This window comes from Choloepus didactylus, chromosome 3 (assembly GCF_015220235.1).
Source record: "Choloepus didactylus isolate mChoDid1 chromosome 3, mChoDid1.pri, whole genome shotgun sequence".
In the NCBI taxonomy this organism is placed as follows: Eukaryota; Metazoa; Chordata; class Mammalia; order Pilosa; family Megalonychidae; genus Choloepus; species Choloepus didactylus.
In genome coordinates, this window is record NC_051309.1 from 57,349,241 (window position 1) to 57,421,329 (window position 72,089).

Consider the following 72,089-nt stretch of genomic DNA (forward strand, 5'->3'; position numbering starts at 1 on the left):
CGAAGACCTAGCGGTTCAAACGTCCACTGAGAGAGGGAGGGGAGAACAAGGGCCCCCAGGCGCGTGGGCCCCGCAGCTCGGTTGCCAGGCAACCTAGAGCGTAGCCTAGCTGGGTAGTTGTGGGTTCTGACGCACAAAGTCCAGGGTCAATCTCTCAAGCAGTGCCTTTCCTAACTATGGTGTGGTGTTGGTGCTGGATTCCTGCCACCTTTCCCTTCGCCACCACAAAAGCAACCAGTTTTAGAGCCTCTGGTACCTTCCAACCCTGGAGACCTGTCTTCATGGAAAAATAACAAAATTCTGGGAAAGAAAAATCTTTAGAGGAAGTCTTAACCTGGAGCCCACACTGATACTTAGATGGATTTTAGGGGATACCAAATCCTCAGCCCCCGATGGTGCACATGCTTATTTTTTTTTTTTTTTCCTGGAGTTAAGGACCAGAGCTTTCATCAGATTCTCAAATGGTACCGTAGTCTCCCTACTCCCATCTTAAAGAATCCACTGCTTTAAGAGACAGTTGCTCTGGCCTTGGGTAGTAAACCTAGACAGTTGGGTTCCTGGTGTTTAAGTTAAGGAAAGGATGTTTACTAGGAGCTGCCAGGAACTTCGGGAAAATATTTGGTATTATCACCAAATAAGGTTATTTATCCACATGTTCACAGAGATATACTCACAGGATTGTTAAAGAAGAAAAACATGTTTTTAATGAGAATTTTAAACTTGGACCCAGCGTTGGACCACTCCACCTGTTGTGCCTGGTTAATGATTAATACAAATCCTATATTCCAAATAGCCCATATATCTAGCTGTTTCTGTACAAGACGTTAATTTATTCAATACAAACATTATAAAACATCACAATTTTTGTAACCATGTTTTGGTATTCTTTTTTTGAGACCCTGGGACCACTAAAAAATTTAAGTGGACTAAGTGGTTCTAGATTTCTGAGAGGTGCCGGAAACCACTGCCCAAATTAATATTCAACTCTTTTTGTTTTGACAATCCAAAATCCGAGCCACCCCTCTTTAATCAGCCAGCAACTTGCTTGGTGAAGGTGTAGGCTGAGGAGAGAGGTCAAAAGAGAAAAAAACAAGGAGAACCTGGAGTGAGATAAACTCAAAATCCATCTGAGGTTAATTCTGTGTCCACTAAATACTGACTTGATGTTAAAAAGTTCTCCAACTGTGTTCATGGTCTTCTTTTAGTATGCTTATTTTCTTCCCGGTAATGGACAAGATATATTGCCTTTTAGATGTTGCAAGGTAAAACAACTTATTTTAAGATGAACTCAATACTACTTGTTGGTAGAAAAAGCTAGCCCCTGATATATCTGTAGCAATCAGAAATCCATTTCATAGAGTATAAATCAAAACTTGCTTACTGGACTATTGGTGGGTTATGACCTAATCCCCCAAATAGTGTAGTTTTAGTTAGTATTCATATTCTAAGATTGTTAACTACTGGGCATTCTGACCATTTAATAGGGTGGGTGATTTTGTAACTGACAAAATCCAAATAGGATAAACTAAAATAAGTCATTAAAACTCAACTGTCTACTGAGTGCCTTTAATAAAAATAACAAAAACACATGTGTATCAGTATTGTCAAAAGCTGCAAGGATTTGAGGAATATCATTATTTACAGATTTATTACAAACCATTTCATTACAACACTAAGAAAAAACTATTTTAAGATGCTTTTTTATTTTCAAGAATTTAAACATTTATAATCTTAACCACCTTTTACTGAGAATGTTTACAACACAGGAATTCTCAAACATGGTAAAGTAAGCCAGGATTGTTTTTAAGAAAACAAAATGTTGGTATACTTTGTATTCCATGGCATTTCTTCTTTGAAAAATTAGTTGGCATCCTATAAAAAAAGAAAAATTGAATTAGATTCAAGTGTAAGTATGTGAATGTGTGCATGTTTGTATATAAAGATATATATGAACATTTTGTCATAGTATGATAAAATTGACTTCTGAGATATTTTCCAGCTGTTCTTCAGTCTGTATATTCCTAGCTATGTATCATTTAATCTGTCTCTGCTGGAATACTGATTCTGTTCACTTGAATTTTCCAAAATTTTATAATATTTAATTACATAAAATGGTTTCCTAAAACTCATTGATGCCAGTAAAATTTATGAATACAGTATTTCATGTGTATATGCAATTGAGTCATCCTATTTTATGTTTAATCATTTTCTAGGTAAATATAAACATTCAGGATAGAGTAATAACTTAGATAATGAGTTGAGACAAACAAAGAAAAAAACTGATTTTTGAACTGTTTATTTACTGGCAAGATAAAACGAAATCCAGAGTGAATTATTCTATGTAGAGCTTAATCTTGGAAAAAATCCAAATCAAGTTATGTTTTTCAACTTTGGAGAGAATTTTCTACTAAATTGATCAACTCATGACCAACTCATGGATTAAATTCCATTTCACATCTTGAGCACTCAATACTTAAGTTTGATGTTAGAGTCAAGGACATTTTTTTCTGTTTAGTATTAAACAATTTTTGTACATTTGCAATATTAAAAGGTATCGTTTCTTTTCTGTTAAGTCTTTGTTCTTAGTCCTTGAAAAGTGAAAAAAAAAATTATTCTAATATTCCTGATAAGAAAATAACTTACCAGGCCTTTTCTGAAACAGAGTATCAAACATAGTTTGAAAATTCAAGTTCCTAATTATGCCTAACACATTAACTCTTTTTTCCAATATTTTTATATTTTATTTCTTGTCTAATTGAATTGGCTAGTGCATTAAGAACTACATTAATGGTGACAGAACATTCTAGCCTTGTTCCTGATATCAATGGAAATGCTGTGAAATGCTTTACTATCAAGCCCACTATTTACTTTGTTTGAGACTATTGTATTAGTAATGTCAAAAAAGGATTCGTCTCTTTCTATAGGATCTCCCTTTAAAACAATAGAAATTGATGTGGAGTTTTACCAAAAGCCTCTGTTGAAATGATCATATAATTTTGCTTCTAATGGTGAGAATATTTTAATAGGTTTTCTAAGGTTGAACTATCCTTGGGTTGCTGGGACAAACCTCAGTGGGGTCATATAATTCTTTAAATATACTGCTGAATACTGTTTACTAATATTTATTTTAACTTTTTGCATTGATATTTATAAATAGGATTGACCAACAGTTTCCTTTTCTATATTTTTGTAAAGTTTTAGCATTAATAACATACTGGCTTCATAAAAAATATTTGGAGATTGGGTATAGTGCTTTTTGAGGGGATAGTTTTCTAGATAATATTTTCTATTTTTTTACATGGCCATTGATCTGTTTATATAATTTTTTCTTTCTATTGAGGTCAATTTTGGTAGCATCTACTTACTAGATAATCCTTCATTTTATCAGGTTTTTCAAATTTACATGCACATAGATTTGTCAAGTACTCTTTTATGATTTTCATTTCTTCATTATTTGTTTTTATTTCCTTCATTTGTATTTTTGTATATTTATGCCTTTTCCCATTTTTATTGAATATTTTACCCTAATTATAGACTTTTATTTTGTGGGTTTCTTTTTTCAAACAACCAGATTTTGTTTTATTTATTGATTCTACTTTATTGTTTTCTAATTTATTAATTTCTCTTAATTTTAAAATATCTTTCTTTCTGCTTTCCTGAGGTTCATTTTTTAATTCTTTTTTAACTTATTGAATTAAATCCTTGATTCAATAAGTCTTTCTTTCTTGGACATGTTTAAGGCCTGTTTTTTCCACTGAATATAGTTTTCGCAGCATCCCATAAATTTTAATATGCAGTGTTTTTATTCCCTTATTTTTAAAATATTGTGTGATTTTGGTATTGATATCTTCTGTAGTTAAAATGGTGGGTTTGGGCTTTTGTTTCTGAGAAAATATTGAATTTTAACATTCTTATGCTAAATATATTTAAGAATTGATATAAATGATAAGAATGAAATATTTGCAAAAATATGTTCACATTGAATCCAGATTAAGGATTATATAAAGTTAGTAAAACACTTTTATTTCTGTGCTTTAAATGTATTATTCTTCATTTAAGTTTAATTTCAAAATTCATATTCTAAGAAGATATTAAGATTAACATATTTATTAAACAGGTGGGGCCAGCCAACAGCTACTGTGTCTACTGTGTGCCCAGACTACGGTGGAAACCCTGAGAGAACCAACATACAAGTCATGCTCTCATGTCTTCCAACATTTTCTCAGTTCTCTAGAAACTGGCAAATCACAAACTTTTAGAGAGAATCTTTGAGTATGGGCTATTTGGAAGACAGAAATACATTCAGTCTGTAAGTTCTGTCCCATTTTGTTGGACACTGATTACCACAATCAGAACACAATCCCTGACATATATTATTTGCACAATAAATGGTAATAAGGTCAATGTCTATAAAATCAGCAATGATAACTACTACTGTGGGATAATCTGAAGAATACACAACATGGAAAAAACAAATCTGCCCCTGAAATACTGATATTTTCCATCACAGAACCCCTGACTGCCCCTAAAATTGAAGTATTTAGATTATCACCGTACACATGCCATCAAATAATAGGAATATATTCAGCATAGTCTAATTTGTGAACATTTGAAAACAACAGAAATTCTCAAATTTGATTGAAATGTAAAACACATACCATTTTAATTAAAACCTGATGACCTTCTTCCATTGCGTGGCTGGAAAATAATGAATTAGAAATAAGTCAGTATAAGTGTTAAAGCTCATTTTCATAGAAAAGCAGCAAAAAAGAAAACTAAATCAGGGTTTCTTTAATTTTAATGTGCACCAAAATCACCTACAGGAGTTTTTACAACACAGATTGCTGGACCCCACAGCCAGTTTCTCATTTAGTAAATCTGGGGTGGAACTCTGTAATTTGCATTTCTAACAGGTTCTGAGGTGATGTTGAAGCTGCTGAGAACCATGCTAAATTAAATAGTATTTGATTTTGCTTATTTCCTTGAAGGTACTAAAATTTTTAAACAAATATTCTCAATTTTAACTTTATATGAACCAAAATTAACTTATTGAAGTCACAGTTTAGAATTATTTCTCCTTGCTATTAGTCTTGCTCTTTCCTTCAGTCCACTTTCTAATTTGCTGTTAGAATTATTTTCCAAAGCGTAAATCTTACATATGGCTCCCCTTAGCCTTTACAATGACCTTGTAATTTCTTAGCAAAATATTTCATCAGCCAATTGTTGATTGTTTGGGATTCAGCTCACAAAGCCTTCTCTGTACCTCCTCCACTCCCCAGCCTGGGTTAAATCCATTTTTTTTTCCTTAAACTCACAGCCCCTGTATTAAACCCTAACTAATGCACTGGTTATGTATTAAAGATGCAAATATTTTAGAAATTATAGCTGCTTAGAAAGAAACTCACCTTTCATAGATAAGAAATGCAATTATAAAGTTTTGTCTACTTATAGTCTCTAGTGTGGTTGGGTCTTTTAATTTTAAAAACTTGTGAAAGTAGTCATAGCTCTGCCAATCAAAATTTTTTTTCTTTTTTTACTATTTCTTTTTTTTTATTGTAGAATATAACATATATACCTAGAAGTGATAATTTTCCAAGTGGAATTTAACAAGTAGAGAGCAAATTTCAAAAAATCAAAAAATTTGTTAATGATTCCTTGGAATTTAAGGAGTAAAGTAGCATTAAGACACTAATTCCCAGTACCTGAAATTTCATGAAATTAAACTGTAAAATAGATGAATGCCATTTGCTGTATTTACAAACATGAGTAGTGGGTCAGAAAAGAGATCAGAGACTCTGGTATTAAAGCAATAAAGTGACAGAAGTGAATCTCAGACTATAACACCTGATGTCAACTATGAATACATAAATTTGAAAACTTAATTGAAACTTATGAGTTAATGTAAAGAAATGCACAGTGACAGCATCTTTCAATTTTTTCATTGATCGATTTTTTTTAAAATAGAGTATATTCATACCCTGAATAAAAAGTATCCTCTACTTCGACTTACAACAGGACCTTGAAATTCTTCCTGAAATAGAAAAAATGAGGGCATTGGAAAGCATATAACCCTAAAAATAAGTGCAAATTCTTCTTGAAAGTATAGTGAAGATCAAAGCTATATTCAAGTTATTGTCATAATTAAAGAGGGAATCAAGGACTTGTATATATAATTCATATTAGTAGAGAATATCTGTACTTGGAGAATTTTCAACACTTAGCAATATCATCAGAATATTGTATTTAAAAGTAATTTCCTTATCAATATACAGATTCTATTTTCAAGAACTTTGTCAGGTATATGAGTTTTCATCAATAAGTAGAAAAACAGATGACAGGTACCTCATAAACAATTAACTATATTTAAAAAGTACCTTTCAGCATTTTTTAAGAATGAAATAATTTCTTTAAAATACATACCATATGTATTAACACATGAACAGGGAAAAATAAAACAGAATTGTATCAGAGCTAGAAAAATTACACTATACTTCTATAGGACTGTAGATTGAAATTGAGGGGCAACTTTGATAAATTTTGTTTATTCAGTGATACTTCAGAAGAGATTTTCCCAATATAATTATATTTACAGAAGGGGTAATAAAAAACACCAAGTAGGAACAAACCAATTAACCATATGAGTAATTTTGTGGTGTTTCTTAAAACATTTCTTTTCAAACCTAATGAAAAACTATTTAAATATTATAGTTTCTATAAAATTGGCTTTCGTAGCTCTCCACTTTCATTAACAACTACTTACAAAGGTATCCTCAGGATGGCAATCACCATAAAACTTATCAGTCAAGATCTTTTAAATTATTCCATACTGTATGTACAATCATATTTTTAAATTCTAAGAAATGGCTCTGTCATCTACTTAAATTCCAAAATCCTTGCTTTACAACAAATGTATCTTAAATTATCCATATTTGTATCGGATTCTTGTCTTTACTGTAACTCCCAGATTACTTAAAAGCTTGAAAAGTTAGTCTTTTAAAACATACACATAGAAGCTATATGTTTAAATGCCTATACAAGAAAAGTTATCATTATATTAAAGAGAAGAAAGAAAAAGAAGGAAAAGATAGAATAAAATGTAACTTAAAATGTACAGAAAATTGTAAACTTTAAAATGCAAATCCCAAACCTACAGGTCTTTTAGTCTTATATTGGAGATAGAGCAATATATAAAGGAAGTGGGAAAGAGGAGATATAAAAAGATGTGGGGGATGAGAGGGGAGGATGTCCCACAAGCGAATTTTTTTTCTTTTTTTTACTATTTCTTTTTTTTATTGTAGAATATAACATATATACCTAGAAGTGATAATTTCCCAAGTGCAATTTAACAAGTAGAGAGCAAATTTCAAACAATATTATGGGCTACAATTCCAGTTTCAGTTATTTCCTTATTGTGAAATATACATGCAAAAAGGTAATATCTTTGAAGTATGATTTAACAAGTAGTTATATAGGAAATTTCCAAAAACCTCATGAGTTACAGTTTAGACAGAAGCTAGTGAGGGAGAATGATAATCTAATATGTTCAGATATGTTAATGATGGTGAATTCAAAGGTATGGGAATGGATAGGGTGATGATTGTTAATAGGATCATAAGTATCAGAGTTGTATTGAAACTAGAGGAAGGGGTAGCAACAGACAAGATGGAATTTAACAAAGGATTATGAATACTGAATCTCTATATAATTTTCTTCTTAGTTGATGGGGAATTAGAATAGTTAGAAGGAAAGAAATGAAATGGTGGAACTGTAACCCATAGCATCCTTTGAAATTTGTTCTATAGCTATTTGTTAAATTGTAGTTTGAAATTTGCCACCTTTTTATATATATTTCACAGAAAAAATTTTTTTTAAGTATTTGAATGCATTATGATAGGAAAACTCATTTTCTTCAAGAACTCAGAATATTTTACTGTCAAAAATATGTTTTAAAGTTAGGTGAAAGGCTGACCCAAGCTAACACTCTCTGTCATTTTTTGTTTTTCTATTCATTTCTTGCATTTTTTTTCTTTCAGAGTTTCCTGGTAAACTTGGCTTGCTGCAATATAATTTTAGGATTGATCACTCCTCTGACAAAATATACTATTAAGTCAGAATAGACATTTTCAGCCAGTTGTCTGGAAATTGAGTGTTTAGCCTTGGTTGTAAAAATAATGCCTCTGACGTAAGGTAGTCAAAATGATAAATTAGGGGTCTCTTTTAAGAAACTGGAATTTTAAACCAAAACCTTATACCATTCAGAAGCCAAACACTTTAAAAAGCAATTCAAAAAAAACTTATATTACTTTTCATTCCAGAAATTCTAAAATTTTAAGGGATTACCATGATTGCTCCAACATTTCTCCTTAAAGTTGGCAGCATAAAATATTTTCCTTGATGGAGACTTAGTTTAAGAATGTGAAGAATTCAAGGATTAAAGAATGACCACAAAAATAAATTTTGAGGAATTTATTCTTATACTTTAAATGCCTATGCATTTTTAAAGTATTTTAAGACATTGGTAGCACCTTAAAAAGAATGACATTAATATGGTATTTGAATTTAGGAAAAGTTTGGCCTGAATTCAATTTTTAGTAATATAGCAGCATCAAAGATTGAACTACAAAGGGAATGTCACAGTGGAAAAAAAATATTTGACTAAACTAGAGGTCAGCAGACTGTTGTAATCTCTAATTTCACCTACTAGTATGATTTCGGGAATCTTTTCAACTATTCAGAGTCTTATTTTCCCTTTTGTAAACTAGGGATAGCAATACTTGTATTATCTACTTAATAGAGTTGCTGAAAGAATAAAATGAAGCAAGACCAAAAACTATAATATGGTGCAACAATATATGGCATTACCTAGAAACTTTCATCATTATGGAAGAGTCAGGTTTCTTTTTAAATGACAATAAAAACTCCATAATTCCTAGTTTAAAATGTGTTGACTTGGTTATATTCCTTTTAAACACAGATAATGGATTTGGGCCATATTTTTTGTTAATTGTGGATAAAATATCTACATTTAGTTTCTGATATATTTACTTTACAAGCTTTACTAATATTTTAATACTTCGTAGTTGCCAACCGGACACAGAGAGGCAGTAAACCTCCCTTTATTTGTTCTCTTATTCCCATCTAACGACTAGACATACTGCAGTATCCTTTCTTCAAACAAGAATAGGTTTTCTCACTGGAAGGGTCATTGTCCTTGGAAAGGAGTGTAATCCCAGCTTTCCTTTCTGCCTGCAGCTTGAGTTAGACTGGACGTGATATGATGGGGGAAACAATTTTCTTTTCCCTGAGTGTGAAAACATCTCTGCCAATAGATGCTTTCACATTGGCAAATTGGGTGTTTGCATGAGGCTTATTCTTAAGAGTATTTTCTATAGTACACTGGGAATTAACAGAAAGGGCTGCCCCAACACAGAGTGGCAAAGCAAGCATGCAGTTTGTATTACATACGTCCACTTTGAATCTCTTCATTCTTCTCTCATGCAGTTGAGGAATGAGCTGCAGCAACGGATGCACAACAGACGACTGAGAGGACACGAACACACACATATGATGAGCTCAATGGTTTCTCATCACTGGGCATAAAGACGGTTTCCTATTTGTTTGTTTTATTTGTTGTTTTTACCCATTCTACTTGCTCCAGACATAAAAAGAAAAAGATGTCATCTTACACAGCTCGTTATGAGCACTTCAAGAAACCGTAGAGAATAAGGCCAAGAGAGGGAATGACACTTGGTAGCTGTATGCTAAGATCTTTGTCATTATGCTGGAGAAACACTTTCCCAGGAGCCTCATCCCCATCATCAGTGGTCAGTGAGTAAAAACACTTCACTCCATCTTTGAGAGGCACAAAGCAGTTTGTCTGCTTCCAGACTTAAACTTAAAATGATTTGAAACAGAGGAAACCAACTCTGTGAGAATCCATCTTCTCTTATGAAAATGTTTATCTTGAAAATTATACACATATCTAGTAATATATTTTAAAAATTATATATTATATTTAAAATTAAAACACATGGGGCAAGACAACAGGGGACACAAAAAATGACAATGTTGATAGGGAAAATGTGACTAAGATATATTTTCTCAAAATGTAAAGATGCCAAGCAGAAGAAAATGAAAGCATATTTGAAACATGTAGCTATGTGATAAGGTTTCATTTTAAAAACTGAGCCTTCTCACTAATAGTAATTCATTTATCAAATGGATTACTTGAAGCCCTATATATGGGTATCTGTTAAACAGCTTTTATTTGGTTTAAAGCCAGTATAAACTAAGTGACCATTCCCTATATGTAAGAATATTCAACATGATAAACATTTAAAACTGAGTTTAAGTTTACAGTTGCCTTTCCAAAGGTGCACACATTTAAAATGCACTATTTTCCTCATTCCCTAAATTGATCCATTGTAGTGAGTCACAAGCTTAGAAAGAATACTACAGTCAAATAATTACTAGATATTCTAAATTGAAACACTAAAGTGGATTAACATTTTTTAAGTTCATTCATACAAAAAAGAAAAATTCCCACTAAACAACCCAATTTGGAAGTGAACTGAATTAAAGTTATTGGATATAACTATTTTCCCTTGCACCAGTCATGATCTGAAGCATGTTTTACTTATTTATCTGCTTTTAGGTGGCAGGGGGTCTCTAGAATGTAAGTTCAGTGGAAGAAGGGATTTTTTTTTAATATTTTCTGTTTGATTTACTGCTGTATTTCTAGTACCTAGAATTGTGCCTGGCATATAGTAGATACTTAGTAAATAATTGTTGAGTGAATGAACAAATGAATAAATTAATTTAATATATGTGTAATTATTGACATAAAGAATTAAACATATAATAAATACTAAATTCTACTTGTTCATGCATATATAAACTTTTAAAGCAAAAAACATGAATTCTGACCTAGTGCTCCTAGACAAACTGCAAAAACAGGTTTTGTTTTTTTTTTTTTAAAGAAATACTAGTGATAACTCATAAGAAGTAGTTCTACAACTTACCACAACATTTGAATTACCCAACTTCTGTGTCTTCGAATAATGAAATAGGAACTGTTTTTAAAAAGAAAGCAGTGAGCTTTATCATAGAAAATTAGTGATCTACTTTATTATTTTTGTGTATATATTTATAAAAATCACCTTACCCTTTTGGTATTATCTTTTTCATCTAGTTCCTGTTGAAAGGAGATATAAATAACATAATTTAAAAAAACACATATTTTTTTCATATAAATTATAAGACTGAAATTAAACATGTGTTAATCTAAAAATAACATAGGAAATTAATTTTTATAAATAGAGAAGTGGACAAAATTTTTACTGCAGCATTATTCATTATAGTTAAAAAAAATTGGAAACATCCTAAATGTTCAACAGTGCTAGAATGGGAAATTATGATATAATCACATGATGGAATATTCAGAGAAACAGACTAGAAGGAATTACATCAAAACGTGGTTATCACTAAATGATAAGATTATGAGTTATTTTTGCTTTCTTCTATAAACGTTTCCATATTCCTCTCTCCCTCCAAAAATTTGTTTTAAAAGGGGTCATAGCATTCCTTTTTGTTGTTCTTTCTTGTTCTCATTTGCTTTTAATACGAAAGCAAGATCATAAATAAACACCATTGTAAATACACCTGTCTTTTATGTTAATTAGGAAAAAAAGTCAATTAAGTTTTGTGGAAAATGTCACTATTACAAAACACTGGAAAGAATATATAGTTGTAAATACTTAGATTATTTAATTTCAGAAAACATTTATGCTTTCAAACTATCCAGGTTTCTTTTTATTATTGTATGTGGAAGGTATGGAAGTCAGAGTGCCCCACAATCAAAGGTGAAATTAGAATTGGCTAATGAAAAATACAGTTCTAAACCTGAGGTTCCTACCCCTCAATAGAATTGTTTTAAATAAGCTCATCCATAAGATACAAAATATAAAATGAGATATGGTACATTATACTATTTTTCAAGTTCTCACCCATTCTCACTTCGGGACAGAAAGTTCTCCAAGAAGCAGCAAGTAATTTTGCTAAGAAACCAAGATACCACAGTAATTATACAATTTCAAATGCATATTGACAGTACATGTGTTTCTACTGGCATTCGTATTGTCTTTCTCTCTAACAAAGTATAATGTCTTAACCTCCAAGCCATATCAGATATGCTTAGCAGCTTAGAAAGATGCATCTGTTCTCCAATTGTAGTATGAGTCAGGGAGAGAAATAGAGCAATATGACCCCAAATTTCCCCCATCAGAACTGGAGTACATCTTTTACTAAAGGAGGACATACAATTTCCCATTAGATGACTAAAAAGTCCATTACTATGACCCTAAATTCCCAGCCATCAGAGGAACTGAAGTATCTTTCTTATGCAAAATCAACTTATTCTCTCCTAGCTCCCTCTTAGCATACTTCCTAAACTGGGCATTTTTTCTTCCAGGAGGAATTCCAAGAAATCACTGAGCAAATTTCTGCCTAGAAACAAAACACTATTTTGACCTTACCTGAGGCTTTGGTAGAATCCCCATAATCATAAAGCAAAGCTCCTCCAATGCACTGGATGCCTAATGGAAATGAGAAGAAAAGGCCATGTTTCAGGTTTCAAAACATTCGCACATGTTGTGAAATACGTGTACAATGAGAAGATATAACTGTACAATGTTAGAAGCACACGGATATTCCAACTACCCAGAATACGACCTTCCTGTGGCCCACTGAAACTGTATTGGAATCTCTTGATTTCTCTTTAAAATCTGGTTGCTAGAAGTTAAACCTTCTTTCCAAACTGAAATGTTATTTACTATATATATGCACTGATTAAGGCTTCCATTGGAGTACAGATACATAGTTCTCAGTACTTGCTGACATTTTATGAAATTCTATGGCCAACTAACCAGGGCAGTGCCAGAAGGAGTATTTTTCCCAGCTTGTAGCAAAGTCTGTATCCACATGCCAAAGCTGTGAGCCTGGCTGAATATTACTCATTATTGGTTAATTTGAAAATCCTGCAATTGCTTGCAAACAATGGGAGTTGGAGGGGAAGAAGCCCTGTGTGGTGAACCTAATCTGAGTACCACCCTTCCAGGCTGCTGACTGCACACACCAGGATCAGGTTTTTCAAAGCATTCAGCACAGAAGCAGGGCAGGGCTCTTGTGGATAGCAGCCAGCTGGGTGTGGTGAGGAAGAGCAAAAATGGACAAGCAGGGGCAAAACCTGCTTTGCACAGCATTTAGTACAGAAGTACCCTGAACAATTGATTACTTAATAAATGTATTTTGGAAGTAATGAGGAGCCGGAACGGTTGGGGGGGGCAGGAGGAGTAATTAGTGGTTAAAGGTATGAGCCTATGGCATTGGACAGCCTGCCAATATAGCAGTGCAACTTCTATTTTACTGTTTATTACCTGTGCTGCCTTGGGGAGGTTATCTAATCTCTAAACTTCAGTTTCTTCAGCCATAAATCAGAGATGAAAACACCACTGCAGAGAGTTATTGGAAGGACTAATGTAGGAAAAGTTCGTAGCACAGTGCCAGGTACATAGCATTTAGCCAACAAGAGTATCATTAAAAAATGTGTGACCTGTAAAGCTTGATTTATAGCTGCAGTCACTCTTAACTTGGATGATACGCCACATCAAGAATGAAAAGGGTCGTACAAGGCTGCCAATATCTCACTCTTTGAACAACTGCATGTTTTATATGGTTGGCTCTAATTAAGGATACACGGTTGGATTCATGAAACAGTTTTTCCATACCTCCTTGGTAATATCAGAGGTCTGCTTTATTCCTTTCCATTTATGTGCCTGCCATGCAAATTGTTGGGATATATATTAATAATATTAAATGGCTCATATTTATGGAGTACTTCAATAAATTACAACACACTCATATACATAATCCCTTTCTGTCTTACAACATAGCTGTGCAGTATACAGGACAGGAACAGTTATTCTCATGCAGAGAGGACAGAAGTGAGGTTCTGAGAGATTGTCCATATGGCTAGCGGTTGGTAGAATGCAGCATTCTTGTGTTGCATTGGTCTTGACCATTGAGCTTATAGTGGGACTTGGATGAGAGAAAGAGTATGAACACAGATACCTCCTTTCTCATTTTTTCCCTTGAGACATGTTTCCCCCATAAAAATTGGAAGTAAATTATATACCTCTTTGTACAACCCCACCTAAAAATGCTGCAAAATACAAAACAATAAAAAGAAAATATCCCGTGATGTCATGTGTTGAAGAGGCATCTCATAACTTGAAGATGAATAAATTCAGAAATAGGAGTTTCTCTTTAGAAACAGTTTCTAAGCAGGATGAGGTTTGGCAACATGATTGACATTTGAGAGAAAAAGTTTCAAACAAATGCATTTTTCCGGCTCCTCTTTACAAGAAACCATTATTCACCAAGCTACAACTATTCTTTAAAGGTTTTTATTATATTAAAAAATTTAATATTTTGTTTTTCATTTATGGAATTTTAAGATCCTTTATTTTCTATTTGGTGAAAATGTTTTGAAGCATTGCTCAAATAGTCACATAAATAATGAAATAATGTGCAAATTAATGATGTTTTAAGAATTGTATCAATTAATGCAGAAGATTTAGTAGTAAATTTACCATGCCCTTCTTAAAAGGTGGACAGTATTGAAATCCAATAAAAGCATAGTTTATCTTGATGAAGCTTAGATGAGTGCTCTAAAATTCATTCTCCTAGTATGGCAGAAATCAAAATGATTGTGGGTGTATTCCTGAATTTTAAATACAACACAAAAGCTTATATGCCAATTAAAATGTTATACATGTTATATATTAACATTTATATGTCAGTCACCTGTTATATGTCACATGTCAGTCAACATTCCTTGAGTAATTTGAAATATTCTCTCTAATTGTCATCTATTTTGATCCTGGTCTTTCTTTACTATCTAAAGCCTCTAAACTTCCTGCAAGTGATGCTCTGCAGACTGAGGAATGGGTTTGCAGCAGAACAGATATAGCAGACTGTACAAGGCTGTTTCTCCAGGTGGGCTAGGATGACACTCTGGAAGGACTGTGGGAGAGGAAGATGGCCATGGTAACTTGGCCAGACCATGGTGAGGGAATACCCCAGTCACCCAGCTGATTGTTCTGAGAGTGGTAGAGCTAGGACGCTCCACCCAGTCCTCTTCTCTGTTCAGGAGACTGGTGTTGCTGATTAGGAGGTCAAGACACAAAGACAATCTGTGCTAAACCTGCACTCAGAGATAGAGCTACAGACAGAAGCAGCATCTTCCAGTAAGGACAGTGTAAGGAGGACGCACTATTTCTCACTCCTCATGTTTCCATGTAGCAGCATTAGAACAACTTTCCTGGCCTCTCTGCCCAACCCTCTCTTAACTCTTTTCTATGGGAAGAGGAGTGAGTCATCTGATGGGTGAACTGGAGGACAAATTGGGCATGCTCAGTTCAGCCCTTCCCTCGTTGGGAGCCAGCTCTGTGGTCTGCTATTCATGTTTGGTCTCTGCTTTGTGGCTTTCCCTGACTTCGGCAGGGAGCTCAGAGTCAGAGTCTGGGACTCAGAAGTAAGTTTGATTATGGAGGTAGTTTTGACACACGCACTTGGCATCAGATGTAAATTCATGTGCACCAACTGACATTTCATTTATGATGATACTTTGATCTCCATAAATCTATCTTTGAATGGATTTCAAATTCAATTGGAGGAGAGCTATATTAGCCCCTCAAATACAGCAATAAATACATTCTTTTTAATTTAATGCAGAATTTGATTTTGAAATTAGTATTTTAATTTGACATTTCACAATTTTCAAAATATATGTCTATTATCTTCAAATATATTCTATTTAGGAATAAATGCCCTAGCACTTTACAACATTTAAGTCCATAGCATTGATTATTAGCTATAGATGATATAATAATCTCTAATATGTTAACATGTTTTAATGAGTCCATAAAGTAATAACAGGTCCAAATGGAGAGATGGAGTATTGCAGCACTATACAAATGCCTACATTATCATAAAAACACCTCCAATTAGGAATTACCTGAGGCTGAGAATTAATGGACAGGAAAGATGAACAAGCATCATCTATCTGTAGAAAACAAAAATGCAAGTTATATCCTGGAAATAGAAAGGAGTAGAAGATGGACAGAATGAGACTTTATTTAGTAGATTTTACAAAGTCAAGTTATTTATTTAACATTAATTGAGTTTAGGACTCTTAATTAGGGAGTCAGGAGCCTCTTAAACTTTTTAACAAAGTTATGGAATTGGGATTTCCCCAATTTTCACTCCTACTTACAGGGGTACATGTTCCCACTAAAGTTGATGAGGATCATCAGAGAGAAAAACTTCAGTTACTATTCAGCCTGAGAAATATAAGAGTGACCAAAGAATGGCCTCAAAATTAAGAAGTATTCCGTTATCCTGTGGTTCTTTTTTAATCACATTACCTAAATTAACATGACTGCATAACAGTAAAAGCCTTTACACAACATGGACAATCTCTATTAGTTCAGTACCCTGGAGCCAAAAGGACCATAGAAAAGGGTTCTATTTTATAATGAAGGTTTATTGAACTTTAGACGACAACTCTGTTCTCAGCCATCATCCTAAAAAGACAACTTGAGAGAGAGATTTTAAACTGTAGTATAAGGGATTTATATTAATCATTTAAAAAAAACTGTGCTAAAAAGTTGAGCACTACGCTGAGTGTCTGGAAATGTTTACAATATTTATTTCTTTGACAGATGGCCTCTTAAAAGGAAGCTGGAGAAAACGGTACTGATTCTTGTCTGCCTGCGATGATTTAGATTGAGTCCTGTTTATGACATAAGATCTCAGGTGTCTCTTCCAGTCCCTGAAGTCTTTGTGGAACAGTTTAATTTCCATTCTCATGCTAGACCGAGGGGGAATTATTATACTCTACAATCCAAGCTTCTCAAGCTTCTTATTGCTTCCAAGTTGATCATGTCCTAAAATAATGATTCTCTAAAGAATAACAAAGGTATACCAAGTTAGAGAAAACCATAGGCTTATGTGTCCCTACTTTTTATCCTTATAGAACTTGCTACCTTCTCTATATATCACAAATATTTAGGGAATTATTTTATTCATCTTGTCCCCTGTATCCACCCAGCTGCTCCCTCTTCCATACCACAGAAACCCAGAATCATAGACACAAAGATATAGACAAACTTTTTGAAGGCAGGGACTATGTCATATCTAACTTGCACAGAGTAAGTGCTCAATAAATATCCTTGAATTAAATTTAAATTGTAGAAGAAAATAAAAAGTCAAAGATGCCTTTCTAAGCTTTGAGTTTTGACCAATGCTTAGTATATCATTTCCAGATGCTATCTTCTTTACAGCAGTAGGGTGCAGAAGGTGGTTCTTCCTGAAAGGTTCATAGCATTTAGGTATTATCTGAAGACATTGCATGCTCAAGGGGAACACTGTCCAACCACAGCCCAGGGTGCCCATCCACATGTGTCAAGGTGGCCCATGTCCCAAACAGAGAACCCTGGAGCCTCAGAACTAATTGGTACATCAATGTCATTTGAATAAAAACATTGTAATAACAAAACAATTACTCAAACTAAGAGACAAATGCAAAGCTCTTCAGTTTTTGTTCTCATTTCTTTCAAAGACCCAGTGACATTGCTCAACCAGTTCCCATTTGGGCAAGCATTTGTTCATTTCTTACTCAGCTATGGTGCTAATGGTCTTGAATGCCACGAGATGCTTTTGAGAACTCTGCCGAATCCATTTGTGAATCTATTTGAAAATGGCTAGGTCTCTATATATGGATTGAAAAGTATAATTTTTACAACCTCTGGCATAAAAATTATTTGTTCTTAGCATTTTAATATCTTTAAATATATCTTTTTCTGTAAAAGAATTTACAGTACTTTTCAACTCTGTTTTTTTCTAGAATTATCATCTAAAACATTTTTCCAAAGACCACAGAAATATAGATGATACCAAGCAAAAATATCTATTATACATTAATATCTAATCTGTTCTCTAAATTATTCATCTTTATATATTTCTTGCATGTATTTTGTTATCTATCTTACCAATGGAGACCTTTATAAAAGACTTTATGAATTTCTATACTATTAAAGACTAATTAGTACATGGGCCCTTATCATCTATCTTATCTTTCTTTTCATGTGCAGTTTTTGAGGGGTGACTTAGGTACAAAATTCATAGTTCTCCATCATCATTGGCCTCATTTTATTGAATGATGGATTCTTTTTATACTTCCATTTCCAACTCTCAGTCCATCCCCCAAAGGCAACTCTAATAATGTGTTTGACTTGTATCCTCTGTTTATAGTTCTTATAAAATCTTTATTGCTGTTTTGGGTGTATGTGTGATCTTTTCTTACCTTTTTCACTTATCACTGTTTTGAGATCTATCCACATTGCTGAATGTACAACTAGTATGTTGCATCTAACTGCTCTAGAGTACTCTATAATGTGCACTTGCCACGTTACCTGTCCACTCGCCAGTGATGGACAGACAGGTTCCTTCTCATTCCATTACAAATGAAGCTGTGATCAACTTCCTTGTGTGTCCTTCACTTATGGATCTGTAGGAGAATATCTATGGGCTATATAACCAGGAGAGGGAATGCTGTTATCATGGAACTATCTGAACTGCTTTCCAGAATGGCTCTCACCAACAATGCATAAGGGTTCCTGTACCCCACATCCTTGCCAACACTTACAATTGCCTAGCTTTCAATTATTTGCCAGTGTAATGGGTAGGAGGTGACACTTCATTATTGTCTTAATTTGCATTTCATTGATACCAATAAATTTGAGCATCTCTTCAGATGCTTGTTGACCTTTTGGATCTCTTCTTTTGTAAACTGCCTGTTCTTATCCTTTGCCTATTTGGATTCCTATACTGTATTTATCCAATCAATTTGATAGTTTCTTAGATAAACTAGAATAGCAATCTCTTAGTAGTTTTAAACATTATTAATTTCTTTCAAATGCTCTTACCTTTTTCTATGGATGATTTGTTGAAATAAATTTTTATTGTTAATGCAATCCAATTCTTCATTTTTTTGTTTTGCCTTATGATTTATATTTTCAAGTTTTATTTCAGAAGTCCTTCCCTGTTCTAGGTCACAAAGATATTTTCCTACATAGTATTCTATTAACTATTTGTATCCCCACCCCTACCCCCAGGAGCACAGTGCTTTACTTTTTATCTGGACAGAATGAATACCTCTGGACAATGTCCAGGGGAGCCAAGGCAGCCTTCAGGGATGGGCAGGGCTAGATGGGTCAGGGGCTTGGGGCTGATCAGTCCCAGCCAAGGACCATCACGTCTTCCCTCTTAGACTGGACTTCATATATGATCACTCTACATGCTCTGTTAGAGGAGGGAGGAGGATGCCCCTGGAGGGAGAAAGCTGGTAGGAGGAGGCTCGGTCTCAGCATGCCATCGGGCTGTCAGCCCCCACTTCCGATGGACTCACCTGCAATAATTCCAGTTTAACTGGGACCAATGCCTACATCTGCCACTGGTGAGGATGACACGCTCATGATGAACAGCATGGCCGTAACCAACAGCCCCCGTTTCCAGAGGGTGTCCTCATCATAGAAGGGGTCATCCATATCCTCACTCAGCCTGGGGGTATAAAGGTCTATTCTGATGTCTTTGCCTGGGGATCTTCTCTTGGAGAGTGTGATGCTTTCCATGCCCCTTATGGCTGTCCTTGGATCTCTTGTTGGAAGTGCATCCATCTCTGTGGATTGCTGGTTCTGGGTCTAGATCTGGTTCTGTGTTGTTTAACCAGCCTACCGAGTTGAAATCTGAGAGGTGGTCTGAAGTTCTGGGTGGATGGTATCTGGGACTTAAGTGAAGATGTGAATGTCCATAGTGTTTGGCTCCATAGTGATGGCTCCAACATCTGTCCTCTGGTGGGGAGAAACAGGCCAATGATGGTAAGGAGACACTGTCAACCAGATGGCAACATGTCAGAGCTGGGGATTCTAGGCTGGCAGCCTTGTGGGGGGATGGCAGCTGCAGCAGCTGCAGCCAGGAGGAGGTGTGGCCAGGGGGACGTGGATGGGTGGGGACCGAGATGGGCTCAGTCATTTCCTCTTGGATTTCCTGGCTTCAGAGTCCGGGGTGGGAGCAGAAAGGGATTCACTGAGGATGGGGGGTGGCTAGTGGGGGAGGATCTAACTACTCAGTTTTACCTTACATATTTGTATAGGGTATTACTTTTATTTTTCTCCATACAGCAAGCCAGTTTTCTCAACCCTTATTTACTAATCTGTTTTTCCCCATTGAACTTTCGTGTTACTTTTATTGTAGAGTAACTTCATGTGTGTGCATTTCTGTCTTAAATTGGACTCCCCCCAGAAATAAACCTTGAGCTAAGGGTGTGAATGCAAGTAGATGTTTTTGGAGGTGATCCAAGAAGCATCGGTAGAAGAATCGAGAAATAAAACTGGGAAGAGAAGGAAGCTCATAAGGAGTATGTTATAGAGCAGGTTACTACTGTGGGCAACTGGGGATCAGTCTCTCCGGAGAACTCTAGAAAAGAGGGTAGATCATGTCTCAGAGTTATCCCAACCGAGGGACAAGGTAGTCAAGGTATTTATCCATTAACTACCTTAGGTCATCAATTGAGGATATTTCTGTCCTGCTCAAGCACACACCAAGAAGGAAAAGAGCCACAGGGCCTTGCAAATAGAAGCAGTAAATCTGGCATACCCTGGAATGGTGAAAGCAAAAGAGATAAGGACGGCACTGACAGTATCTGCTACAGTCTCCAAGTTATATTCTCAGTTCCATCGGTTCATTTATCTGTTCTTATGCCATTACACACTGTTTATATTACTACAGTTTTATACTACTCTTGATATCTGGTAGGGCACTCTTAGTTCTTTTATTTACAATTTCCTTAGCTATTTGTGGACCTTTATTTTCCCATATCGATTTAAGGTTAAATCTATGAAGTTTCTAAACAAAACCTAAATGGAGTTCTGATTGGAATTACATTGATTTTATGGATTAATTTGGGGAGAAATGATATTTTTACTACATTAGATTGTTCCCATTCAGAGCAAAGAATGTCTCTCCAAATATACAGATCATCTTCTATTTCCTTTAATATAGTTAATTTTTTTTCTCCATAGAACTATTGTGTATTTTTGGTTAGGTTAATTCCTAAATATTTATACTTTTTGTTGCCATTGTGATGGTATATTATTTTTAGACTATAATTTCACATTAGGTTTTCTTGATGCAGGGAATTATTATTGCTTCTTGAATATGGGTATCATAACAACCTTCTGAAGTCTCACATCAGTTCTAATGGTCAAACAGCAGGAAATTTACTAATACAATTCATCACAATTATAGATTAAAGGAGAAAAAATACATTGCTTATCTCAAAATTGACGTCAAACAAAGTAGTTGATTAAGTTCAAAATTTATTTAGGATTAACAAAACTCTTAGCAAGAATGAAAAAGAAGAGAACTTCCTTAACTAGGTGAAGGTTACATATTGAAATTCTACAGCAACTTTGTACTCTCTGGAGAAGCTATAGATACATTTGCTGTGTAATACACAAACAGAGGTCCTAGCCAATGATATAAGTAAAGAAAAGAAGAAGCAAAAGAACAGAAAGAGGTAATATCAAATTCAACCAATAAGTTTAATCCTTTCTCTTCCCATTCCATTTCATTTTCTTCAATGCTTTTTGTATGACTTTTGCACCTTTTTGGCATTAGATATTTTTCTAGGAATGTATCCATTTCATTCTACATTTTCAAAATTATTACCACACAGTTATTCATAATATATTTAAAAAACAATTTTTAAATCTCTGTTTTTCTTGGTTGTCAACCCATTTTCAGTTTATATCTTACCTTTATTTTCCCCTTTGCAGAGGTCTAACTTACTAATCTTTTCAAAGAACAAAGTCATGATTTTGTTAATATTGTTGATGTATTATTATTTTTTCTCCATATTTTTAGTTGATTGCTTACCTTATTTGTTTTTAAATTTTCTTCTTTCCTGATAAATATATATGAAGCTAAAATTTTCCTCTGACTACTGCTTTAGCTGTAGCCCACAAATTTTGACTTACAAAGTTATTATGTCATACAGTTCTAAGTATTTTGCAATTTCCTTTACGATAACACAGGGTTATTTACCAAAATGACATTTATTTTTCAAACAGGAGGCATATTTCAATTATACTTTTGTTACTTCTAATTTTATTGCTAACAATTGGAGAACATTTGAAATGAATCTTCTAATTTAAGGAAGCTTCCTTTGTGTTCAAAAAGAATGTGTATTCTATTTAACGTAGGTTTTAAAAAACATCTGCAAAAGCTCATGTTTACAAATTATGTGGTTAGGTCTTTGATAAAACTGCCTATATTTCATCTGCTTTATCAGTTTTTAAGAGAGGTATATTGAAATCTCCAACTATAACAGTTATCTATTTCTCCCTGAAGTTCAATCAATTGTTAAATAAATTTTGAGGTTGCATTGTTAATATATGTTTATGATGGTTGCATCTTCTTGCTCTGTTGTTCATTTTACCAGCATAGAATATACCTTCTTGTCTGTTATGATGGTTATTGCATTTGAATTCTATTTTATCAGACATTAAGACTGCTACTCTAATTTTCTTTCAGTTGTTATTTGCTTGGCACATCATTTTGCATTCTTTTATGCTTATTATTGTTTTGTTACTTTTATAGACATATATTATTGAATCTTTTTAAAAAATCCAATCTGAAACTCTGTTGTTTAAGTGGTATGTTTTAACACATTCAAATGTATTGTTATTACTCTATTATCAGAACTTATTTCTGCTGTCTTACTTTACAATTCATTGTACTTTTTAAATGTTTACTTCTCTATTTAACGTAAGTAATAATTCTTAATATTTTGATATCAGAATATTTGTAAAATCAAGTTGTCCTAAAGCTCAATTATATTATTTAATTTACCATGATAAATTCAAAGAAAGTAAAGTTTCCACTAATTTGTTTGAGGAAAATTCTTTACCTCATTCCACAGCTGTAGTTCTTGTTCAGGCCTTAATCCTTGAGGTAATGGAGCACCTAAAAATAAAGTTATGCCACATGTCAACCTTACAGTTTTTCTCTAAAATGAAATAATTATATATAATTCCTTTTCAGATGCTATATTTCATCTTTCATTATAATCACTGCTCTCCTATTTCAACTAGAAATTTCAGCATTTGACTTAATATAAAGAAACATAATTATTAAATAAACCTTAATAATATTACAAAGAATTAATTATACATATGTGCACACAAAAACTTGTACCTGAATGTTCATAGCAGTATCATTCATAAAAGACCAAAATAGAAACAATCCAAATGCCATCAACTGGTTAAGAGCTAAATAAAGTATGATATAGCCTCACAATGGAATACTATTTGGCAGTAAAAAAGGAATGAACTAAAGATATATGCTACAACATGATAAACTTCAGAAACAATATGCTAAGAGAAAGAAGCCAGAAACAAAAGATCATCTAGCTTCTGATTATATTTATATGAAATACCCAACAAAAGCAAATATATAGAGTTAGAAAGTAGACTAGTGGTTGCCTGAGCCTTGGGGTGGGAAAGGAGATTGACTGCAAATGGACACAATTGATATTTTGAGGGAAATGGAAATGTTCTAAAATTGTATTGTCATGATAGCTGTACAACTGTAAGTCTACTAAAACCCAATGAATTGTAAACTCAGAACAGGTTAATTTCATGGTATAGAATTATATCTTAATAAAGCTCTTTAAAAAAAATAATGAATTACTTGTCAGGGCCTTAATTATTACTGAAATAAAATTATCATATAAGTTTACTTTTCTAACTCATGCTACAAATATTATCTTCATGTTTTGAGTTTATTAGTATTTAAGTGTAATTACTACTTATTTTCTAATATGTGTACATTTATCTTTACTAAAAACAAGAAAATTTCCTGCAGTAAAAGACAAAATTTTTCTAAGATTTCAAATGTAGCAAAATTAAATGCTTTAAAAAAGAGGCTTACAGAAACTACCCTCCTCCCCATCCCCAATAATAACAAGAAAGCACCTACTAACATTGATTGAACATTTACTTAATACCGGGCACTGTCCTAAGCACTTTACATGCATTATGTCCTTTAACCCTCACACCAACCTTTCGAAATAGATAATATTATTATAACCATTTTAAGATAAAGAAACTAAGGCAAGAAAGGATTAATTTGTTCAAAATCACACAAATAGATAAGTAGTCGACGCAGATTTCAAACGGGTCCAGTTTACTCCAAATCCTGACAGATTTTTTTTCCCCTTAATTCTACCACCTTTCAGTCAAGTCTTCCCTTAAACTTACACACACAAAGTTTTACTATTATTTTATTTAGGTTCTAACAATAACAGTAATAGAATACATTTTCTGTGTACCAAGTATTAGGAAAACAGAAGTAACTTACAGGAGGCATATAGTTCGTAGTGGAGAGTTGATTTATTTCAGAACCTGACTGGCTCTTCTTTCATGGGACAGCTATTCACGGTGGATAAAGATCTTACACACTTCCCAATTACATATGTCTCACCTTAGCACAAAAGTGTATCCAAGGTCACAGTTGTCTGGTGGGTCATACTCTGAGCTCCTTCTGTTTTTAGGGAGAGAAAAGCTGTGCTTCTCAACTTTGTGCATACAACGCACCTGGTGATCTTGCTGAATGAGATTCTGATTCAGTAGATTTAGGGTAAGGGCAAGAGTGTGTGTTTCTAGTTAGCTCCCCAGTGATACTGATGCTGCTGTTCCACGGTTAACGCTTTGAATAGCCAAGAAACCGAGCACTGCATTGTAGAAAGAAAAGGGGCATGCTTGATATGCAACAGAATTAAGCAGCTCACATAAACATCTTAGGTCTAAGCTTTTTATAAAACAAGTCTGAAAATTTCTAAAAGGGGGAAATGAACTGAACGTTCTCATGAAAACAATCTGAAAGGCCATGAGGCTCATTCCTCACAACTTGAATGCACTACCCATCTATTGGTACTAAGTAAGAACAGGTTTGAAAAATAAAGAGGAGTTGGGGGGAAAGAGCAGTATTTCATTGAACCAGAGCCAAATAAGAAGCGAGGTGAAAGGGAAGAAATTCCACTGAAACTCTTCAGATTCATTTTTCACCTATATGTACTTTTGATTTCTCCATGCGTTATGCCTTTGATAATCTCTTGTTGACAGGGCATTCCTAATTAAAGAATGCAATTTTATATTCTTTATGCTCTTGACCAGCCCTCTGGTCAAGAGCAGCTTGCCTCCTTCCAGGCCCCCCAGTTTGCATGGGCCTCTTAGAATGCTGTTATGCCTAACTTAGCCCCAAGCACTTATATAAAATCAAAAGGAGATTGTTCGTGGCCGTTAAACAAAACAGGTAAACCCAATCTGTGGGTAAAAGGGCTAGAGAAGCCAAAATAAAAAGTATTTTCTATAATTTATAGAAAACCACTAGTATCCTATGACAAAAACTGAACATAAGGGGGAAGTATATTATTTTCTTATTGTCTATTTTTTAACTAAAGTTGATATGATTCCCCAGGTACCCTGGTTCTGGGCTTTATACTATCAAAGGGCAGTACTTAAATCACTCTCCCAAATATTGGCAGAGATCATGTCAGTACATTCTACATCATCAGAACTGCATTGTTTTGATCCATCAGTTTTATCAGGATATTTATACTTCAGTACTGTTAAGTACAGTGAGCTCTTCAGTCTTATATTGTACAATATAATTAACTGAGGCAAATAATCTGGTCAGACAACTTGTACATTTGTAAATACACCATGTACCAAAAAAAGAAAGAAAGAAAGAAAAAGGCTTTATTTTAAAAGTGGTACCAATTTTCTTTCCTTGTTTTCTTGTCACTTATCTAGTGTAGGTTTGGGAAGTGAGAAATCATTATTGCTGACTGAATTTTAAGAATTAGTCAATGAGTAGAAGCCAAAGTAGGAAATGACACTCTTTAAATAGAATCTTGGGCACCTGATTACTTATTGTCACAGGCAAAATCAAGTGACAGTTTGTTGCAGATATCCAAAATATGCCCCTCTTATTGGAAATTTCCTTCTTTATTTCAATAATGTTCTCTGAATAGTAAACTGTTTTCAACCACCAAATCTGTGACTGGTCCTTTATCTGTTCATGGCTATTATATTTTCTGCAAACTCATTTTTGCCAAGGATACTGGACTTATTAGCACTATTTTTTCCCTCTGGCTTTGTGACCACTGTTTTGTTGTATTTAGATACACCCAGTTATATTTCACATAATGATTCATCTTGGTAGATTATTTCTGAGTTTTGCTTATTTATGTATGTTGTGTTTCCTCTCCAGTGACATTTTTAGGGGCTCAGGAGTAAGGCAGATCACACTGTGTATTCATCACATCTCCACCACATCTTTAGAGAGATAAAAATTAGGTTTTAAGTATCAGGAGCAGGTCTGAAGAGGAAAAGAAGACACAAAAAGGCAGCCTCAGAATCTGGGATAACGAAGGAGGCATCTCATCCCTTTGGGTGAAAAAATATTGGGGGTATTTATGAGATGATTGGTCAGCCAGCAAATATGCCTTTTTTGGAACTAACATCCAAGACTGGTCTTTTTTTTAAGAGCCACCTTCTACTCCACCTGCTGCTTCCACCCCCCAAATAGCTGTTCCTTCTCACTGCTGCAAAATCACTGCAAGCATATCGCATGTAACATGCATGAAAAGCACGTTTGCTTTACATAGCAAAACCACTTTTTAAAGTATGATTATCTGTGTCCTTAAAAAGGTAGATAAAGATTACCATCTTAATTTTACCAATAAAAATTTAAAATAGAAAAAGATTAGCATCACTTTGCATAAATCATGTTGCATCACAGTTGGCTATGTGACAGAGAAAGTTTAGGTTTAGGTCTCCCAGCTTCTGATTGCTTAGAGTTCAAAGCCAAATTACCTTTCTCTTCAAGCAAGAGTTTCCCCTCCCCACTCCAACGTCTCAAGGAAATGAGGAAATCAAAGCAATGAAAGGACAACAATAAAAACAAATGGATTAGGAAAAGAATAATAGGCCCGTTTTCCTCATTTCTAATGAGGGCTGGGCAGTATGCTCTGAAAGATCTCTGCAGCAAGGATTTTAAATCGTCAAGGTTTTGATGAATGATGAAACAGTCTGCCCACCTTTACAGGATGGCAAAGGAAAACTAAGGGGATGTGCTGCAAAGGTAGAAAATTCATGGTTATAGCAGAGCAGTGGCCGGCACTGGTGGACTCCGGGCTCCGAGCGCGGAAAACGGTGATGGTAATCGCCAAAGCACCTGGATGGTACGTTTAGGGAATCAAGGGAAGCACTCTCTCCTCTGGAACGTGTTGCATTCTGCTTTGCCATATCTCCCAGCATAAGACTTCCCTTCCTGATCTTGCTTTTCCAGCTTCTTCTGTCTAAGCCAGGCTGAGGAAGTCCCTATTGTTATCAAATTACATCTGCCTTCATTGGCTTCAGCTGTAGCACAGACTGAAAACCCGGCTTGCACAACTGCCCCTCCAATTTTGTATGATGAGAAAGTCTCTATTCCTTTTCCTGATCCGGTGCCTGAAAATTTGGAAGGCACAGAACCCACTATTTTCCCTCTTAAAACGGCTAGAATGAGGCCTGTTTCACTGCTCGGTATAATCTGAACAGAACAGGAGCTCACTAACCAAAGAAGTGAAGCGCGCTCTCTCTGCAAGTGTACCTCGGATCAGCAGGTGAAGTATCAAATTCAGACTCTTCTTTGGCTTCGACCTTCAATACCTTCAATAATTGCAAGCAGAGGGAAAGCATTTTAATTCCTGTTATCTGTGGGGTCACGGGGGCTGGAAATCTCGAGTCTGAGTGAGCCCTACAGGTTTTCACCAACCGCAGTTGGCCCGGTACTGGCCGTCCGCAGGACGCCGAGGATTTCGGCCCCGGCTTGGCCCGGGAACGCGCTGGGGCCGGGTCGGAGACCCCTGCGCCGCTGGCTACCTTCCGGCCTCCACCCGCGCCTGTCGCCAGGCTGCCAGATCAAGAGCAGGAAGCAGGGGAGCCCCGCGGCGCGAGAGGAAGGCAAGTCCCCTGAGCCAAGAGAAGGCGAGAAAGGAAGGGAAGAGAGAGCAGAGAAGCGGCAGAGAAGGAGTAGGGACAGCGGCCCCGTGCCCGGAGGGGCGCGCGGCGGTCTTACCTCGGCAGGCGCCCGCGCAGCAGGTGAGCAGCAGCAACGGCAGCAGGCGTGAGGATGCCGCGGCCACCTGTCCCGCCGACAGCCCGGGGCGGCGGCTCGCTTCTGGTGGCATCTCGGCGCCTGCGGGCGGCTACGGGCTCTGGACCCTGCGCTGCGCGGCGCCCGCGCTCCACCCGGCTGCCCCGGCAATGCCTCCGCGGCCCTGGCGCGCGGTTCCCGGGTCGCGGAGGCTGAACTGACCTCCTCGCGCGCCGCCAACTTTTAAATCTCGCGGACACGTGGGCTGAGGCGGCACGGTCCCCTTGCGCGTCACCTCGCCGCCCACCGCCCCCGGCCTCCCTCGCGTCACTCCGGACCCACTTCCCACCCCCGCTCCATCCAGGCGCAGGCTCTGCGCCCCCTGGCCTGAGTTTCTGACTCAGGGTCCCACGCATTGTCTCTCTCTGGGATAGAAGAGAATGGAATGGAAGCAGAGCGCGTCCACTCACATCTCTGGAAGGATTTGAATAGAAGCAGGAAAGTAATGGCAAACCAGGTCTTTCGACCACTCTGGGAATCAGTATTTTTAAACTTGGTAGTGGCGACGCTCCCTTGTTTCTTCTACCTGGGACGCACCTTCTTCTTCCTTCCCCAGAAGCCTTTTCTATCCCACTGGACTGTGTGTGGCTTCACTTCCAGAGCTCCAGTAGCCCCGAGTACGCACCTCTGTCGAAACACCTCTGTTTTGTTTATCCCGTTTATCCCCAGCTCCCAGCAAGATGCCCGGTACATATTAAGGCAACGTTGGCACAATGGTGATTTTGTTATTATTGACCATGCCCCAAATTCCTTTGCAGGCCTGAGGCCATTTAGGGAGATGCACTTGTTTGTCCAGAAAAAAGGACTGCTGGGGCTTGACCACAGGTGCCCTTCTAATAGGTCTGGAAGAAAAGACTCTGGTTGACCTATAGGATTTCCAAGCCTAAGGTAACTCCTTTTTCTACTCATTTCTGCTACTGTCACCTTCCAGCTGTTGCATCTGATTTCTGTCGTGACTTGTACTTCCACCATCCTGCTCCATACTTCTCTCTACTGCTGAGGTGGAAACGTCCTGGACATCAGCTGATACCTTCTAATTTCATTCTATAGAAAGAGAGAAAAATTGATCTTATTTGACCTCCTTTAAAAGGTGAGGAACATGGAGAAAAGATGTACATTAGCATTCCTTAAGGGACATCTTCAGGCACTATCCCATGCTATTTGTTTAATATTCATGGCATCTCTGAGAGTGTAAAAGTATTGAAATTCTCATTTCATGATGCTTACAGAAATTAAACAGCTTGCTCCAGGATATATCAGCATGTGAGGAAGCTTCTGGTCATTCTCTTCTGCAGGGATGCTTCTCCATTAAGTCAGGTGGTTTAATGTATCAAGGGTGAACTGTGCAATCCACTACAAGCAAGGCATGCTAATGAAGGATACAACATTTAATACCGTAATACCTTCTTTAAAGGAAATTACAATTTGGTAAAGGACCACAACCCATATTCAAATAGCTGTATTACAAGGTAGATGAGAATGGTGTTTTTTTTTTCCTCAGAAATACAAAATGAGGCAGGAGTAAAGCCCTGGGGCATTCTCCTAGCCTGAAAGATAAAGTGGGAAACAATGGCTACCATTTGTAAGTGCTTTATACACATGAGATATAGGAGCAAGGCCAGATTACAAGATCTGGTGCAGATTCAAGGATGGGCAAGAATAGATTTGATTCAAGATTGTTTGTACTTTGATTTATTCCAAAAGTAGCAAAAAAGTAGTGTAAAGGATATAAATGAAATAAAGATGTAGGCAGATGAATTATCTAGTTTCCCATATTGCCTTCCCTGTGTTTCCTGTAGTGTACTGAGAGTTCAGTGGCCTCAGCAGTCTGATGAGGTGTGGGATGTCCATAAGAACAAAGAAACATGAAACAGCAGCAGCTCAAGTAATTTTTATGCCCCCAATGGATCAGCAAACGGCAAAGCAAAACAAAAAACCCATGAATTACAAGCTTTTGCAAAATGAAAGAGGCCATTTTGAAGTGGTACACATGTGCAAGAGTTTTCTGGAGCATATACCTAGGAGGAGAGTTATTACATCATAGGGAATGATCTAGTTAAATTCTAAATTGTTTTCTAGAGAGTTGTACCAGTTTACACTACAGCTAGCAGTGAATGAAGTTTCCATTGTTGCCCTTCCTTGCAAAAATCTTTGCCAGACTGAGGGATGTGGCGTTTCTCTGTGGGTTTAATTTGCAATTCTCAGTTTATAACGAGGTTGAGTATCTTTTCACAAGTGTATGGCCACTATGTTTCCTTTTCAGTGAATTTCCTGTTTATCTCTTTTGCCGAAATTTTCCTGTTGGGTTATTAGTTTTCTTCTTGCTTTTATGCATTCTAGAACTTTTGTTAGTGAAATGTTTGGCAAATATTTCCTCCCTATTTATAGCTTCTCCTTTACTCTCTTTATTGGAGTTGTTATTTTTAGACGTGTTTAAGGAAAGATTTGCAGACTAATGGTCATGCTGTTATGTGACTTGGATAATAACAGAAGATGGATGGTGGTAGGGTGGGGATGAAATAGGCATTTTATTTCCCAAGGAACAAAGATGGAAGTTTCCACTGATAAGTATATGAAAGCAGATCCCCTTTTTGTCCAAACATTCCAAAGAAGCTAGATCCCAGGTCTCTGCAGTGGAACTCTGTCAAATTTACTTACAAAATTTCCAGCCTGTACCTAAAAGCTCATGTTCATTTAAATCTAGTGCTACCTTGTACATCAGCATATACCTCACTGGTAGTGCAGCATCTCAAGCATTTTCTCTATTCCTCTCATTTATCTCTGGCATTCTTGACTACAAATTGGCAACTGGATTTTGCTTTCTGCCTGCAACCTAGATGAATGAAGAATCAATTAGTTCATGGATCTGAAGGTTAGCAAGATCTGCTCTTTTGTGATAGAGATATCCAGAAAAGTCCTCATGAAGGCATTAGGAAGTGGAAGCTGATGGGGTGTTAGGAGAATGGGAGAGTCAGCAATTAATAGAAATCCAGCCAGGCAGTAGTTAACAATAGGAAAGTCTAGTAATAGGCCATCTTCAGGAACTGAGATCAGGGACATGATTTGGAAGACTTGGGGTTCAGGCAAGATGGTCATTAATTCCTTCCAATATGAACTGAGTATTAACAGGCTCAGTTCTAGATGCTTGGGATACAGTAATAACTGAGTTAGTTAAGGTCTCTGTCCTCATGCAGGTGATAGATTTTCAGGCAGACAATAAACAAGTAAAAAAAAATTTAATTGATTTCAAATAGTGACAAATGCTATAAACAAATAAAACAGGGTAATGAAATAATAGGTGACTGAGAGTTGGGGGAAAGATACGCAACACAGGATTATTGAGGAGATTGTCCAGGAAGGCCTTTCTCTGAGGAGGTAATATGTGAGGCCTGAAAGATGAGAAGAAAGCAGCCATGGAAAGAACTGTGGGGAAAGAGTCCTAGGCAGTGGAACCATCAAGTGCAAAGACCCCGAGGTAGAAATAAGCCTGAAAAATTTGAGGAGCAGAAGGACGTCTGGTGTAATTGGCACTGAGTGAGTGAATGGAGTGCTGGGAGCTGAGGTCAAGAGAGAGCGACAGTCATTGAAGAGCCTTGGAGGCCAGGGGAAGGAGTTCAAATTTTTCCTTAAGTAAAATGGGAGGTCTTTAGAGGGTTTTAAGTAGGAGAGTAAGATGATTTGATCTATATTTGAAAAAGGTCCCTCTGCCTTCAGTGGAAGCTGTGGGAGACCTCAGTGGAAGCAGGGAAAACAGATGGGAGGATATTGTACAAGTCCAGGCCAGAGCCATAAAAAGGAATGAAATTCTTATCCATGCTACAACATGGATGTACCTTGAAAATATTCTGCTAAGTGAAAGAAGACAGACACGAAAGACTACATATTGTATGATTCCATTTATATGTAATGTCCAGAATAGGCAAAGCTATGGAGATAGAAAGTAAGTTAGTGGGGCTGAGGGTAGGAGAAATGGGGGGGGGGGGGGTGACTGCTGATAGGTACAAGGTTACTTTTTGGAGTGATGAAAATGTTCAGGAATTAGATATTGGTGATGGTTGCACAACCTTGTAAATATACTTAAAACCACTGAATTGTACACTTTAAAAGGATGAAATTTATAGTATATCCCACTCAAAAAAAATAAATCCAAGCCAGAGATGATGAATACATCTTGGATCGAATGGTGGCAGTTTTTGCAATTTAGCACAGGCATAGTCTGTCTGGTTTGGGCATGAAATATCCAAATTTTGATATTTACTAACTGGATGTTCTTGGTAACTATGAAATCCTCCTCACCCACTTGGTGAAGGCATTCACTAAGACGTGTCTGCATCAGTGACAATGCTACAGTCAATAGCTTTCATTTTTTTCAGGGCAGAAAGTATCTCATAAAATCCAGATGGAGAATGTTGGTCTTTACAGTCACTTTTGTATGATTGTTAACTGTAAACAGCATTATTATCTAAAAAATGGAAAGTAGATAATATTTGTGAACTAATGATACTATGTTATGTCTAAATACTTTATAGGAGGTTCATTCATTCATTCAATGAACACTTATTAAACCAAGTGTGGGCCTTAAGATCTATAGGCACTCAAAATGCTGTCCTGTTTTATTTTCTCTAAGGCCACTTGCACTCTTTCATAAAGCTTCCTAATTCCCCGCTATTTACTCCTTTTGCTCAAGCAGGATGAACCAGTTGAAAATACCACCCTAATTTCAAATTTGAGATGTAGAGAAATGTTCTTGCTTAAAAGATGTCTAAATCTAAAAAGTAAAAGTTCTATTGAGCAAACTACTCTGAAGACCCAATTTAGGTTGTAATCTCTTATAAAAAGAGTACAGGATAGAAGCAAACTGTGGAGCCTCAGAGCTCAGGCATGAGGGGACATGGCCATTTGCAGTGATTACAGGGTACTGATCAGATGATGGGGACCTCTGAGATCCGAGCATGGATATCTATTATTTAATGACAAGCATACCTTTCCACTGTCTCCACAAATGCCTTTGACATCTAGATGAAATTCCCATTTTAGAGCTGAGTTTGCCTTCTCTTTGAACACCAATATTTCCTAAGCCTTAAAGTGACTCCAGAAATCCCGATTATTCCTTTTCCCATCTGTCTCTTCAAACTACTTAGATAGCAACCTCTCTGCTTCCGGAAAAATCTCTTGACTCCGAAGGACTTTTGGATGAACTATACAGTACTGAGAAATCATCCCAGGAGAAACTTTCTCTAACAGACAACAAAAGTATAATGAATACCAGAAATGGAGTCCTACAGACCAAATAATCTACTTTTCTTAAGATTTCTTGTCATGGATAATTAGCTTTGTCCTGATGAAGATACAGCAACTTATCTAATTGTAAGAAATACAACACCCTTAACAGAAGAGGGAAGCATTTTCTTGTTTTCTCTAATTACTTGATAAAATTAATTTTAAACAGTTTACAATTTGATAAGCCACATTATTAAAAGTCCTTCCCTTTGAGGTTGTTTTTAGGTTCATCCAATGCAAGTAGTGACTATGACGCAGACAGATAGAGAATAAAAGATTTGTATGAAAGTTGAAGAGACGTTTTGCTAATAATTTTTGCCAAAGGAGCTAGGTTGTATCTCTTCAGTCTCTTGAGGTCAGGGGGTGTTATGGGTGGGGACTGTTGGTGAATGCTCTAACACAAGACAGGGAAGGTCAAGCAAGTTAGAAAGCAGAGTGGTTTATCTCAGAGGGCCTTCAGTGATAAATTCCTTCAGAGAAAAGTAATAAGAGAATTACCTCTTAATACCTCTTTGAAGTTACATGGATGCCCACAATGCCATCTTTTCACATGATAGATGTTCTGAAAGTGAAGCCATTATAGAAAAGCAACAATGGTATATTGCTAATTTGAAACATGATGTTAAAAATATCCCAATACATTGAAGGCAGAATCTTTTCTCTGTTCCTTAAATTGCAATTAAAATATTAATACATACTAATGAAAGTTTATTAGATTTTCTTGACATATTTATGAATCACATCAGGGGCAAAGCTGGCATAAAAACAGGTAGTTCCAGACTTATGAGGTTTATAAAAACAGAACCTAAAATTAAATTATAGCTATAAAAAATACAAGGATAGATTAAGTAATTTTTATTATTTCTACACAGTAAATTGTATAACCATTTATTATAGCTCGACTGGTTTCGTTCAATTTAAAAATGGAATAAAAACATTATTATATTTTTAAAGGCATCTGGTATTTATGAAAAATACATAAATTCCTTATATAGACATTTTAGATAAAATTTTAAGACATCTGGTATTTATGAAAAATAAATTTATTGCATTTGGTCAAAGTGAAAGAAATGAAGAGAAAAAATTTGGTAAAATTCAATCTTCCAAAAATAAGCTAAAATTAAAGAACTGGAATGAATTTCTGAATAAAAAATACATAAAATAAGTCACATTTCAGTTAGTGTCATAAAAGTGGTAATCAGTATTTCGTTGTTTTTTTTTTTTTTTTTGGTTTCTCACTACTCATTTTATGTCTGGTGTTTCAAATAAATTTAGCTCTGATTTTTAAGTAAACCATGTGTATATGAGATGCTGGAAATTGTATGTGCATGTATGTCATATTGCTCTAGATTGAATACTAGTTGATACTATTTTAAGAAATATAAGAAAGTTCTGAGAAGAATAAAATTAGCCAATGTTGAGTAGTTTATTGTCTTCCTTCCTCCGTAATCAAACCCCTTTTTTCTCAAGAATTAATCACTCGTCATTAATGTGAAATCAAATGTAAGCCACTTTCAATCTTAAAGGGTTTCAACCCTAATTTAAGAGTTTTAAAAACAGCTTAAAGGTATAAAACAGAAAGAGATATGATAACAATATATTTTACTTCTCAGAGAAAATTGAAAAATAAAGCTAAAGCAATCATTGTCTTAACTGAGTAGTTTTCTAAGCAGGTCACCCCTGGCATTCTCTTTCACAACACTATTCATATCCTTCATGGAACTTACCACAATTTGTAATTATGCATTCATTTGTTTGTTGCTAATTTCTTGTGTGATGTGGAGAGAAACCTTGTCTGTTTATTCTCTGATGTGTCCTCAGCCTCCAGCACAGAGCCTCCAAAATGTTTATTCAATGAATACCGAAGTAAAGGCAAATTCTCAAAGAGAATTTGTAATTTCTAAAATGTCTGAATCAGGTCAGGAGAAGCACAATGAAGTATCATTTTCATTCAGTGTCCAATACTGGCAAACAGATTAGTTTGCTTAGGAATATGCAACATTGTATACAGTCTTATTACACTTAGGGGGACTAGGAAACCAGAAGCAAGTAAAAGTTCATTTTTGAGCCCACTGGTTGTGTGAATGTTTTGCTCTTTATTTTTTCACTGCAGTTAAACAAACAAACAAACAAACAAAAGAACTATCAGTAGGAGCTATAAAGTTACTCAGAAAAAAATATGACAACATAATTTAGGTTTTCCTTCCATATATGCTTCTTCTATAAGGAATCAAACTTGCTTTATGAATCTAGTCATTGCTGATCAATGAGGAAATTTTACTAGTAATCATAAGTTATTTTTAAAATCTAGCTCTTCACCAATTGGGAAGGAAACAGGTCATATTCACAAGTGTATACTTTGGACACTGGTATCAGACATCAGCCTGAACTGACCATACCCCCTGAGCAGAGTTTTTGCTCCCAAACTTAATATCCAGTACCTTCTGCCCTCACTGTCTGGTCTACTGTGGTGGGCAGGTCCAGGGCCAGCTCCTACTTTCCTTGTCACCGTATCTTACGTAAATAGTCAGCCATACCATATCGCAGACTACTCGCTGAATTCCAGTGTATGGCAATTGCCATGAAAAAGTTCATTTTGGCTACCTTAAGACCTGAATTCAGCCATCCTGCCATTCTCCTACAAACACACAAAAAACCCTAGATAATTGATAAAAATGTCAAGCAAAAAACCAGGGGGAAAAATTACCAGGTGCTGGAAATGAAGAGAGAATCTAAAGCCAGAGCAGTTGGCTCTTGAGTTGCTGGGGACAGAGAAAAGGAGAATAACAGACAGAACTACAGGACATAGACACTAAGGGCCTGGGTAAACCGGGAACTCAATCTAGTATCTTAGAAAGAAGCCCAGCCTCTGGAAGAACTACTCACTTCATAATAGAAGGAAGAAGAAAACTTCCCACTGGCCAGGTAAAATGACAAAGGAGCTTGTCTCTGCCAAAGACTGAATTGGAGAAAAATATCCCCATAGCATATTTTTGGAATTGCTTGCACCATACATGCATATGGAGTTCAATTTTATATTATCTTTATGATGTGGCAATCCTCAAGCTAAGATTTAAGTGTAAAAACTCAACCTGAAATAGTGAAACCCCTGGAGTACTTGGTAGAAGAAAATGAAAGCCAGTCTGTAGCAACACTTTTACAACTGATGACTTATAGACTCGCTAGGAAGGAAAAACGAATCTCCATGGGTACCCTTGCAATCAAAATTACATACCCTACATATCTGTGTGACACCTGAAAGTCAGAGCTAGAGCTCGGCAGACATGAATGTCAGTATAAGCCCATATAACAACTGTTAAAAAAGCTAAAAAAGAATCCAGACTTCAACTAGAGATATGAACGAAGCAGATGTGGTTAGGACTAGGGCAAATCGTGCCAAAGGGTAAAGGACAATATTGACTGCATTTAAAAAACTTCAAATTCCATGTGAGACCAAGGAAAGAGATGTTTATTTGGTGTAGGATCTATAGTTTCTAAACAATATAACTCCTACAGTCAGTTTGTTCAAACACCACAATTACATGAAACTTTGAACAGGAAGTGAGATATGGTAGGTCTGTATAGGTTAAAGTGAAATAGCAACACATCCCAAAGTAGTTTGGGCAGAGAATAAAAATATATATGCAGGGCCCCCCTGAGTTGCTGGGGGAAAATGTGGAAGTGTTGTACTTCCTCACCTGGATTGTTGCTGATGTTCTCACAAACATTGAGGACTGATGGTTTGGTATGCCAAGCCCTCTGTCTTGGGGCTTGCCCCTATAAAGCTTGTTACTGCAAGGGAGAGGCTAAAACTAAGCAGGATTTATATATAATAATAAATTGTGCCTAAGAAATAAATAATTGCACCTAAGAAATAAATAATTGTGCCTAAGAGTCTCCCCCTGATGTCTCTTTGTTGCTCAGATGTGGCACTCTCTCTCTAACTAAGCCACCTTGGCAGGTGAACTCACTGCCCTTCCCCGCTATGTGGGACCTGACTCCCAGGGGTGTAGAGCTCCCTGGCAATGCAGGAAATGAATCTGGACCTGGCATTGTGGGATTGAGAACATCTGCTTGACCAAAAGGGGGATGCAAAATGAAACTAAATAAAGCTTCAATGGCTGAGAGATTTCAAATGGAGTAGAGAGGTCACTCTGGTGGACATTCTTACGCGCTATATAGATAACACTTTTTAGGTTTTAATGTATCGGAATAGCTAAAGGAAATACCTGAAACTATCAAACTCCAACCCAGTAGCCTTGACTCTTGAAAATGATTGTATAATAATGTAGATTACAAGGGGTAACAGTGTAATTGTGAAAACCTTGTGGATCACACTCCCTTTATCCAGTGTATGGATGGATGAGTAGAAAAATGGGGACAAAAACGAAATGAAAAATAGGGTGGGATGGGGGGGATGGTTTGGATGTTCTTTTTTATTATTTATTCTTATTCTTTCTGGTATAAGGAAAAGATTCAAAAATAGATTGGGGTGATGAAAGCACAACTATATGATGGTACTGTGAACAGCTGATTGTACACCATGGATGATTGTATGGTATGTGAATATATCTCAATAAAACTGAATTTAATTTAAAAAATTACATACCCTACAAAAAACCTTGATAAAGAAGAGTTGGCAGATATAAGAAATGGGATATACCACATCAAGAACTTGAGATAATGGAAAAATATGAATGGAAATATATAATAAGAATGGTTAAAATGATAAAAGAAATTTAAGGAGGCATAGAAATTACCATAAAAAAGAGTGAGACAGTATGGAAAAGGAAAGAGGGATTTACAAAAATAACAAGTAGAATGAAAACTATCTGTAGTTAAGGAAACAATAGTACAGTCTCAGAGGCATGTAACAATTTAAGGTGAAACATGAAAAAAATGGTAATAGGTATAATTTCCAAACAAATATGGGGGTGAGGAAGAATAAAGAAAACTCTATTAAGGCAATAAAGGCAGGAAAAAGAAGCAAAACAAACAAACATACAAACAAACAAACCACTGGTAAATCTTCTAAAAATGCGAAATAAGGAATGGACTAAAAAGCTAAATGGCCCTTCTGGTAACTACACACATTAAGTAAAATATCAAGGAACAACTGTCACTTACCCAGAGAAACACCAAAAAGAACTTGGGTTCTACTTCAGAGTAGCTTATAGTTTAACAGAATAAAACTATTTCCCTGCCTCCTTCTCTTTAGGATATAAACCCAAGATCACATGGAAACTAAAAAGCACAGGTATTATAAATATTATAAAAAACTAGTGATGAAACAATCCCTAATTGATGAAACAGAAACATCTATACATTAAATGTCTATCAGTTCAACTGCCGACAATTTGTCGCAATTCTAGTTGATTAATTAAAATTACTTTGAAAATTAAGTTTAAAATTAAATTAAATTAAAATTAACATTTCTCTTACCTTTCTATCCTACTGTACTTTTATTCCTTCCAAATATATATTAAGGAATTGCCTCTGATCCCTATCCCACCCCCACTGCATTGTTAATACTCGACCTTGTAACAGAGACCTTTAGGAATATTGAGTTAATTCTATATTGAGACTATCATTCCAGGCAGATAATGCTACTTTATCAATGACATCTTCTTCCCCTGATCATTTGATAGTAAATAGCTTCCTCCTTCCTGTATATGCACTTCCTCTCTCCTTTACACAGGTTTTCTCCTTAGAACTTAATACCATCTGATATATATACAATTTGCTGGTTTGTTTATCATCTGTCTCCCTTTACTAGAATGAAAAATCTAAGTCAGGCTTTTAAATTTCTTGTACCATTTTTAAAAACTTATTTTATATTTTCTTTCATATTGTTCTATTATCTCAAGTTCTTGGTGTTGTTACTAGTGCATGGCACATAGTAGGCACTAATATTTGTAAATGAATAAAGGAAATAAATCTGATTTGCAAAAGTTTTATATATAATATTCTACAACCTATAAGTATATATCCACTGTACAAATGGTGATGTGCCTTCAAATGGGTGATTTTTCACTGTATAAAGCAATACTTAGTATCTTCCTGGGTCCAGTTTCCTATTCTGTATTAATAATCTGTTCCTTTTTATTGCCATGTAGAACTCCATTAAACCATTTACCTATTGAAGAACATTTGGATGGCTTCCAGTTTGGGGCTATTATGAATAAAGCTGCTGAGAACATTCTTGTACAAGTGTTTGTGCTTATGTGTCGATGTAAGTTTTCATCTCTCTGGGATTAATGCCCAAGAGTGCAATTGCTCGGTTGTGGAGTAAGTGCTTATTAAGGTTTATAAGAGACTGACAAACTATTTCCCAGAGTATTTTATATATCCATTGTAGTAAGAGATCCAATTTCTCTGTATCCTTGCCAGCATTTGCTGTTATCACTATTTTTTAATTTTAGTCATTCTGATAGGTGTCTAATGAAATTTTGTGGGTTTGATTTGCATTTCCCTAATGGCTAATGATGTTGAGCATCTTTTCATGAGATTATTTGCCATCTTTATTTCCTCTTCAGTGAAATGTCTGTACATATCTTTTGCCTATTTCTAGTTGGATTTTTTTTATTTAATATTGAGTTTTGAGAGTTCTTTATATATTCTAAATCCAAGGTCCTATATTGGATATGTGATTTACAAACATTTTCTCTTGATCTGTCATTTGCCTTTTCATCCTCTTCACAAAGTCTTGTGCAGAGCAAAAGTTTTAAATTTTGTTGAGGCCCAACTATTAATTTTTCCTTTTATGGATTATGCTTTTAGTGTTAAGTCTGAAAACTCTTCATCTTGTCCTAGGTCATAAAGATTTTCACCTATATTTTTTCCTGAAAATTTTTTGGTTTTATGTTTTATATTTAAGTCTATGACCCATTTTAAGTTAGTTTCTGTATAAGGTATGAGATTTAGGTCAAAGTTCATTTCTTGGCCTATGGATGTCAAAACCCTCCAGTACCACTTGTTGCAAAGGCTCTCATAAACTTTGAAGAATATTAAGTTGTCCTTGATTGTATTTTCATACTTTTAATAGTATTTCCAAAGCAGTTTAGAAAGTGGAATAACCATTTTTTATTCAAAAATCACTTTAGGATAATCTTGTTTGCTTTGATTTGATTTTACTGTATCTGCAGCCTCCGAAAGCAGTTTTTGCTGACAGATAAATTGCCTCTCATTACATTTCAGGAGATGGAACAGCACTGCACCCCCCAACACACCCCCCCAAAAATAACATACACATAGAAATGTCATGACCTATTCCAAACCAGAAGGAAAAAAAATGCATCTTGTAAAAATCAAAGCAAATCCCAAAGTTCCCATCATTTAACATAGCTTATTCTTCCTCAACAAAACCTGGCCTTTACATGGGTATTAATGAAACCATAGAAAAATCCATGCCTTGAGTGTTACATGAAAACTGTTTTTGAAAAGTCCACTTATAGAATAAATCATTTGCAATAACTTTAGATCAAAACATATACTGGGGAATAATTTCATTTTCAAGCAAACATACTCAGTTTAGAACTTGAAAATGTGAAAGGAAACACCAGTGCAACCCTCTGTCAACTGAAAAACTATACTGGAAAGTGAGCATGGGTCTGTGAATGGAATAACACAGAATTTCCCCCCTGAATCCAACACAGGGGATTCTCAGGAAAATTTGAGCAGGTCCGTGAATACCCTTGAGAAAATAATCAGTCCATCAGAAGACAGGTGAAGCTACTTAATACTGATGCATACATATAACCTTTTCCTATTGTTTAGATACAGATCACTTTATTGTGGACATGATAGAAGAGCAGCAGGGGCTTCGAAATTCAACACGGTTGCGTTACTAAGATTTTTAGCAGCAAATTTGACTATTTCCTCAGCAATATATGCCTCTCTGTGGAATAATAATAAAAACAGATGCTGTACTTTACATACATTATTTTGCTGAAGAAGTTGTTTAAAAAAAGATTAAAAAAAAAATGCCCCCCGAAAATGGTGATTGTGATTATGTTTTAATTTTTGTCTCTCATTTTCATGTTTTACTATGTGGCTAAATTACTTCCTGATTAAAAATACATGTATATGTAGTTAAAAGGTCATTGAGCTACACACTGAAGAGTTTGCCTTTTATTATATGTAAATTATTTCTCCATAGAGCGCTGAAAAAATAGAGTAAACTAAATGCATGTGCAAAATGCATACTACGAAAAAATGAACTTTGTTATTTTTCTTGAGGGAAAAATAGAGAGGAAGTAGGTGAAGGTGTAAGTGAAGGTGTAGGTGAAAGTGTAGGTGAAGGTGTAGGTGAAGGTGAAGGTGTAGGTGAAGGTGTAGGTGTAGGTGAAGATGTAGGTGAAGGTGAAGGTGTAGGTGATGGTGTAGGTGAAGGTGTAGGTAAAGATGTAGGTGAAGGTGTAGGTGTAAGTGAAGGTGTAGGTGAAGGTGAAAGTATAGGTGTAGGTGAAGGCATAGGTGAAGGCATAGGTGTAGGTGAAGGTGTCAGTGAAGGTGTAGGTGAGGTGTAGGTGAAGGTGAAGGTGTAGGTGACGGTGAAGGTGTAGGTGTAGGTGAAGTGTAGGTGTAGGTGAAGGCGTAGGTATAGGTGAAGGTGTAGGTGAAGTGTAGGTGTAGGTGAAGGTGTAGGTGAAGGTGTAGGTGAAGGTAAAGGTGTAGGTGAAGGTGTAGGTGTAGGTGTAGGTGTAGATGTTGATGTTGATGTTAACAGGGATAGAGAACATTTCCATCACTCCAAGAAAGTTCCCTCCTGCTTCTTTCCAGGCAATAACCCCCTTCTTCCACCTCAGGACAACCACTTTCTGTCTTCTAGCACCATATATCAATTTTGCCTGCTCTTGGACATCATGTAAAGGGGAAAATACACTAAGTTACTCTTTTGTGTCTGGCTCTTTCGACTCAAAATAATGTTGCTTTTTAACCTTATTAAGGTATAATTTACATATAATTAAATTCACTCATTTTAAGTGTAATATAGCAATTTTTGTAAGTTTACCAAGCTGTGCAACCATCATTATAATCCAGTTTTAGAATTATTTTCATAGCCCCAGTAAGATCCCTCAAGCTCAACCTAAGCAAACACAAATCGATTTCTGCCTCCATACATTTGCCTTTCTGGATATTTCTTATAAATTGAACCATATGCTATGCGAGTTCTTGTGGCTGGCATCTTTCACTTAGCATAATGCTTCTGAGGTTCATCCATGTTTAAATGTATCAGTATTTCATCCCTGTTTATGACTGAATAATATTCTATTTTGTGGATATACTATGTTTTGTTTATCCATTCATCAGTTGGTGGGCATTTGGGTTTTTCCATTTTGGGGCTATTGTGAATAATGTTGCTATGAACATTCATGTATGAGTCTTTATGTGCATACATGTTTTCATTTATCTTGGGTAGATAACTAGGAGAGGAATTGCTGGGTCATATGGTAAATTTATGTTAACTTTTTAAGAAATTACCGAACGATTTTCCAAAATGGCTACACCATTTTACATCCCCAGCAGCAATGTACAAGGGTTTCAGTTTCTCCATATCCTTGCCAACATTTGTTATTGTCTTTTTGATTATAGCCATTCTAATGGGTATGAATAAAAATCATGTTTTTGAGATACATCCATGTGGTTATGAATATTAATTCCTTTTTATTGTTGAGTGGTATTCCAATGTGTGAATATTTCACTTTTTTTTTTTTAACCCATTCTCTTGTTTGTGGAAATTTGGGTGGTTTCCAGTTTGGAGTTATTATGAATAAGATTGTTATGAATATTCTTGTACAAGTCTTTTTGTGGATTTATGTTTTTATTTTTGGATGTAAATCCCTAGGAGTGGAATTGCCAGGTCATAGTACAGCTATATGTTCAACTTTATAAGAATCTGCAAACTAATGTGCTACTTTACAACTCCCACCACCAGTGTATGTGAGTTTCAGGTGCTCAATCTGTTCATCATGCTCGTCAACTATTGGTACCATCAATCTTTTATTATTTTAGCTTTCCTAATATTATTACTTTTGAAGGTGTAATAATTGCATTGTAATTACATGTTTTAAAAAGTGCCCTGTATGGTATGTGAATGTATCTCAATAAAACTGAATTTGAAAAAAGTGACATTATCTTTTAGAAATAATGCTGAAATTTTAACAAATGAAATGTATATGCTATCTTGAATTTGCTTCATAATACTCCAGTGGGGGTGAGGGGTGGCAAGCAAAGGCCAGGGATGAGTTGACGATTTTATAGCTAGAGGAAGGAAACCTGGGCTTCATTGAGCCTCTCTAATTCTGTGTGTGTTTGAAATATTTTATAATAAAATTAAAATAACTAAAAAGCAGAAAAAATACATGTATATGTTTTTTTTCAAGGAACCAAGTACTTAAGCTGTTGAAGCAGTCGTGGTATTTCATTCTGGAACTTCTATAGTCTGTTTCTCAGGTACTCCTTAGCAAATAACTGCCCCAGAGCATGCAAAGGTAATAAAGCATCAATGCCTCACATATAATTTCTCATTCACAACTATCCTTCTTGTACAAGAGAATACCATCGATACTGTCAGTAATTTTTAACCTTATTGTCCTGTGATTTAATTTTTTCAGAGAGGAAAAATATCTCAGAGTGAGATCTTGCCACTTAGAGCTTTCCTGACGAGCATGGGCTATTTTGATATATAATAATTTCTGTGATTTCCCGAATGTATCAGTTGCGCCATCTTTCTTCAAGAGGACCTTTCAAAGGGGGAGAATAGAAAGGTTCATAAGCACATAAGCAACTCAACTTTTTTTTTTTTTTTTTAATCCTCTGAGCACTTTAATTATCCCGGAGCATGGAAACTACTTAAAGTCATTGTAATGAAACTTTAAACCATTAGCATTCTTTTCAATATCTTAAGGAAAGTAAATGACTTGCCCCAAATGATAGATGAATAAATGAGTAAGAAACTGGGAAATAAACTACTGATATGTTATTTTTTCTTACTTGTCTTACAGTGAAATTACATATGCCAAATATTATTAGCATTCTCATCTATAAACATTGCTGTTTTTTTAAAAAACCATAGGAAAGAGCTCCAAAAAGGACACCATTTAGACCCAGTCACACCAGATAACTGACCATTCTTATTATGTTAAAGGACAATCCAAAATGAATGGTCCATTCTAAACATTATTCCTGCGAATGATTAACATTCTCTTGGGACAGAGAAAGCTCCTGTTGCCTATCAGTAGCTTTGACAGCCAGACTTTGATTTCCAAGCACACATAGTACTCATTTAAACTTATAAAGATATCAAGTGGATAATGTCTCTTTTGTTCCCAAGGTTTGATTGATGATTTCATTTTGTGAACTTCAACTTTGCAAGGATATGATTTCATTTGAGTCATTTTAATTCTTTAGGTCTGAGATGGAATTGAAGTGTTACTTTTTTGGTTGTTAATTGTGAAATATTGAAATTCATCTGACATACTTTTGTATCTTATACACCAAAAAATGACACACTCCAGGCATCCTGAATTATTTCATTTTACCCCTGTACAATTTTCAATTCATGAACGGCACTTAATTTAAGCTCAGTTGGAATGTAAGTGATTATGAGAAATGTAAATGGCCCTAGACAGTCTCGAAATGCAGTATCTGCCCAAGAGGACTCTTAAACATCACAAAAGTACCTGAAAATTATATGCCTGCCAAGTATTATATTAAAAATAGCAACGTCAATGGAATTTCCATTTTCAAATGCCTTTGTACATGAATACAAATAACTTAAAAATAGAATTTTAAAGCTTATAGAAGTCCATATTCTGAATGGACTTTTTGCAAATTTAAGTATTTAAAGTTCCCTTGCTTTGGCAGCTATTTTTAATTGCAATTTTATTGAGATATACTCACACACCATATAATCCATCCAAAGTATACAATCGATGGCACACAGTATCATTACATAGTTGTGTATTCATTGCCAAAATCAATTTTTGAGACTTTCCATTACTCCAAAACAAAGAAAAAAATATAAAAAACATATAAAAACTTAAAAAAAAAATAAAAAGAAATAAGAAAGACTACTGAAACCATCCTATACCCTGTAACCCTCTTTTAATTATGTATTTTGTTGTTATTATTTTATTGCTCATCTGCCCATACACTGGTTAAAGGGAGTGTTAGTCACCAGGTTTTCACTATCACATGGCCATACGATAAAAGCTATATAGTTACATAATTATCACTAAGAATCAAGTATACTGCATTACCATTTAACAGATTTAGGTATTTCTTTCTAGCTTTTCTAATACACTAGAGAAACTAAAAGGGAATATTTATATAATGCATAAGAATAACCTCCAGAGTGACCTCTCAACTCTGAGATCTCTCAGCCACTGAAACTTTATTTTGTTTCATTTCTTTCGCTCTTTTGGTCAAGACAGCATTGTCAATCCCATGATGCTAGGGTCAGACTCATCCCTGGGAGTCCTGTCCCTCATTGCCAGGGAGACTTACACCTCTGGGAGTCATGTCCCACGTAGCGGGGGAGATCAGTGAGTTTATTTGCAGAGTTGGCCAAGAGAGAGGAGCCACATATGAGCAACAAACGAGGTTCTCTGGGGGTGACTCTTAGACATACTTAGGAGTAGGCTTAGCTTCTCCTTTGCAAGAATAAGTTTCATAAGGGTAAGCCTCAAGATCAAGGGCTTGACTTATTTAATTGGGATTCCTTAAAGCTTGTGGGAATATCAGGAATTCCCCAGGTGGGGAAGTTTAATATTTCCACATTTTTCCTCAGACCCTCAAGGGGACATTGCACATACTTTCTTATTTTCTGCCCCAAATACTCTGGGGTGTATCAGTGTATCATATTATCCTGTACAGAACAAAAAGATCTCATTCCCCATTCTAGGTTCCATGAATCATGTTGTTTAAATAAACTGACCATACAGGTTATATCAGAAAGCATGATACAGAGAATATAAATTTTGTGCCAAATAAACATCTCTTAAATAACAGTTAAAACTCAGGAATAGATGAGACTGCCATAAGAGCCTACAATCTATGAACCTTTACAACAAGGCTCAGTGAACACTCGGCACTCCTGCATCGTCAATTGCCCAATCTGCCCACATTCTATCCACTGGTATTCAATTCTCAGCATTTGCTCATTATAGTAAGTTTATATTAGCGAGGCCTTACAATATTTGTTCTTTGGTTTCTGGCTTGTTTCACCTAACATAATGTCCTCAAGGATCATTCACCTAGTTGCATGCCTCAGGACTTCATTCCTTCTTGCAGCCACTCAATATTCTGTTGTATGTATATACCACATTTTCCGTTCACCCATCCACCGTACCCTTAGGCCACCCCCATTCATTGCAAATCATGAATACTTGGCAGCCATTTTTTTAAAAATTATTTACTTTTTCCCCAGTCGCTTAGAGGAATTTCAAGTTCAAATCATTGAGTTACCAGAAGGAAATGACTACTTTTTTCATAATTTCCATATACTTTCAGGTAGTACCTTAAAAAGCACTTTCTTTCATAATATCAAAAGTCCAGTCTGAGATTCATTTCTAATATTCATATTTGGACATTTCTCATGGATGTGTCATGTACAAGACAAGATTTAGCTGCACATATAGAAACAGAGGTTGTAACCAAGAAATGTTAAATGTGAGGCAGCAAAACAAACCAACAACAGCTATTTTCGTTCAACTGTTTTTTGGACAATCTTTTCTTATAAGCTGTAAAATCCATATTGCTCCACTACTTATGAATGACAACAGATTAGCATAGTGGATAAGCAATTGGGCTCAGTAACAATTTACTAAATTTTGTGAGAGAAGTTATATTATCTAATAATATTCACAAGTTTGTGGTTTCACAAGATTTCAAGATAGATCCATGGGAATATCAAAGGTCCCCAGAATTATTATTCACATTTTACAGATGAGAAAAATAAAGCTCAGGAGAGGTAAGTAACTTTCTCAAGGAAACACACTTAGTAAACAGCAAGGTCTTGATTCAAACCCAGGTCTGTCTAATAATAAAACCTATTTCTTTTAGGCCATAAGGAGGGGCTTCCAAGTACTGACACTGAGCAAATGTTCTGGGCACAGGTGATATTTGCCCTTTATAATACAAGCTTGAGCTCTATAAGGAAATGATAATAGAATCCACAAACCCATATCTGAAATTTTGAAATCCCCCAAACGCCAAACTAGGTTTTGTAAATCTAACCTGACCTGACTTGAATTTATTTGGTGACAAAACTTGGCTTGAAATGGAAAGACTGTTCATAGCCCTTATTTATTCCCTTTAGTGTGAATATTCATACATTTTGCTGCATGAAAATTAAGGTATTCATTACAGGATTCTTCCCAAGATCAAATGGGTGTTGTTATGTAATATGTCATAAATGTATGGTATTACATTTCAAGTATCTAAAAACTTCTGCATTCTGAAACACATCTGGCCCCAAGGGTTTTAGATAAGGGATTATAGACCGAAGTAACAATAATAATAATAATAATAATAATAATAATACCAACAAAAACAATGATAATAAAACTTGTGTCCTACAGTTTGATCTCTTTCTGTTTTTTACAAAATACTTTAATACTTATATTATCACATTTGTTAGCATAATGTAAATACTTCCTAACTTCTTTGGATAGGTTTGCTCTGACTATCTGATTAGAGGGAAGAAAAAACAAGACTAAACTCTTGACTTCATGAAGTCTCTATGCCAGATGTAACCTGACACTAAGCTGAGTTTTAACTTCTTTAAGAGGAAATTAATTAAAATCGGAGATAGAGTTGTACTCTTTTGTGTATATATGTGTTTTTGTGTGTATGGTTTTCTTTTCTTTTTCTGAGCATTACTTAAGTCTAAGTTTCTCTAATATTTTATTTAAAAAGGGATGATATTAAATTTTTATTCCAGTTGTCTTAATGTAACTAAACCACTATAATAAATTAAGGAGTTTATCACCAGTATTATGAAAGGAGATTCCAGCAATTACTAAGAAAATGACAAGGTATAATTCTCACATAATCATAAAAAGTGTTTCTTTGTCTTATAAATTTCTTATAAATTTCTTATGTTTCTTTGTTTTATAAATTACATATTTAATAATCAGTTGCAGAATCTCTTTACTTTCTATAAAATTTTAAATTTAAGTCAAGTTCTCAAATATTAGATGCTTTCTAGAACAAAAGTTATCAATCTTCTTTTCTTGCCTCAAAACAGATAAAGGATACAGCATATTCCCTTCAGTAATAGCAACACACAACAGAACCAGAGAGTGGATCAGTCTGAATTTTAATAAACATACAGGACATTTCATATAGCACCTGTCATGGGTTCTGGATGCTTACTTCCTGTAGTAGCAATTTCCCTTTACTCCAACCTGCCCTTTGCTGGCCTAGGGTAAGGGAAATCTAGAATAGTTGTTAGTGGAGATAGATTATAATATCAACTATAGCCTTGGGAGAAGTTGTAGCAGAAGGGACTGTAGCTTCTTCCATTCACCTTCTTGAGTTGAGTTTTTTGGAGAGATTGTAGACAGCCCAAACCTTGAAGACTCTACAATGGACTGAATGTAGGGCACAAGTGGATCTTGTGGCACAAAGGTAGACTGTGTTGACATCTCTTATGCCCCACCTCACATCCTCTTAGCTCATCTTTTGCTCCAGCCATTATGATGGCTCCCAGCTTTAAACAGGAGCAACCTGACAGTACTTACCCATGCTCTGCCAAGTGCTTCTTGTTTTCTGCTCTGGGGCTTCCTTGGTGCTTTAGTGTGGGACATACCCAGGCACATAAAACCTAAATGTAAAATGTTTAAAGGATTTAATACCCTTCTGGAAAATTCCTGGATGAAGAGAGGGTGGGTGGATAAATACTCCCACCTCCATTTGAAAAAGATAGTTTTGAGAGGCATTTTATAGCTCCTCAGAATATCTCAAGCAGTATCAAGCTTCAGGCATCCACAATGATGATCAACTTAATCATGTCACTTTTTTTCCCTCATTTTTCTTCTGCTTCTGGGACCACTTCCCAAATAAAGTCCCTCATGTAGATCCTCGTCTCAGGCTCTGCTTTCTCAGGAAACCTAGGTCAAGTCCCCCTGTTACATGTTTTGTTGGGAGCTCTGAGATCAAATTTAGGCTCAATAATCTGTTAGAAGGGTCAAAAAAAACTCAGAAAAGTTGTTACACCCACAATTATAGTTTATTACAGTGAAAAGATGCTAATTAAAATCTGCAAAGGAAAAGGTCTTTGGAACTAATCTGGGAGAAACCAGACACAAGCTTTGAGGTGTCCCCCACAGTGGAGTTACTCAGAGAAGCACTTAATTCTCTCATTAACGATACGTGACAACATGCACAAAGTATTACCAACCAGGGAAGCTGATCTGCATTTTTGTGTCCAGGGTCAGTCATGCAGGCTTGCACTGCACAGAAGACTGACCTTAGCTACTCAGATTCCAGCTCCCCAGAAGTCAATCTGGTACAGTGTGGGCCAAAGCCTCAGGCATATGAAAACACTTTATTCAGGCAGGATATTCCAAGTGCTCAGAGATTATCTCCCAGCACCAGGTCAAGGGCCACTCCTTTTGAAGAAAGGTCTTTCCTTGGAATTTGCAGGGTTTGAGCAACCAAGCCTGTTGAGCTCATCTCTACCGTTCACATGTATTATTATCTCCTTAACTAGAGCACCACATCCTCAAAGAAAAGAATCATTTAGTTGCACAGTTTTCCCCCAAGTGAATACTTACCTGGTTATCCTTTTTATAGAGTCAGAGCAAATCAGCATTCCTGAATTCCTGAACCTAGTTTTCTCCCAAGAGCATGTTTCAGTGCTGGAACTATTCTATAAAAATGGTTTGACACCATTGTCGACCTGATGAAGTTACTATTCACCTCCGTGGAAAGCTCAAACCTTCCCACTCTTGTTGACTCCCCTAATCCAAGTCTGGATCAGTGTCAAGAGCAAGGTTATTTTATTGGGTAACAGTGCCAAGAAATACTCTCACTGTTAATGCAGAGGGGTTACAAATTCAAGCTCTCCCAGAAGCATCTCTTTCTGACCCTTCCTTTTTGGGCTGTCTTCCACCCATGTACCACAAACCAATTAGATCAAAATATCTGGAGGCAGAGCCCAGGGCCTCAAGTGATTGTAATAAGCAACCACCAACATTAGATGACCAAGATTCAGTTGAGGGCTCAGTAAGTAGGTTCAGAAGAATTCCCTTGCCTACCTGGACTGGTTACTGCCGTGGACCCCTGCACGGTGTGGTCTGTGGATCAGCAGCACTGACCTCACCTGGGAGCTTGTTAGAAATGCAGTGTCTCAGCCCCTCCTCCAGACTTAATGAATTAGACTCTGCATTCTAACAAGGTTCTTAGGTGATTTATTTGTACATTAAAATTTCAAAAGCAATAACCTAGACAACAGGATTCCTCCTTGTGATCTAAGGCCCCATGTTAGGGTTAGTGACCAAAACTCCAGCTGGTAATACAGTGTTCCTTGGTCTAGCACATGTCTCTCTTGAAGGTGGTTGGTGAGGCATGGAAACAAATTCCTGCCGTTTCCATTTCACTCAGTCTATCATCTTTACTTTACTCACGGTCATTTGTGTGTGGGAGGGAGGAAGATACCAGAGTTTGGTCCATCAACTATATGAATTTATGTTATAAGGAGATGTTTTAATGGTGGGTTCTTACTAGACTTACGAGATTGTTTTCTTACAAGGTTGAGATAATAACCTTTTGGAGAATAAACTAAAAATCATCTGTGACTTTTGATGAAGGGAATTTACAGAAAGGGAAGTCAGTAATTAATATCCTATGGTTATAGCACTCAGGTACCAAGCTACTAAATGGCAGTTCCCCGCCTGGCCTAGACCTGTCCCCAAAGGAGTTGCAGACAAATCCAACCATCATAGTTCTCTGAGCTCACCAGCCTTGTCTCCTTGTGTCTGGGCCATTCTGTCCACAGCAGCCTTAAGGTAAGACTTGTGATTTTTAAGATAATGAGCAAAAAACCCAGACCTCGATAGTGATGCTAATGAATATTTTTGAGCACTTACTATGTGCTAAGTATTGTTTTTAGAGCTTTATAAATATTAATTTATTTGATCCTCATAACTGTTTGCCTTTTATACAGGTGGGAAAATTGAGGTACCAAGAGGTTATATAAATGATAAAGGCAGGATTCAAACCCAAACAGTCTGATACCTCGTATGCAGGGCACTAGACCTCTCTGTCTGGAGAATCAGTTAGGTAAAAGGGAAAAAGACATTCTTCTACATGTGGAAGGGAGCATCAAATTAGAAATCTCATAAACGCCATCGATATGCAAACCATTTCTTACCCTATCAAAGACAAAGAGATTCTACCTCAGCTTGGAGACACTTCCTTCAATGGAATGCTTTTCAAACTCTAATGTGCATATAAATTAGCCGGGTATCTTGTTAAAGTGCTGGTTCTGATTCAGCGGGTCTGGAGTAGGGTCCAAAATACTGCTTTCCTAATAAGATAATATCAGTGCTGCCGGCCCAGGGACTGCAGTTTAAGTAGCAAGGCCAGAGGATGCATAGATGCTGTTTGTTTTTTTTAAAATGCATGAACCCGGAGGCTTACTTCCTGTTAAACAGATTTGTAACAAGCATTATGTTCCAGAGGTCTGTGAGGATGTTCTTATTGGATTTTTTGTAGGACTTAGAAATGTTCCCCAGATGAACAAAATGGAGAGACAGATGTCTGAAGCTGTGTGGGGGGAATTTGAATTTTTTTCTTGTAAAATTGGTATTAAACAATATGTTTATCATGGAGGCATTCTAAAGTATGTTTCTTACCTCACTGATGATAACAGTTGCTATTATTTCCTTAGTTGATATCTAACCTAAAAATATTAACCAAATGGATAGTAAAGAATGGTAATTCAATTTCCTGACCATAGACACAAGCGAATTCTGTTGTTTTACCTTCACTCTAAAGAAAACAAAGAATAAAAATATTTTATATATGTATTATTTTGAAAAAGTGATGAAGTTTCTATTTTAAAAATAGGATTAAGCTTTTAGATTAAAATACCATTTATCACTTACATGGCATAAGGGATCACAAAATTTAAAATAATATGTCCCACCTATCCTTTTTAAATTTAAAAGTTAAGTGAATGTCAAAGATATTTTTGTAATGTGACGTATTATTCAAAAAAGAAAGTGAACATATTTCACACCAGATATAATAGGATACCAATAGTACACACAAACACACACTCACAGAGGGGGCTAGAAACAAGGGTATGTACTGAGATTATCAATGGTTATACATGGGTGGAGGGATTATGGATTGTTTTACTGTAGTACACATATCATCAGGGAAAAAATAATAAATTTAATTTTTAAGAAAAGAATGTGACATATGATCCTCTTATTCTAAAAAGTCAAGCAAGATATACGTAGTCTAGCTAATTAGTTTGAATTAGTTAATATTCAGTAAATCAGTAATAGGTTTTACTATTTCCCCAAAAACTCATTTGTTATCAAGCTAAGGAGTTTATACTAGTTCTTCATAATAGACTCTTAGTGCCTCAAAAATTAGTTTCAAATGCCCGACAGTCAGTTTTGTGCTGCAATATTTTGCTTTTATTCTAAAGCTACAAATTCACTAAATTGACAGCGGCCAGCTCTTAAATAAACGAACCAGAAAAGACAAACCCATGCGGGGGGTGGGGTATCCATTTAGACACAAACTATTAACTGATTAACTTCTCCACTTTCTAATAGAGAAGCATGAACATGAGATAGAAAATGATTTTTATTATCAGTGTCCTTACTTGTGGAAATTGTATAGGTCAGAGTCCATTTGTAGAAAACAGAATTCACTCGAGCTAGTATAAGCAGAAGGAGATATACTACAGGGATAAATGACTCACAGAATTATGGGGAGGGTCGAAGAAACAGACTCAGTGTGAGCTTCCTGGACCATCTCCAAAACCACAGGACATGAACTAGACTCTCAGAGCATCTACTGCCCCTGTCACGGTCAGGGAACTGCCTGTTGAACTGGGTAACATCCAGAATCATGCCCCTCTGGCACAGTATACACAGCCAAATGGATGCACTGCACCGTGCCTCTCTCCCAATTAAATCAGGACCAAATTCAAGTCTCCTGAAAGAGCACCTGATGGACAGAAACCAACTCACACCCAGATCCTGGGGTGCATGACATTCTTGTAAATGTGGTTTTTAACTTCCCAGCCTCTGCTGGGTAGGAAGGCATGTTAAAAGGATGCTGGAGTAGTGAGTTAGCCAATTGGTCTCTCTCACAGAATCTATACGATTGGGTTGTATGAAGTAATGAGACATCAGATGAATTTTCTTTTGTCTGGAATCATATCAACTCTGTCTCCTTCACATTAGTAGTTAGTTTTTCCTCTGACCTGTTGGGTGTTCATTTCAGCTTCATTTACTCTGTATCCAAATTTTTTTGAGATATCATACTATAAATCTCATGAGTCAACAATTATTATTTCTCAATAAAAATAATTTGTTTGGTAGGCAAAATCTTTCAAAACCTGAAACATATTGAGGAAGGAGGAATAGAACAATAAAAGGTATCCTTGATCAAAATTAGGGAACCATTGGTATAAATGCACCAAATAAAGTGATACAATCTGTGGTAGATAATCTTCTCCCATTGTTTCAGGGAAACCAGAAAGTTACCCATTTCACTTCCTTGTGAACAGGAAATTTTTTAAGACTGAATTTATTAAGAAAACTAAGTTTTATCTCTTCTGTTTGCCTCAGGGTAGAAGTGTTCAGTGAAAAGAACAAAAGTCAGGAAGGATACATAGAAGCAATCAGCTTGGTCCATGCAATGCTTTCCTGAGACAGTTACAAATTAGTTCAAACTATGAGTTGAGGGTGTCCAGGGTGTTAATTCCTATCCCTCAGGTCTAGCTTGCCACCTTCTTTCCTAGCAGAGTACTTGGCTTCAGGAAAGCCCTCAGGCAAAGAGAGGCAAATACCTCCGGCAGGTGGAAGGTAGCTGGAGCTTGCGGAAGAGGCAGGCAGAGGAATTTTTGCTATGTGGTGACGGCATCTGCTACACTGCCCCTCCGAAATTCCCGCAGAAAAAAGCAAGTTAGAATTTTGAGAGGCTTCAAGTCACCCTCACTCGATAGTGGAGAGTTTCTTCTCTCCTGGGACACAACACAATCTCCCTGTCCTTGGAACTAAAGGACTTAAATGACGAAGTCTGGAAGTAATGTAAGACTGAACCAGTAGATAAAATCTAATATCATGTTTGCATGATAGATGAGGTTATAACACCAAGGAATAGGTGAATAGCTGCTATAAATCAAGAAAGAATATTTTTGTTTTTTGTGTTTTAGTCAAAACAAAATGAGCACAAACTGCAAATGGAGAATATAGCCCTTAGTCACGGATATAAGCCAAATAAATATGAAGACATTTAAACGTAAGTTAATAAGGGAGCCAGTGGATAAGATCTAAGAGAGTATTCCCTAAAGAAAAAAAGGTATTAAGAACTTGTATAGTCATCTTATACGACTGTGGTTATAGTCTGAAGTTGTCTTCTGGGTTTTCATAAGTTAATTTTAGGAGAACAAACCAATATAGGAACAAAATATAAATGGCTAAAATCTATGATAACAGCTTATGAGAAATAATGCTGTTATTTTTTAATTTTACCCAGCAGTGTTTTTATAGCTATTTTAGTGCAAAATGCAGTTTTAAAAATAACCTCTTGAGTGGAGCTGTCTGATTTATCTCAATTTGGCAAGCTATCTCTGCAAGGGAAGCACAGGGTAGATTGTACAACCAGATAAAGAACTGACTTCATTGGGGAAAAAAAATCAATACATATGCACAAGGTACTGTTCCGGTTTGCTAATGCTGCCAGAATGCAAAATACCAGAAATGGACTGGCTTTTATAAAGGGGATTTATTTGGTTACAAAGTTACAGTCTTAAGGCCATAAAGTGTCCGAGGTAAGGTATTGACGATCGGGTACTTCACAGAAGGATTGCTGATGGCGCCCGGAAAACCTCTGTTAGCTGAGAAGGCACATGGCTGGCGTCTGCTTGCTCCCAGGTGGTGTTTCAAAATGGCGTTCTCCAAAATGTTGCTCTCAGGGAATTTTGCTCTCTCTTAGCTGCAGCTGCTCTTTAAAATGTCACTCTCAGTTGCTCTGAGGTCCTTTTGTCTGTGAATTCCTTTGTACAACTCCAGTGATCCAGTTAACACCCACCCTGAATGGGTGGGGTAACACCGCCCTGGAAATTATCCAATCAAGCGTTTCACTCACAGTTGATTGAATCACATCTCCACGGAAACACTCAAAGGATTCCAATCTAATCAACACTAATACATCTGCCCCCACAAGACTGCATCAAAGAATACAGCTTTTGGTGGGACATAATACATCCAAATTAGCACAGGTACCCATGTTTTGTTTTGTTTTGTTTTAAAGGTTCTGGCACAAAAGTAGGAAGAGAGAATTTATCTGAGTAATATTCATATCTCTTAGTAAAAAATGTTGCAATATAAGAGGGGGTTCTACATGACACTATAGAAATGGGGATCAGAACAACCAAAATTGACAGTGTCTGCCTATCTAAATTGTCCAGGGGAGAAATCACTGACTCTAGGGAAAATAAATACACGCACCAAAGGACTGCACCTGCTCTGAGTTAGAAGTGACTCATAGCTATCAAATGTGAAACAAGGAGTAAACATTTGCAAAGAAATATAAACATGGGTGATAAAGTGATGGTGCATGCCTCTGTGTATTGCTTCACCAAAACATTTTCCCTGAAAAGAATGCAGGGTCAAACAACTTTGGGAAACCTCACCACAAACTACATCTTGTCTAGAGACAGCCAGTGTACACATTAAGGCCTGTGGCTAAAGTAATCTATTTAACTTTGTTTATAGGATTTACAACACTTTCTTGTTCTCACTCCCTCTTTTTCTCCCTTCCTTCCTTCTCTCTTTTTCCTTCTCTCCCTTCTCTTCCTCCTCTTCTTTTTCATGGAACATCCCAAAACGTTTTACAGAAAATAGGACTTTAAAACAACAAAGTGAATGTATATGGCAATTCACCAGAACGTACACATAAAAACGTACACTGTCCTAATTTTCACAGTATTTCTTGTATGATACAGCATCAGTTCTTTCGTTCAACCATTGAGCTTTACACTATGCAGTAATAACCGAGTTGGGGTTTTCCAACCTATTTTCAAAAAGGAATGACCTGTTTTTGCTCTTGTGGAAACTTAACCAGGCGCTGACATATGTGATGTCCACAGTATTGAACCTGCTTTCACTGGTATAAAATAGAATAAATGTTATTTTCTATTATGGAGTCTTCATGAGCAACTTAATATGCATGGCAATTCTTAAAGTTCTCATTTTGTTTGATCATTTTATTTGAGACTCTTAAAATATTTTCTTTGGTTTTTTTTTTTTTTTTTTTTTGGTAAAAATGATCAAAATATAAGTTGAGGGCAACATAAAATAGAAACTTCAGAATTGGCAACCACAAGACAAGGTGTTGTTTTCAATTCATTGGGAGATATGGGAGTAGAGAAAGATGTTTAATGGACGTGCCATCAGCAGTTTAATTCATTAAGATTTTAGTGAGGTGCTCCTGGATGGCTACTTCTGCCTGCCCTGCTTAATTCAAAGCGATTCAACTCCACTCACCGGGTCTTAATATTTGATCTTGACAAACAATGTTGTGCATTTTTTATGTTCTAGGAAAAATGTAATCTGTCTTAGGGTTTGTTTCTTTGGTTTTCCATATAAAGAAGGAAACAAAAATAAATAACATAATGTTATACGTTCTAACAGATTGCAAAGTTTTGCATTATATAAAGCACAAGGACCTGAGGGAGTCATTTCTACCTTGGAGTAGGGGTGGAGGCAGTTCAGGCAAAGTGGGAAAGCAGGTTAGAAGGGACAGAAGTAGGAAAGTGCACAGACTTTCAGGTGAATGACAGAGAGCAACCTGTGTGGGGAGAATGGATGATGGTGAATCTGGAGAGATGGGCTAAGGCGAGTTCATGAAGGGGCTTTGCTTACTCTGCTAAGACAAATGAGATTTATTCAGAGGGCAGTGAGAAGCCATCAAGAATTTCAAGTGGGTCAGTGTCACAGGAAAACCCATGTTTTAGAAAGATCACCATAATACAATGTGGGAGGCCGGATGGGAGAGAAATCAGCCAGGGAAGGGCCACTGTACACACTCAGGACTGATTCAGGCAGTAGGGGTGCAGAAGAGGAAACACGCGATAGATGGTCAGCAAAACTGAGTGGCCTCAACTCTTCAGAGAGATTACGGAGACACAATGGGAGGGAAACGGAATCACAGCACACAGGATTGTGTGCATATTTGCCTACCCGTGAACTCAACTCAGATGGTTACTTATTCCTTAAACATAGCACCTGAGAATGTGCAGATTGTGAATTTTGTTCTACCTGGCCATGCTTTGTGATTAGTCATTATTTGAGCCTAGTTTAGAATTTGTGAAGAAGACAGTTGTTGGGTACAACTTATCTTGGTCCCATCTATTAAAAAAAAGAAAGACTTACTAAGCAAATTAACATTATAAATCAGACTGCATGAAAAATTCTTTCTGAAGTTGAACACTTTTGAGCCTTGAGGAAGCACCCAAGCACACAGAACGTGGCATGCCCTGGCTTCCCCGTTCACTGGAGGATCACAGCACCTCCTGCCTTTCATGCTGACATCTTTTCTATGATTACCAAAGGGGCAGGTGGAAATAACTTTAGGGCTATTGGAAAAACTATGGAGTTCTATACTAGTCAGCATTCTCCAAAGAAACAGGACCAATAGGATATATGTCTGTGTCTGTGTGTGTGTCGTGTGTATTTGTGTGTGTGTGTGTGTGTGTGGTGTGTGAAGAGATTTATTTTAAGGAATTGGCTCATGTGATTGTGGGAAGTGGCACGTCTGGATTCTGAACACTTGGCTGGATACTCAGGCAAAAGTCCAGTTGAGGTTGTGGGTCTCCAGAAGAATTTCTTCTTCTCTGGGAAACCTCAGTCTTGGCTCTGGATTGAATGAGACCTACCCATATTTTCAAGGGTGATCTCCTTTACTTAAAGTCATCTCCAAATTACCTTCACAGCAACAACTAGATTAGTGTTTGACCAAACAACTGGGCACCATAGCCTAGCCAAGTTGACATGTAAAATCAACTAACAATCTCAAGTTGGTAATGGAGGGAAAGAGAAAGAAGCCACAATGGCCAAGGGTGAGAGGGCTGGGACAGACTCACTGGCAGGGTGGACCTGCCACCCAGGCAGTCTGCAGACCCTCAAACTCTTCCTCCTCCACTATCTGGATCTTTAAAATTTGCTTTGTCATATGGCCAGAAATTCTACCAATCAGCGGTTTCTGAGAGTTGACAAATAAATCCTGTTTTAAAAAAAATTCAAATACTGCAGGAATTGTTAGGTTAGGTTAGTCATTTTCAGATCAGTGTCAATCAGCCATTTGGATCAAAACAATCCCCCCTGATAGCAACAAGTAATGCTTAAGAGCAGGAATGTAGGCTCAGCCCCTTTAACAGGACTGGAAAAGAATGATGGAAGATTGGAGAGGAGACATTAGGAAACGGTAAGAAGAGGCAAAAGGGAAGTCAGAACTTTGCTGACTTCACTGTACAGATAAGAGAGGGAAAACATCTTTTTTCTCCCCTTTCACTTTTGCGACCCATGATTTATTGCCTCCGAGAACAAAACTTGGTGAGTTTTATCAGTACCAATTAAGTCACATTATGATTTAAAGATGCTGCATAATCTAGAATCAGGACTTACATTCCACTTCCTAAACAACTTATTTGGGAGGAGTGACCAAGTTTCAAATAATTGACTTATGAATGCACTTTTAAACCACAACCCACTATTCAGAAATTTTCAGTAATTTCTCTCCATTCACTAAAGACCCCCAAAGTTTTGTTTGTTTTTGTTTTACCAAATTCCTTTTATTCTAGGTGCTTGAATAGTTCTTAAATTAAGATTTTTCTTCCATTGGATAGAATTACTTAGGTGATACATTATTACTGCTGATAACAAATACAGTAATAATAGATACTATTGTCAAATCACCTTATATTGCTTTTGTGTAAAATAAGTATTTAGTATATTCATGAGCAAATTTCACATTGGTGAAAAATTAACTTAAATTATGCTATTTTAACTGAAATAAACACTTGAGCAGTTATGTGATATTTCCAACTCTTTTAGGTCGGTAGGTCAGGTGTAATTATCCTAAGTCGTCACCCTAGGTTTCAATGGTATTGATTTATTGAACTTTGAAGAACTGAAAATAGGGCAAAACTTTCTCAGTTTTAAGCTCTCCATACCTGAAACTCTAGTCATAGCTTCCAAGGAAGTTACAGCTCTCTAAAGAATCTGGGAAATGACTTGGCAGTGAAAGGTGATGATTGTGGTCCCAACATTCAAGTTTAGGCTCTCTGTCTGGATAAGGCAGCTGTCTAGTATTTACTAGTAGCTACTAGTCACCTCAAAGAAAATTATATTTGTCCCACATGTGTGCTCTTTTGGAGACAGTTGGCTAAGTAGGGAGTGATCCAAAGGACAGAAGTGCTCTACGATATATTTCTTTAACTAGCTATTAATGCCATCCCAGCATCAGTGTTCACCCTAGAACTTTTCAATCACTTAATAATGAAAAACTTCATTTACAAATGTCATTTTTAAATAGAAATCATCCTGTACTGTGTGGAAGTCATAGCTGTCATTGGCCATCTCCGTTAAGAATTGAGTTGGGAGTAAATTTCTGTGGCTCTGATTAGCTTCAGCACCGTACAAATTCTTTCCAGGTCTCTTGGCTACATAAGTTTGGGAAAGAGTGTAGGGAGAGGTGGAAGGAAACACACATACCAACCTCCTGCCTATTTTTATTTTTTTCTTACAGAACAAAAATAAGAACTATCGGGCACTCTCAGCCAGTGGAGGCAGAATCAGTAGATAAAGATACTGGCATCCCTGTCCTGTGATGAGGCAGTTTCTGAGGCGTGTTCTGCTCTGTTCCACAGAGAGCACCCAGCACAACTGAGCTTCAGTTGCCCATAGCAGTAACCAAACCCTCAACACTCCCTTTACTGGCTTTTCTTCCTTCCAAATCTCACTGATTCCAATGCTGCTTTCTGGGATCACCTCCAAAATAAACTGTCTGCACCCAAACTCTTGTCTCAGGCTCTGCTTCCAGAAGAACTCAAACTAAAGCAGATATATTAAGTAACCTGCTCTAAGCCAAACAATTGGCAGACCCAGGATTTGATCCCAAACCTGTGGTCTTAAAGACATCTTCATTATGAATTAACATTAATACACCCATAAAACCAAGTCAAAAGAGAATAAAGAAAAAGTCACTATCAAACACATTTTCTCCAAGATGCTTTAGCAATCAAGTCTGTTTTCCAGGGTCTTGACTAAGTGTGTGCTGAAAGAACAGCAGGTACCTACCTGGCCTCCATTCTGAGGAACCTGGGATGTAATGCAGACAGGCATGGTGTTAGGGTACCAGTAAATTGCAAGAGGAGGTAACTAACGAGGAGCACAGAGTCTAGTGATGAATGTGTGATATTCACACCTATATTGGGGCCACAAGATGATATAGGGTGGAAGATGATACACATTTGGAGTGGCTGTTAGGTTTGGAGGCAAATTTTAGACAATCTTTGCAAGCCTGGTTCTGATTCTGTTACTAAATATGCTGTGTGATTTTGGACATATTACTGAACCTCTCTGAGCCTCCATTTCCTCATTTGTAAGATAAAGACACTAATTCTCACACTGCCTGCTGTGTGGAGCTACTGGGAAGTATTTTGGCTCACAGAAAGCATTTAGCAAATATAAATTATTATTAACACTTCAACTCATCACCATCATCCATTTGTGTCATTATTTCTGCATGTTACATGACAAGCACCATGGACAAACTTTTCAAGGGATATGTCAAATACTGTACCATATGACCTCGCTTTGACATTAGTTATAATAGAGCACAACTGAATAAGGAGCAGATCTGATTTTGAGCCTTCCTAAGAAATGGCATTTTACTAATGGGGACTTCAGAATAATTGTTAATTTGACAATGAGAAAAATGCTATGATAACCTTCCAATGTACTGCATGCTTTCTCTAGAATGGATTCCAGGGTCAAGGTCACTTCTCTTGAGTTAGCTAGTTTGGTAAGGACATGAATTAACTCCTCCAGACCACTGGATATGACTTAGTGGTAATTTTAGCTGTAATGATGAATGAGCTGAAACCAACCTAAGAGCATTTACCAAGATAAATGTGAACCTGTAGTCCTAGGGACAAGGAATTTTAGAAAATGAACATAAAGGTTATCCTCTTTACTGCTAAGGCCAATAAATAACACCACATGCTGAATCAATTGAGAAATAAGACAATGAAGTAAGCAATTGGGGGTGAAATATCACTTTATTCCTGATTAAGCTGATAATGAAGAAGCTGGCTTAAATCTGCAGGCAAGTGGGCCTCCTAATACGGGACCCCAATGGACTCCTTGTAAAATTTACAAACGGACAGAACAGTCGAGAATATAGGCTTTCTGTGGGCCAGCTTGCTCCCAAGGAAAGAGGAAATAGAAAGGCACTGTGCTGTGGATGTCACTTTCTCCTTCTAAATTCACCCAGATTAAGTCACTCCTGCCCTGGAGAAGACTGAGTGAGGGAGTGGAGAGTGCCTAAGACTGTGTCAGTGATGGGGTTCCCATCACACAGAACGAAGTTTTCCCCTCTATAAAGAACTGAAGCCCAGAGAGAATATGTGGCCTTCCCAGGATCATGGAGCAAGTTGGCGACAGTGCCAGGGCTGAAAACCAGATTTCATTCCTCCCAAACCAGTGCTCTTTTGCTTATGTTCAAAAATATCAAGGAAGCAAAAACAGAATGTGAGAGGCCTGATTTATTAGCATTGCACCTGAAAAAAGATGAGGGGGGTTGTTTAGTAGACTACAAACTTAATATGAAACCATGGATGATGGATGAGCCTCTAATACAATGTCACGGTAACAGAAAATAACATTTCCATTATTCTCCTAAACTTTCTGGAGGATTGTACTCAACTCAAGGAACCACATTTTATCAGGAAGATTGATAATATAGAATATGCAGAGGGATATGATCAAGATATCAAGATGTTGAAATGGAATTGGAGTTTGAAAAAAGTCTTCTCTGGAAGAAGGAGAAGACTTGTTTCTGTAGTGCTCCAGAAAGAAGACAGAATCAAGACCAGTGGAGCTAGTTTTAAGACAATAGAAGGAAGAACTTTCTAGTGTACAAACATGCATGTGTTTGCACACACACATGTGTCTAGCACAAAGTGGGATGTAAATTTGACTCGTGTCACCCTTTGTATAAAACCACAGAATGGTTTTCCAGAGCTCTGAGAACAAAGACCAAGTTCCTTAACAGCCTATAAGGCCCTTCTTGGAATGTCCCTTCCTTCCTGTCCAGCCCCACAGCTTGCACCTATTTCCCCTGCTTCAGCCATACTGACCTTCTTGCATCCCTGGTGCACAACATGTTCCTTCTCACCACTGGGTCCTTGAACGTGCAGGTTCTTCTGCCTGAACGATCCTCCATTTTTACACCAAACCAACTTCCATTCATCTAACAGATCTGTTTTTCCATCCTCCTGGAAAGCCAACTGACCTGACATCATTTTGAACCCCTCTGCTCTCTGTGCATTCTCCTTCTTAGCATTTATCATGGTTGTGCCTTTAGGTTTTTTGTTTGACCTTTTTATTAATGTTTCCCTCCCCTAACAATCTGTGAATTTCATGAGGACAGGAAATGTGATGTTGCTCACAATATCCCTGTGCCTGGCACATAGTAAGAACTCTACATAGATCTACTAAGGAAAGAAGGAAGAGAGGGAGAAGGGAAGGAAGGAGAAAGAAAGGGCTCTCTGGAATTGCACATGTTCAAGCAGAAGATGAAGGAGCATCTTTTAGGAAAATGGTTGAAAAGATTCCTGCAATAGATGGGAAGTTTGAACTAGATTAAGCTGCTCAGAAAGTACTTACCAAGCACATGCTATATTCCAGGTGCTACATGCAAGGGATACAATACTGAACCAGTCCCTGCACTGATGTTCAAGGAACCTTTCAATACTAAGGGCTGGTTATTAAATGCAGCAAATCCATTTAGTACAGTAAGATAGAAAGGAAGAAGGAGGAGGAAGATGAGGAGGAGAGGAAGAAGGAGGAGGAAGAGGAGGAGGAGGAGGAGACGGAGAAGAAGAAGAAAAATGTAAATGAACGGTATTCTGGACCAGGTTTCTATCCCAAACTGCAGTCAAATCTAACATCATTAAATATATACTACTGACCTTGAATTTGGAATTTTGGGTGGGTCATAGCTACAGTTTATAGAGAATGGAAGAGGGCGAATTAAATGAATACCTTGTGGAAAGCAACTATGAGAACTAAAACAAGGAACCGTTCCAAATGACTCAGAATAACTTAGTAGCCACTAAGTAGACAATTAAATAAGGTGAACTGCATTTGTTCCATTGAGTCCTTCCGAAGAGTTCAAGTACATGAGGACAGAGATGTGAAAAATTGTAAGTCCCTTTTGCTAGTATGTTACAGGCAGTAAAAAGCTCCATTTAGAAGCAATCGCTCTTTTTTCTAATTAAGTTCAGTTTTATTGAGATATATTCACATACCATACAATCATCCATGGTGTACAATCAACTGTTCACAGTACCATCAAATAGTTGTGCATTCATCACCCCTATCTATTTTTGAACATTTTCCTTACATGAGAAAGAATCAGAATAAAAAATAAAAGTAAAAAAGAACACCCAAACCATCCCCCCATCCCACCCTATTTTTCATTTCATTTTTGTCTCCATTTTTCTACTCATCCATCCATACACTATATAAAGGGAGTGTGATCCACAAGGTTTTCACAAGCACACTGTCACCCCTTGTAATCTACATTGTTATACAATTATCTTCAAGAGTCAACGTTACTGGGTTGGAGTTTGATAGTTTCAGGTATTTACTTCTAGCTATTCCAATACATTAAATCCTAAAAAGGGTTATCTATATAGTGCATAAGAGTGCCCACCAGAGTGACCTCTCGACTCCATTTGAAATCTCTCAGCCAGTGAAACTTTATTTTGTTTCATTTTGCATCCCCCTTTTGGTCAAGAAGATGTTCTCAATAAAAGCAATTGCTTTTTAAAACTTTAATTTTAGCATTCTAAATCTGTGTACCACTGATGAAAGAATGAAGTCAGACTTGCAGCTCCTTCTGTCAGGAGAGGTAGGCAGGGATGGATCAAGGGGAAGCTCAAAGGTCAGAGCTGATTCTGAGCTTAAAAAGGACAAAATGCACCCTTTGCCAATATTTAATTCCTCTGTGTGATTTGTTTTATTCTTCACTAGCCGGTTAGAGTTGCATGGGAGACTCATCTATCATTATTAAATACATTTCTACTGCCATTTATCAGAACATGCCTACTGGGGAAGCCCATGTGAGAAGCAGCTTGAAGGTAAATTAGTGCCACAATTCGTGATCTCTGCCCTAGGGACACTGGGTTTGAGCCCACATTAGCCGTCGCTGCTTTCTCTGCTCACATTGTGTAAACACCTGTGCATGTCCTCTTGTCCTCTTCTTGTGATTCAGTGTCAATTGCTCATGACAGCATCCCCCAGGACATCCCCCAACCTACCCACAGAGAATTTTGTGTGTGTCAAATAGTCTAATTCCAGTTAGACTCTACTAAGTATTTCCTCATTTGTCCAGCCATTTTCATGTTATATTGAACAATCAGAAAATTCGTTTTACTTAGATGGTAGAGAAGACGTGAGCAGCTCGAATATTGTAGAATTTTTTAAATGAAGTTTTGAGCATCTATTTGGTACAAAGCATTGCCCTAGAGTACAATATCAAGATATGTAGTTGCTGCCCTCAACGAGTCTACAATTTAGCAAGGGAAATAAACATATACAGAAATAACTATAATTTGTACAGGTGCAAATATTATAGTAAGAGAGATCATATTTGGTCAGGGGCCGTGATAATCATGGAAGGCTCCCTGAAGAATACGGCATTTAAGAGAGATATAGAAGAATGGCTAGAAATTCAGCTGACTAACATGGGGGCAAGGGCATTTCAGGCAGAGCAACAATATAAATGAAGATGAAGACACAAGGAAGCAGCAAGCTTGGAGGAGAGCAGTGGGACATCTAATGTGATTGCAGTATATTAGGAATGAGGGAGAGTAGAGGTGCTTGAATGCCAGGGTAAGCAGTTACATCTAATTTGGTGAAAAAAGAGGAGATACAGAAGGTTCTGAGCAGAGGAGTAACATGCATACTTTAAAATAATTTTTTCTTTCTAAAATTATTCTAACAGTGTTACATAGTTGGATTCGTGCAGAAGGACAGGACATAAGGAGACCTGTCAGGAGGCTGTTGTAGTGGAGAATAACTAAAAGCCAAGAGGTGATTAGGACTGGATCTGGGAATATCAAAGGGAATTCAATTCAGTCATTCTCAATTCTATCAGACCTAATGTCCCCTTCTTTATAAACATATTTGAATACCATTTTAGGATTCTGAAATTATTACCCTAAACACAATCTCCCTACACATATAAATTTTGAAAAAATTAATATAATGTCCCAAATTTAATACAAAATAGAAAGAATAGGAAAGTAATTTATAATAAAATAATATGTATTTCAACACATAAATGCTTGGACATGACTACACTAGAAGATACAATGAAGTATGCAATTGTCATGACTGTCACAGCTACAAACGCAGACTGATACAGTTAATTTTATTGGAGACTGATAAATCATCATTGCTGTTAGTGTTCTGATATTACGAAATGTTGAATAGCTCTTGGTAAAGTTGCAAACAAAAGAAAGTACAATCTTCCCTCAATTAATATGGTTGTATCCTGGGGCCTGAAGATGACTGCTACAATGCAAGATAGTAGGGTCTGATGGTTTGAGATTCAAAGTTGTGCAGGTTTAAGGAAGAGGAAGGAGGGATAATAGTCTAGAAGAAGCAAATAAGGAGTAGTAAGGACACCCGCCACCTCCTGAAAGATTGTACGAGAGATGTGGAAGAGAAGACAAATGGAAAGCAAGAACTCTGAGTAGTGAAAGACGTGAAGGGAACACTTAATGAAAAGGTTGGATATAGAGGATTTGCAAAGGATGGACATCATTTCTAGAAAGCACAGTATAAGGGATTCAGGAGTTGAAGAGGAGTGCAAATAGGGATAAAGGCACAATGGATGTGGTGGATTTGTACTGTACTCCCTTAAAGCCAGAAGTACGTCTCCCTTACCTGCATAGTTTCCAGTTAGCTCTGGGAGATATTTTGGAAGATGGAAGGTGCTTTTTAGGCAGGGTTGGTCAGCTCAGGGCACCAGGTGCTTTTGTCATTGGCCTGCTGGCTTTTCTTAGTGTGGGGCAGCAGCTGCCCACGGCTCCAGCTGGATCTCCCCCTCCAGCTTCTCCGACACCTGAGCTGGGTGCATGTTAGTTCCACGATGAAGGGCACCAGCTTCTCCTGGGAGCCTTGGAGGCAGTGAGGAACTTTTGCGGGTTCTAGTTTTTGTGGGTTCTAGCTCCTTCTCACAAATTCCAGATTGGTCTTGTTTTTCCCCATTTCATGCCTATCTTTCTAGTCTGCCTTGTTTGTCTCAAGACCCTGTACCAGACAGTCGCAGACACAAGAGTCTTTTTTTTTTTAAACTTTATTTATCAAAAAATTTTAAAAATACACTTCAAACAAAACAAAACAAAGGAATAAGAAAAACAAATATCCTAAAATAACTACATTGCTTCCAATATGCTCCTCCCATACCCCAAGAAAATTAATGAACCATAGTCATTCCTGAGCATTCCCATGTCATTAAGATTACTGTTCTTATTAGATTATCGTTCCCCCTTCACTAGTTGCTGTCTACCTCTAGGTCCCATATATTCTACAATATAAGGCACTTGGTGTTCTAGTTTGCTAATGCTGCAGAATGCAAAACACCAGAGATGGATAGGCTTTTATAAAATGGGGGTTTATTTCGCTACACAGTTACAGTCTTAAGGCCACAAAGCGTCCAAGGTAACACCTCAGCAATCGGGTAGCTTCACCGGAGGACGGCCAATGGCGTCCGGAAAACCTCTGCTAGCTAGGAAGGCAGCTGGTGTCTGCTCCAAAGCTCCAGCCTCAAAACGGCTTTCTCCCAGGACGTTCCTCTCTAGCAAGCTTGCTTCTCTTCAAAACATCACTCCCAGCTGCACTTGTTTTCTCCCCCCGAGGCAGCTCATTTATATAGCTCCACTGATCAAGGCCCACCCTGAATGGGTGGGGCCACGCCTCCATGGGAACATCTCATCAGAATCATCTCCCACAGCTGGGTGGGGCACATTCCAAGCAAATCCAACCAGCACAAAAACTTCTGCCCCACAAAACTACAAAGATAATGGCATTTGGGGGACACAATACATTCAAACCGGCACACTTGGTTTACATTTTCTTACCGAGTTCACATTAGTGGTATCATACAATATCTCTCCTTTTGTATCTGACTTATTTCACTCAACATTATGTCCTCAAGGTTCATCCATGTTGTCATATGCTTCACGACCTCATTCTTTCTCACTGCTGCATAGTATTGCATCATATGTATGTACCACAGTTTATTTATCCACTCTTCTGATGTAAGACATTTAGATTGCTTCCATCTCTTGGCTATTGTGAACAATGCCACTGTGAACATCAGTGTGCAAATATCTGTTTATGTCACTGCTTTCAGGTCCTCTGAGTAAATTCTGAGAAGTGAAATTGCTGGATCATAGGGTAACTCAATACCTATTTTTCTGATGAACCGCCTAACTGTCTTCCAGAGTGGCTGAACCTTTATACAGACCCACCAGCAATGAATAAGAGTCCCAATTTCTCCACATCCTCTTCGGCATTTGTAGTTTCATGTTTGCTTAATGGCAGCCATTCTTATTGGTGTGAGATGATACCTTATGTGGCCTTGATTTGCATCTCCCTAATAATTAGTGAAGATGAATATTTTTTCATGTGTTTTTTAGTCATTTGTACTTCCTCTTTGGAGAAATGTCTTTTCATATCTTTTGCACATTTTATAATTGGGCTATTTGTACTAATGTCATTGAGTTGTAAGATTTCTCTCTATATACAAGATATCAGTCACTTATCAGATAGATAGTTTCCAAATATTTTCTCCCATTGAGTTGGCTGTCTCTTTACCTTTTTGACAAATTCCTTTGAGGTACAGAAACTTTTAATTCTGAAGAGTTCCCACTTATCTATTTTTTCTTTCATTGCTTGTGTTTTAGGTGTAAGGTCTAAGAAGCAACCTCCTAATACTAGGTGTTGAAGATGTTTCCCTACATTGTCTTCTAAGAGTTTGATGGTGGAGCCTCTTATATTGAGATCTTTGATGTATGCAGAATTAATTTTTGTATAGGGTGTGAGGTAGGGATCCTCTTTCATTCTTTTAGATATTGATATCCAATTCTCCCAGCCCCATTTATTGAAGAGGCTGTTATGTCCCAATTCAGTGGATTTGGGGGCCTTATCAGAAATCAGTCAACCATAGATCTGGAGGTCTATTTCCAAATTCTCAATTTGATTCCATTGATCAATATGTCTATCTTTGTGCCAATACCATGCTGTTTTGACTACTGTGGCTTTATAATAGGCTTCAAAGTCAGGGAGTGTAAATCCTCCCATTTCATTTCTGTGTAAGACAAGAGTCTTATATGAACCTTTTAACCAGCTCCCACAATTGTATACATCACTCCAAGTTGTCCTGCTTCTCTGATGGACAGTGACTAATACAGTGAGATTTTACCTGAGGGTCCAGGCAGATGGTAGCCAGGGGAAACCATGAGAGTTGTGGTGGAGCTCTGTGGTTCCATCTTCATTCCTGCAGATGGGGGAGTGGAGGCCAGGGGTAGGGCAGTGTTACTGGAGCAGGGTGGGTTCTGGGGTAGGCAAAGTCTTCAGTTCAGGCCACGTGAACCTCAAAGGTATTATTTAGACAACACCTGTGCTCTCTCTCTTCTCTGCTTATGAGTCATTGCCTAAAGTACAACCTTCCCCTTCCCCCCAGCCATTGGTTCTCTGCAGCCCCATCATCCCCTTAAGACTCTACTTCCTGGCTCCTGAATCTCCTCTCAATTCACCCCTTCTTTTCAAAGCAACTCCCCCTGATACTCGGCCTCCAATTGGAGCTGTCCCTTTTCCTCACCTTAACCAAAATCTGACTCTTTTGTAAGGGTGTCTTCCCTCTCAAGCCCTCCAAAGTGTTGGCCTCTGTCTCTCACCCTCCAAGTATCCCAGGATTGCTGAAGTGATTGGTGTTCCTACTTACTCTTCAGTTTCCGCATCTGTAAAATGGGAATGATAATTGTACTTATCCCACTGGGTGACTGCGGGAACAAAAAAGTTAAAGCATATCACAGGTTGAATTCCTTGGGAAGCAGATATTTGTTAGGGATATTTGTTAGGGAGTGCTCTTGGAATTAACACTTGTGGAAAGGAGGTGAAGGAAGCAGGAAGGGGCAAAGGAAGAAGTTGAGCTATAATGAGACCCTGGGCTGAAACTTCCGGTGAAGTTTCTTCCGGAGCTAGAAGGGCTCTTCGGAGTGGCTGTGAGTTCGGCTGAGATGGCCAGGCCTTTATACCCCTCATCAATCAATCATTGGAAGAGGGCTACCTACAGCTGAGGCAATCCCTAAAAGGGCTGACAGCTGAGAGCCGTCTGTCATCAGCAATCTGGGACAAGCAGCTGAGACACCAAGTCCTTCATTGAAGGGAGATGCATATCAGGTATTTAGCACACAGTAAACATTAAATAAATTGTAGCTGTTATTATTGTCTTTAATGTCATTAAATGTAATAGTAAAGAGAAAGGACGTTATAGGATGATAGTTTAAGGGGACAGGGTAGGTGGCAGAGTTTTGTTGTATTTTAAGATAAGGAAGATCAGATAAGGCTGGTCCACAAAAAGAGGAAAAAGTCAGGAGAGACTGCAGATGCACTAAGGAGAGAATATAATTGATGGAGCAAGGTTTTGGAAGAGGAGAGAGGGGTGGAACAAATGCCGGTTTATCTGAAAAGTCATTTTAAGGCTAAGTTTGAGAGGTCCACTAAAAATGCTCAGAGTTCTCTAACTTGGAAACTATTCAACTTTACAACTCCTCTATTGTTTATACTTGTTTATTCTTATCCAAGTAATACATTAAATTATAATTCAGGAAAATTTTAGTATTCATTTCCCAGAATACAGTCATTCATAATACAAATTTAAACTATACTGACTTCATTGCACTGAAAATGTTTGGGTCCCCTTAATTTAGAACTGAATTGATTAGCATATTTAAGAACCAGATTATATAAATGTAGTTTTATGTATGTAATAGAATAAGCATGATATAAATAAACAGCTTATTATTCAATCATATCCTAATGGGTAAATACCTGTACACAATTTGTGTCGAGGCTCAATATTAAAAGAATGCGGGAAATTAATGGTAATGTTACAAGAAGCCAACTTTTGTGACCATCAGAATCTTAAGACTCATTGTCTCATTCTACTGTTTTTCAAACCAATTAAATAACCTAACTGAGGAAATGTGATATTTACTAAGCATTTGAGAGGGATTAATTTGGTATGTGTGCCTTTGTACTTTTTAAAAAAACTTTCTGTTATGGAGAATTTCAAACATATACAAAAGAGAGAATAGTATAATGTACCCTCATGAACCCATCACCCAGCTTCAACAATCTTGTTTCATCTGCACTCCTACCCAACCCCCCCCCCCCAATTATTTTGGAGCAAAACTCAGATATTTTATTTCATCTGTGTCTATGTATTATGATTTTTTTTATAATAAATTTTATTTTGAAATAAGTTCAATCTTACAGGAACAGTTGCAAAAACAGTACAAACCCCATACATAGAACTCCATCATACCCCGACCCCCCTCCCCCTCCCCGATCCGTCACCTTTAAGATCCTGTCACACCACTGCCTCTTTCTTTCCCTCCCTCTCTCCCTCCCTCCCTCCTTCCCTAACACCCATCATCTATTGCTCTGTCCTCTGAACATATGAGAGCAAGCTGCACATATCTTTGAACAAACAATATAATTCACATATACCTTTCCCATGGACAAGAACATTATTTTATGCAATCTCATTAAACACAGCTAAGAAGTTCAAGAAATTCAACATTGATACAAAGCTTACATTCTATATTTCCTTTTCTTTTTTTTCTTGTGTCCCATCTG

The 72,089-nt window shown here is 36.9% G+C and overlaps 1 protein-coding gene across 1 annotated transcript; it reads right to left on the reverse strand.

Annotated features, from left to right (window-relative positions):
• Positions 1-1,739: 1,739 nt before the first annotated feature.
• On the reverse strand, positions 1,740-28,417 carry NMU (neuromedin U). Its single transcript, XM_037828942.1, has 10 exons — positions 28,306-28,417; positions 23,090-23,145; positions 16,076-16,123; positions 12,534-12,593; positions 11,165-11,194; positions 11,022-11,072; positions 9,466-9,540; positions 5,978-6,031; positions 4,659-4,698; positions 1,740-1,872 (listed from the first exon to the last, which is right to left on the reverse strand). The coding sequence occupies exons 1-9, from the start codon at positions 28,415-28,417 to the stop codon at positions 4,663-4,665; spliced, it is 522 nt and encodes a 173-aa protein (XP_037684870.1). The 3' UTR covers positions 1,740-1,872; positions 4,659-4,662.
• Between the last annotated feature and the right edge of the window lie 43,672 nt (positions 28,418-72,089).

Excerpts from the sequence above, each read along its gene's own strand:
- NMU (XM_037828942.1), bottom strand. The coding sequence starts at position 28,417 with ATGCCACCAGAAGCGAGCCGCCGCCCCGGGCTGTCGGCGGGACAGGTG. Across the intron at positions 23,146-28,305 it reads CTGCGCGGGCGCCTGCCGAG|GTGCTCCATTACCTCAAGGA; the intron begins GTAAGACCGCCG and ends CTTTATTTTTAG. Across the intron at positions 6,032-9,465 it reads TGAAGAGATTCAAAGTGGAC|GAAGAATTTCAAGGTCCTGT; the intron begins GTATGTAATACA and ends TTTCTATTTCAG.